Raw genomic sequence first — 72,089 nt, 5'->3', positions numbered from 1 at the left:
TGATCCCCATTTAACTCTTAACACCCTTGAGCTAATCTTTACATGGCTCTATCAGTCTCAGACCTTTCGATCAGTGCACCTGGTCTTTGCTACAGGCTGTTGCACTTTCTACATTGTCTTCTGTATACCATGTGTTTATAGATGGCCTCACTGGTCACACAATGATGTCAAAACTCTTTGGCAGTCCATGCAAACAAAGTTTTCTGTGTGACTAATGTGTTCAGGTTTTAATTAGTTATTGGCTAGTTTAAAGTTGGTTAATCATTCCAGAGCCATGCACTGAAATTGTTCTGTAAACAGCTCCAAATATAAACCAAACACACACACACACACACACACACACACACACACACACACACACACACACACACACACACACACACACACACACACACACACACACACACACACCTCCTTGTGCCTCCCATTGACATTATTATTATTTATTAATGCTATGCTCACATCTAACCCTAACCCTAACCAAAAGGAAATGCTTGGCCTCTATTTGGACTCCACCAAGATATGACCTTCTCTCCTGCCCCCAGAGCTTCCTTTTCAAACCCTCTCTGCGGAATGGGCACCACCAGGAGTGGAGCCTGCAGCTTAATTTGACCCAACACGGGAAACCTCAACCGGCCCGGACACGGAAAGGATTGACAGATTGATAGCTCTTTCTCGATTCTGTGGGTGGTGGTGCATGGCCGTTCTTAGGTAGTGGAGCGATTTGTCTGGTTAATTCCGATAACAAACCAAATCCAATACACTCAGCATCCAGCAGCATGTTGTAAGGCTGTAGGACCTTTTCAGGAGAGTGCTTGCTGTATTTTTGACACTCCTGGAATCCCTTTAATTTGACAACACTCTCAAATTCTGTGATGAATTCATAAATATTAGAGGTGGATTAAGAGATCCGTTATTTGTCTACTAATGTTTCCACTTGCATAAACTGCACCATATGTCATGAACATATGAAATCAGTTTGAGTTATTTGAAGTAAATATGCTATTTGATGACCCTTAATTAGGTATTAATATACATTTTTCATGAGAAAATATAAGAAGCTAAGGTCACATATTTAATATTCTCTGAAACCTCAAGTAAGGTGCATTTAATCCTTTTGTAAGTAAAACACCCCTGGAAATAAAATCAGGCCTTAAACTAGTCTCATTTGCTCCTACAGACAGCTCTGTTAGAAAAGTTTACACACATATAAAAAGATTACACTGACATGGTAGGCCTAACATACAAACTAATGTTATACTCTTCTGGGGGAAACAGGAATTGATTGGCAGGCTGTTCAACTGCGTTCAAATTTGTCTATGCCACTAGAGTTGCCACCTGCTGTTGCAATGCTGCTCAAACTCATGCCTCACACAGCTAACTATTCACAGTGATGACGGAAAACATCAATAAATAAATAACCAAGACAAAAAAATCCATAGAAACACTCATTTGACGGCTCAATGAAAGGCTTTGTGAAAGTAATGCGCTGTGGATGCATTTCAAATGTAAATTACGGTATTCTGACACATTCGGCTTTCCATCTTTTCCGTCTTCAATTAGCTGCTGGTTCTACAGGCTCACAGCTGGACTTTTGTTTGACGCTGTTTTCACCCTCTTTCCTTCACTCACTTCATTTTTTTCTGCATGCTTTTTGGTTTTTCAGAAGATATTAATGCTGCAAGCTGCGACACGTCGACTTTGTAGTTCTTATGGTGGCACTCAACAGCTCCCAACCATCCAAACACTATGACATCAATTGGCTCAATCAAATTTCTTTTCCTTATTGGCCTTGTTTATGTGCATGGTTGGGCACATTGTCTATTAACTTATGACAGATTCCTTCCTACATGGCCTTATCCTCATCCAACCGCAGTCAATATCCTGGCTATATGATGTTAATTCCTAAGTGCTATTATAGCCATTCACTTTATTGTTGTGCTCTCAGGACCATAGGCATTTCCAGTCTTTCCAGACAACAAACCTTTCTTATTAATTTCAGAGCAATTACTGAAAGATATAAGACAAATTGAGACAAATAGCTGGATAATGAGTTCTAAAATGAAGGGGCTAATTCACATTTTATTAGTTTTTACCCCTTTTAGAGGCAAATTGTTTCCCTTCAGTGAGAAGGCCATTAAAGCAATGGTCAGTGGACAGACAGTGAAAATAAAATCCAAAAAATACAGCAATTAAAATAATTCTACTTTGCAAAGCCTCTGCCAGAAGCAGCTTGTTACAGATTCTTACAATAAAGAATAGCCAAGCAAATATTACTACATGCTACATCCAAAGTGGCTTGCATGCTTTATTTATTTATATAAATTAACATATTGTACATTATGTATACATATATAGGCCTACATTAGATATCATAAAATTATCATAAGTAATGCGAATGCGCAAATAAACTCGCAGCGCTCTTGCAGAGGCTCTCCCACACAAATTAGCATTTAAACAGACAAATTGTGCTGAGCTAAAAATGTAGCTCTCACACTGAACTTAAAAAGAACGACTTTTACATTGCTGAGGACAAAAGAGCGTGTTGAGAATGCATCTTATGATAGTGATAATAATCTGCAAAAGGTTTATCATTGTATTTACAGATAAGAACAATTACAATATTTTATCTTCAATTAATTGACTAATTGTATGTACAAAACCCTCTCAAGTAAACTGATATACACTGTTATATATGAAATAATATACTCTACATCAATAACCACAAAACAACCATCAAAGGAATCTTCACTTGTATACATTCTTGATACATGCATATACGTATGTATATATATTTGTGAGGGCTAGATGACTGGGTCAGAGCATCTCCAAAAAATGGCAGACATGTGGGGGGTTCCTGGGATGCAGTGAGTTTAGTACCTACTGAAAGTTATACAAGAAAGACAGCCAGTGAACCACTGACAGGGTCATGGACGTCTATGTCTAATTGATGTGCACGGGGCAAGATGGCTAGCCTGTCTGGTTGGATCCCACAGTAGAGCTAATATAGCACAAATTTCTGAAAAATTTAATGCTGGCTAAAATAGAAATTTGTCAGAACACGCACCACATAACAGCATGTTATATATGGGGCTGTGTAGATGTAGACCAGTCCAAGCGCCCATGCTGACTTGTGTCCACCACTGAAAGCCCCCCAAAAACCTACAATGGGCATGTGAGAATCAGAACTCAACCACTGAGCATTGAAAGAAGGTGGCTTCTTTAATCATATTGTTTTTTACATAATGTGCATGGCTTCACTTACCTAGAAGTCTAGCCAACAGAGTCAGTGTATAGCGGAATTTCCTAATGGCCTTGGACTCTTTCAGCAGTATAATGCACATTCAAGTGAAGATGCCTTTAACGGTTGCGTAATTCCTTATTGTCACATGACCTGCTGCTGGCCTGCTTCTGACCTCTCATTCTATTTGTGTAAGCTCTACAGAATGATGACATGAAGCTGCTGTATCTTGCTCTATTCTGATCCATCAGGCATCAGTCACTATTTCATCCAAAATATGAAACTGTAATGTACAGAAACACACACACACAAAAGGAAAATGGACACACATGCACACAGCTGCAGCTTGCTTCATTCTGAACCATCAGGCATCAGCGGTCACTGCTTTTCCACCGAAAGTATGAAAAGCTAATGTACAACACACACACACACACACACACACACACACACACACACACACACACACACACACACACACACACACACACACACACACACACACACACACGCAGTGTAAAGTCGATTACGACAAGCCAAAAACCAACAAATCTTTGGTCTAATACAATCTCGTCATCAACCCAGCACAAACTCAGAGAAGCTGTCTGTTTTAAACTGCAGATTAACACACATGTAAAATGAGTGAACAAAATTTACTGGCCCAGCAAAAATAGGTCATACATTACATGGGCTAAACACACAAAAACAACATAAGAAACATACGATTTTTGCACACTACCCAATACAGTAATTTGCAGTGTCCGCTAGACACATTTCCACACACACCTCACTCAACTTCATTTGTACGTTGGTTGTGCTGATTCCTGATAATTCATTAGTAAATAGATTTCTTGATTTATTCTTTTCACATGCATATTGTTGCCAGATCATTATCACTAAGACATGACACTAACATGCTAGTTTTATTACATACTTGTGGACTATCATGTAAGATATTTTTTTTCTGCATAAAATTAATTGTGAATTTTGTCAGCTGTTCTTTCTGCTTCAGATCTTTTTTCCCAATAACCCACCAAACTACTTTATTTTGGTATAATTAAAAGAAACATTGAATTTGATTTCCAACTAAGCCTTCTTCGCATTTCACACCACTACGCACAACCAGATGGACAGCATGGTCTGATAATGTAAACACTGAGTATTGAGGAAAGTTAATTACATAACTGGCTACAACTACTATTAGCAGTACATTCTTAGTACAAATGTTTCCTCAAGCGTTCTTTAGATAGTTGAGCTTCTCGAAGGGGTTACACCTGGAATACTATCTGACAGTGTTGCTGTAATGTTTGAGAGAGAGCCATTAATAAATGATGATAGAGGCTTTGCTTTCCTTTTAGCCATGATCAGTCAATCACATTTTGAGATCAAAGCTGTGTTGTAATTCAAGATTTAAAGATTAAAGAATATTAAATAATCTATATGTCTATCTAATCTTGACAAGTCTATCTAATAGTAAGATAATTCATTATCTAGATTTCATGCTAATGACCTATATGATATTAATCATATTCATATATCAGTCTTTATTAAAAAGTTCACTTGCACAAGCCATGACTAACTCTCTACTCTAAACTGTAGACTGCAAGACTGAATAATAATTGCCCAGAATTGTACCGAATAAAGCTTGATGATCTGTGAAAAAATTGTTACTTTTTGTTATGACTGTGCAAGATATGTTTACGGATTGGTCCTTTAACTAGCCAAAACTAATCACTTGTTTGTGATTCAGCAGCGCTTTTCTGCCTCAGCCATCTACATGATCAATTCATCTCAGGGAGATTTTCCTTGTCAATGTCGCCTCCAGCTTGCTCATTAGGCAAAATTGTTAGAGATATATAGCAACTTTAATATTTTTTTGTTTCCATACTTGTATAAAGCTGCTTTGAGACAATGCGGATTTTAAAAATGCACTATACAAATAAATTAAATCGAATTGTTTGTGCCGAGTTATGCATGTGTCTGTGTAGGTTTCCTCTGGTTTCTCCAGGTTCCTCTGATTGCCTGAAAACATGAAATGTGTATTTACATGGTTTCCTGCAACGGACCAATGTACTATCCAGGTTTTATTCATTCCATAGACGTTTTAGTCCTGGGGTTAGGTTCTGAATCTACCAGACCAGGTTAAATAAAAGATGAATGAAATATAGAACATAGCAAAATGTTGAAACATTATAGTAGATGATTAATCCTTTTTTCTGCAACTGCTGTTAAGACAGACAACAGTAGACTGAATTAAAGTGCTTTCGGTGTGACAAGAAAAATGGAAAGATAGTCTGAAATGTAATCTATATACATTGCAAGGTAGAGGCTCTTGATATTAACATCAGTAATCATGTGACTAAAAGTGTCATTGACAAAAGTGAACAAAATTGGTTACTACTTGAGGTCACACATGATTCCACACATGTTGAGTTATGTGCTGCATGACCTTGATGACTACAATGGCTAGCAAAACTGAAGCAGAACTCTCTAGGGGAACGTTATGCTAGTGATAGTGTTGTTTTTCTCAGATAGATAATTAATTTTCAGAAAGATCTTTGAGTGAGGCATAGAAAAACTTCCACCTCATTGGTGTGCTGAGTTAAATGTCCAAATAACCCTGAATTGTACCACAACCTGAACTTTCACACACAGGCCAATATATGGGGAAACATTTTTGGGATTTAACACAATACTACAGTGTCAAATGGGTTACAAATGTGGTACCAGACCCCAAATGCACAGTTAATCCTAGTCAGGTGTGATCCACAGCGCCCCCTAGCCAGAACATTGTTTTTAACTTGTATACTAAAAAGCTGTGTGAAAGGATCACAATTATACCCCTGAAACAGCACACAGATGTAGAAACTCAGCAGCAATGGGCACAGACATTAAGGCAAACAAATGCATCATCCAAAAATTGGTTGATCTGCTACAAATATATATGTCATAAATGTAACATTTAAACATTTAACTGTCGTATGGACAAATACCACATCTCCAGAGACCTGTAGATGGCAGTGCTAAACAAAGATTCATGCCCAGGTCCCCTCTCTGTGTGTGTTGACCTCAGGCTGGTCTCTGTGCAAAAACCTAATTAGACAAAAAATCTTTTGAAATCATATCCCTTGACACATTAATGCATCATCAAAATATTTTTCGCTCATTAATTTGACTTGTTTGTGGTACCACTTTCCTAATACCTTGTGTTGTTAATATGTCTGGAAGAAAGGCATTTTGAATTAAAACCAAACAACACCCCATCAGGGCTATGCCTATTTATGTGTTTTTGGACAAATAACAATAATGACAATAACAAAAGAAATCTGTGATTAAAAGGTTGAGTAATACATAGAATTGAGATTACTGCCAATTCAGCACACTAGGCTACTCACCTTCTTATTCCAAAAAAAGATTTCAAATGGAGTATGTGAGTTGATGGGAGAAAAAGGAAATACATAAATACTGTTTAAGAGTTCTGAGGACCTGGAATGCTATAGGAAGGAGCGTGTTATTCCAGAAGTACGGATTTTTCTACTTTTTTACTCCCATTATGCTAACCAGTCACCACTGTCAGTGTCAGTAGCTTCAGGGCAGATTGTATTGGGTGTGAAAGAGAAAATGAAATAGAGACTGAGAGAAAGGGAGAGAGGAAAAGAGGGAAAGAAGGGGAACAAGCAGTGTGGGAGGATGGGTGCTGGTAGTGCCAAAGAAATGTTTGGGGGGTGTATTATGGGTAAGAACAGTATGAAATGCAGTCTTCAGAGGCGACTTTGAGAGATGCTGACTTATAAAAAAGGAACACGGCTTTGTGGGATGCATGTCCCGTTGTTTCTTGCCAGCTTGCTGGATGTGTGGATCGATGGCTTGTGTAATGCCTGTGCTTTCTGTTTTGCTTCCTATCAAGGCTGAAGGACCAAACACAAACACACATGGATGCTCATGAATTAGCCTTATATAGCTCATGTTCCCATTTCCATCTTTAGGTTTTGTAGGGTTTTTTTAATTCACAGAAATGTTTACACATAATTATGATTGTTCAGAGGTAAAGGCATAAGCCTTTTATTGTATAGCAGATGGAGCATCACCATAGCAACACGGCAAAACATCCTCTCTACTCTGTGAGCAATTTCCAAACATTTAGAAAGGACAGTGATTTCAGGCTTCCAAACACATAAGAAACACCACCCAGCCAGACAGATTTCCATACCCATGAGATGCAGATGAACAGACAACATATAATTAGTCAGTATCTTCTGACTTACCCTTCATATTCGCTCTAAGGATACAATGTAATTTTTTTTCCCCTACTGAATTTTATTCATTGCCCTCTCTTCTATGTCAAATGAGAATGTGTTGCCAAATTCCAATTTATTAAGGTATTCTCTGCTCACGTTCAACAGTAACATGTTTTTTAATTTATTTATTTAGAATGCCCTTTCTTTCATTCTACTGCCATCTGTTAAGTCACAAGGGAATGGGAAAAAGTTGGGAATTAGCAAGTTTCCACATGTTGTGGGTGCAAGTGGCACAATTTTTAATTACACCTGGACTTGGCTAATCTGAAATACTTAATATAACAAATGGCAAATCAGCTACTGCCTGGCTCGCTCAATAATTGGGACTTGGTGTACTCAGAGTTTCTTTAAGCGTCTGCTCCATTAATTAGCTCCACAATGAGGCCTGCGACAATATGTTCCATATTTATTCAAGCGGATTCCCCTGGTAGCGCCGGTGAAAGGTGGGAAAGCTCTGAGATGGTGAGACTCAAACCTGAAGCTTCATTAGTTCAGCTCAAGGCACAGCAGCCATTCCTCAGGGCCAGATATACTTATCACGCACTGATATACTTATCAGAGCTTGTACACTGGAATACCACATTAGGTCTCAGTTCCTGTCAGCTTGCACTGAAAAGGTTGCAAGAAAAAGCTCTAGCTTAATGGTACACCATGGCCATTCGTCCAGGCTGTATCGGTATCCTACTGAAATTCTTGTCATGAGTGGTGTACTGTTATAAAAAATTATAAAATGCTTGCTTGCGATTTCTTAGAGCTTACAAAAGGGTTCAAAGAAAAAGCCTAGTAGCCCGTCCATCTAAAAGAAAATGTATAGAAGTGTTGGGACAGGTGTTAGCTCATGTTAGCGCAGCATGAATGAACGATATATTCTAGCTGCAGTATTGCACCACATCACGAACTGTATTTTTTTCCAACTGAGTTCATATTGACCTGAGCATTAAATGACGGCTAGTTATTGTGCTTGCCTGAGAGTTTTCATGACTTAAGGCCTCATGCAGGCAGGTGGGAGTGATTTTAAGTGGTCAATCAAAGAACGCAAGTTTGTTCTTGCGCTACATGAAATAATGTGCTACCCTTTGGGGAATTTTAACAGCAGGTGAGCTAAATATGAAAAGATTTGTCCCTGGGGGATTGATGACAATTTTATCCGAAAGGTTAAGACCACAACTAAAACAAAAGGCTGACGAGGATAAAGAACAAGATTTTATACCAAAGTGGAACTAAATATGAGAGACTTTGATTCTTTAGATTAAACACACACACACACACACACACACACACACACACACACACACACACACACACACACACACACACACACACACACACACACACACACACACACACACACACAGGCACACAATTAAATTTAACACAGTTAAATTAATTTATATTTTTGATTGTTTTTAAAAAAAATCAAATTCAGCCTACTTTTTGATCTTTGTCCCACACCTATGCCCCATTATTTACTTTCTTTCTTTGTCTTTCATTTAAATATATATATATATATATATATATATATATATATATATATATATATATATATATATATATATATATATATATATATATATATATATATATATGAACACACACACAGACACACAGAGTGGGATAATAATTACCCAGGTCTGCAGTACAGAGTGTCCTTCTATCTGTCAATCATGCCTACACTAATGGCCTCTCCTCCCCTCCTCTGGAGTCTGTAGCTTCTTTTCCTTTTTTTTATTTATTTTTTTATTAATTTCAGCTAACCTATTCTGTCTCATTCTCTCTCTAAGAGGATTGTGCAGAAAAGCCTGTTGTACGCCCACACACACTCTCCTCTCCCCTCCTTCACGTGTGAGAGATAATGATTTTGAGGTAGGATTTGGAAAATGAATGCCTTTTCATAGTGTAAACACATCAAAACGAGCAGTGTGTGCACGCCCGGGTGTGTATAAAACAGTGCATGAAAGAGGTAGTTACAAGAAAGAAAGTAAGAAGGAGGGACAGAAGGGCTGCATTGTTTATGGATGGATTATGACACTTATGATGTTTTTCATGCATGTGACGTTCTAACATTTCACCAATGAGATTTCTTTTTTAGACTAAAATAAGACTAAACAAACTGCAACTAATAACATGACAGGCATCAACAAAATCAGGCCTTATCCTGTACAATAACCGAACACTCTCATATATAAAGGCACCAAACTCTACTTTTTCCTTGTTGCTGGGATTCTACCATGATGTTTCATATCTTTAGTATTGTATGTTAAGTTTACCTGGGAAGGATGATGAAGTGGATATTTAAAAGCTTTACAGGTACAACAGTAGCCCGATTCTATACATTTAGTTTGCAATAAAGTACATTATCACTTTCCAGTTACATGATACATACCAAAGAAACCCAGGACTTATTACATTGACAACCAACAGTATTATTTTTGTCCTGGAAAGGTTTTTTTTGGCAGTGTAATGATCCAATAAATGATTAAAAGAGAATATTTAGGCAATGAACAAGTGCAAATAAATACCACGTTCACACCTAAAAGCATAACAAAATTACTTTCAATTTTTTTATCTCAAGGTTGTGGATATCTAAAGCATCATTTTGTAAATTATTCCAACATGAGACTTATCTGAAACATTTGATTTGTGATAGGTCTATTGTCCATTCACTATCATTTTTTTAAATACTTTTTTTTTATTATGAGGTAGACAGACCTCAGAGACATACAAAAAAGGGAGAGATGGAATGAAGAGATTTTCATGCATAGCAACACATTTTGTTTGATTTACATGCCAATTGTTCATTTTTCACTCACATTAATTAGTCATGTATGAATTTTGAAACCTTTCACAGGAAAATCATATAAGGTTCAGGTGTGATTATAAGTGTATGGATAACTGGATGGTTGCTATGCATCACATAAACGTCTTGTGTGAATTTGGAGAACATATGAGCTCCATAAAAAGACGTCTTCGACTGACTGATGTTTGGACACGTACTTCATACTGCAATAAAATGTGTTCCATGCTGTTGCTTTTATAGCAGTATATTATCTAGCTTTTGTAGCTAGAATGTTCTGTCAAAGGTAGTTTAATATTTCATTCATATTTCAGTTTTTTCAAAGTGTAAATTGTATATTGGTGGTTTCATTGCCACCTGTGCCTTGTGTGCATGAGTTTACATGTTTTACAGCATTTGGCAGACACCCTTATCCAGAGTGACTTACATTTTATTTCGTTTTATACAGCTGAGCAATTAAAGGGCCCACTGCTCAGGGGCCCAGCAGTGGCAGCTTGGTGGACCTGGGACTCAAAACCTAACCTTCCAATTAGTATTCACCTTAATCACTAGGCTAACACACACCAGAGGGGGTTTCCTCCAGGTACCCTGGTCTCCTCCTGCAGTCCATAAACATGGATTATAGGCTGATTGGCATCTCTAAATCTCAAAATTTTCTGTAGTGTTAATGTGTGTGTGTGTGTGTGTGTGTGTGTGTGTGTGTGTGTGTGTGTGTGTGTGTGTGTGTGTGTGTGTGTGTGTGTGTGTGTGAGTGTGTGCGCGTGCATTCGTTCCCTGGGATGTCCAGGGTGTCCTCTATAGAGTCTCCTGGGATAGACTCCAGGATCTCCTTGACCTTGTGTAGGATAAGCAGAACAGAAAATGAATGAATGTTCTGTATATACAGTATATATTGTTTAAATTGTATATATAAAAATGACAAAATGAATGACATGCAGGAAGAGATGTTTGGAAATCACTGGAATGATAACTTTAACATAGTGCTACAAGGATTATTAGTACTGAATAACACATCACAAGAAATAGATTCACTGATATCAGATCAGTATATGATGTAAATCAGACATGAGTTAAGAAAAGAAAGAGCATCATTGCAGTTCCTACCTTCATTTGCATAATTATTAACAACAATGTTCTCTTTTCTATAAAATTATAATAATGATGCATATTATTGCTTGATAAAAAAAGCATTCCTGCAAAGTGTTTTTTTTTCATGTAAGCTTTTGTTGTTTAATTGCTAGACTTGAACTGTACACTGCACTAAATTTAGCCTGCTTGTAGTCATAAAACATTTGTTCATGACATCCCTCATCATTAGATGAAGCAGTAGGAAAAAATGTACATTGTTAATGGAAAGTAAACAATAAACACATAAACACACGGCGGTCCGCAACCAATATTATTCAAAACATACTCAAAGCACTTTATGTTTAAACCAAAGTTGTATTGTAGACCTCTCTGTCCCTCTGATATATAATCATTTGTTCCCAATCTATTTCTGTCTTCAGCTATTGTTATTTATTGTTATTTATTTTTAATTGTGAGTGCTGAAAAATTCAGCTTGGTTGATTAAACAGCTAGCTTCTGACTACATTTTCTGTAATGTTTAATGAATATATATTAATCTCAAAACACATCTGGCAATGTAATGAGAGGGTGAAAGTGAGTGTATGTCATCGGTGTGTTCACGTTTCTGCATGGATGTTTTACTACAGCTCCAGTTCTGCATAACACAAAGCGATGGTTATGGCTAGCTAGAGTAATGTTGCGACAGTTACAAACAGTAATGCCTATTGCTGTAAGTGCGAAACAAAGAAAGTGATTTTTTAAAACATAAGCAGTGTATTTCAGTATTTTACTTATAAACCTTTACTTTTATATTTAGGTAAATGCAAAAATATGGATAGACAATAGATATTTATGGCCACTTTATGTCTACATTGTTCCAATAAACTTGTATTTATTAAGTAAAAAAATAACCATTTCTCAGGTCACATTTCTCTATTCCTTAGTTAAATTTAAAATTCTAGAGTACTTTAGAAAAAAGGCTAAAATGTGATAGAGATAAATATACCAAATATTTTAATAAATAATTTAACAGTTTAATTAGGTAATTATAGCACTCCATATATCAATATACAAAATAAGTAAAAATGTATAAATAAAATATACAAATTTCACTGAACTTTAAATAATAAACCTTTCATATCACATGTTTATTTCTCTATTCTTTGGTTTATTTCTCTATTTTTTGGTATTCTTTGGATTTAGAATTCATGAGTATATTTGCAAAAAACAATTCAGTGTAATATTCTATACAGACATACCAATTTTTTAAGTAATTTTAGTGGTCAGACTATTGTGGGAAAGTTTTAAGTCATTTATGAGTTTTTAGATGTCATTGGGCTGAAAACCTGGCAACCCTGGATAATGAATTTGCCTTTCATAAACTGCAACATTAAACACATCAGTTGTATCAAACACAGATGAACAAAGGTACAACTAAAATAGCTCAATGGTCACTGTATGTTGCGTTGCTGCAGCTCTTTGGAATTGTGTCCATGTACCGGCTAACATTATGTACATGCATACGTAAAGATCCTTGCCAGAGAGCCTCTGAGTGAAAAATGTGTATGACAACAATCTTTAATATCCTGTCACAGCTTTTAATTTGCCTGTTAGTAATAAATTCCTTGAAATACTGAGGGAGGTTCCTACACAGCAACGCCTATAATAAGTTGTAAACAGCATTACAATGTTAAGTTCTATATCAGGAGAACAGCCAGACAAATGCAAATAATTTTAAGGCATATTTTTCACCTAAACGTGTTAATGTTTTAAAAAAGAAGGCAACCAATTAACTTGATCAGCCACTACATGGCTTCTTCGATCATTAGCACTGTTAGATGCATTGTGTGATTTTTTTTCTTCTTCCAAACACTAGTAATCATTTTCATTTAAACTATCCATAGACGCTTTCAAAAACATATCTCTATTTATTCTATCTTTTCTCAGACAGAATGTGTCCATGAAACTCAGTAGAGGAATCTTTAAATGTTTGTTTTTAGCATTGCGCTAGTTCTTGCTAACGTCCGTTCTACTTGTTAGTTTTCATTAATATTACCAGGATCATGGTTCTGTCGGATTCTAACAACTACATGGAAGATGATTACCTGCCAGAGCTCTTACTACTGCTTATAATTATTCATTCATACAAGACAGGGCATGTGTTTTTGTATAAATGAATAAATTCATGGGCATCTGGAAGAATCTGCTAAAGCATGCATGTGTGACAGTGAGTGCTTATGTGAGAACATGACAGAAAACATGCTTAATGTAAATGAAAAACATGATGCCTCTTTTTCTCACTTACACACACACGCACACAGCTGTACATATACGCTTTTGCTGAGAAGTGGGCCACTGCTTGCGATATGTATGTTACAAACACATCGTCAATGTAGCACCAGTTTATTGGTAAACAAGGAAACTCAGTTTGGTCAATAAATGATCTGTGGGCGTGCTGCTCCCCTTAAGAAAGCCTCAGCGAGTCCTTTAGGAGTGCCCTGCTGTGTGGATTTATGGGGAGAAAACACACACACACACACACACACACACACACACACACACACACACACACACACACACACACACACACACACACACACACACACACACACACACACAAATGTTGCTTAATGAGCCTCTTCTCATGGTGGAGCATTTTTAGATATTTTGCAGCCAAATGTCTTTTGTTCTTTACCACGGCTATTTTCATGCGCGCTTGGTCTTGGAGTGGTAAAATAACAGTAATTGCTGGATCGTTTGCAGGTTGTTTAGCTTGTGTACTGAGCCAGATGAGATGAGCTAATGAGCACAGCTTCCAGTGGCAATTAGTGAAGCAGCCATGTACATCACAGATGATTTGCAATTAACTAGCTACATATTATATACTGTATGTGCCAGGAGCTCTGGTGTACTGGTTTGGGATATGAAGCAAGGAGACAGAGAAGGGGGTCAAAGGGATTTAGAAGAAAACTGTGCTGGAATATTCACTCGCTAGGCAGTGGTGTCAGGCATATACATTGTGCTTTGTTGAAATCTGCCAGTGTTTTAATTGGCACAGAGAGTGTTGAGAGTCAGGAGAGATCAAATGTTTTGGTGTCAAATGCAGTAACTATTCACAAGAACATTCACATTGTGAGCATTCAGCCATAGCATAACAACTGTGCAGAGGTTTATAAAATCTCATGTAAGAAGATGGTGTATGCACCGCTAAGGGAAACACACTGAAGATGCTACCTCTGAAGTGGGAGCAATGGAAGATTGCTTTGGAAGCTGTTTCTTGTGTGACATCACACAGCGGCTTCTGTGATATTTGGTTAAGACTGTCAGTTCCTCTGACAGACACGGCAGATGGCTATGTGTGTGAGTGTGGATAATACCATTGTTGTTACACTCTAGGATGGCAGCAGCTTTAACACTGCTTAGCTGCTGAAATTCAAATGCCAAAGACACGAGAACACAAGGAAACACAGAACAACCTGCAACATCAATCCATAATGAATCGCTTTTCAGTATAAAACAAACATTTGGAGTGTGTCTCTCTTTCATCAGATTGCTCTTTTATTTGGGTATTTGGTTACTGAGAAATAAAAAGGTCATGTTTTTCTTTGAAAAAATGCTAAGTTCTGTCTTTGCTGATTTTACTTACTTTCGTCAATCAGACCTTTAGCTGGTAATGAATGGCAGGCTGCACAGAGCCCCAGGCTTTCACTAATGCTACCCCCATGTGATAGTCCCTTCTCATTCTATTTCCTCACACGTTAATTAGCTTTAGAAAGGAGCGTACATGATGGACTCTGCGTTGCTGTGCTCCTCGTTGCTGTTTCGCAAAGCTGAGCTTATGAACCGTTCTCCTTTGATCACAGTGCCGACTCTCAAGCCTAACTGCATTGGGGCGTCGCACAATTGTAAGCCAAGTCATGACATCAAACTTTGAATGAGCTGCTGGTTAACAAAATCTGTATGTTGAGAGTGTTACAACCTGAACAAAAATGTTCATATTAGCCAAGAATCTTGGCCTCAACATTGTTCTATATTTATAGCAACAGTACAGATTGGATGAAATTACGGTTCACGTGGGCTGTATGTCTCTCGCAAGTTTCTAAAAGAAAAGAAAAGTGGCTCAAAAAGACTTTTATGTCATCACTGAAAGTTAAATCCGTCAAATTTGTCTCAATTTGTGGAATTGTTCCACAAATGCTTACTATGAGCCCAATTATGAGCAAATCTCCAGTTTCTATTGTAACGATGTAAAACAGAGTGAAACACATTCACACAGATACTGAGATGTGCTTTCTGATTAATCCTTTAAGTATAATAACAGTGCCTGTTCAGTTTCTTTTTCAAATCTCATATAATACAATATAAGCAAAAGACTTTTGAAAGTGAATTGAATCGGAATATCACAGAATTGTGTGCCTTGTTACTTGATACAACTTTATAACATTAAGGGAATATGTACAGAAGAAATTATGCTTGTGTCTATAATTAGGCCTCAATAATATCCCACTTTACCTTTAGTCATTGGTCTGTTCACCTCCTATCATGAAGGTACATTACCAGCTCAGTCTCAGAGAAAATAATGTTTATGCAGATACATCATAAAATAAGGTGTATCATAAACATAATATGTTTTTACTTAAACAAGTTCAAGATCTATATGTGTGAAATTTGTATATCCGGTGTGTTGAAATATCCTAAAATCCTAAAATTGTATCCATTATAAATCAAAGTTGATGTTACCAAACTCACTGTGTTCCTGTTTTAATTTGACAGAAAACATGTTGCTTATTTGCTATCTTACGGCTGCTGTGAAGCAAATTAGTTGCTTGTGCATCATGACAGTCATGTCCACACATTTCCAATCGCCATGACAAGATCTGCCAAAATGGCTACAGGATGATAGGCTTTGCATCTAAATCCCTTTCTAGCGTAATTGCATGTCATTAATTCTTTGCAGGGCTTGTGAGATTTTTCGCACACTAATGTTAGAAAAGGTGACCTTTTCTAGCCATGTTTTCAATTAAATCATTGAACTATTATTATGCTAAAGTATACAGTATAAAGTAAGGAATTGGCAATCGATTGCTGTTGATGTAGAATGGAGAAATCTTTAAATGGACCTACTGTATTCGACATGTTTTGTTCGAATTCTTTTTATTACTTATTCAGTTTCAACTTAAAGTTGTTTCTTGTGCACACTATGGCATTGCTGCGACTCCTCCTCAGGTTAAAACTCTTCACCTGATTGGTTTGTGTAGGCCTCCAAAGCAAACAAAGATATCATTTCCTCATTTCCACACAAACAATTCTCAAAGAGTGCATGCTCCCGGAGAGGCCTTTCTGAGTGTGAGTGTTCAATTTACAGGTTTGAAACTGTAGATTAATACTGTCTCCTGGGAGTCTATTATCAAGTCTGCTCATCCATGCAACAGTGACCTCCATCAAGTCTAATTCGAGCCACACCCCATCGCCAATTAAGCTTCGTCCCTGCTGGGGTCGGCCCCACGATAACGAGAGTGGTGACAACTGAGTCATTAGCAGGCCGCAGCTACAGAACCAAGGAGAGGAGCCATTAGGGGACGCAATGAGTCGCCTTAAAGTCCCTACAGAGTGTGTGCTTCTGCCTCCATGGGCCCTGCCTGCCTTGGTGAGCCAATTAAAGTTGTTATTGGGAGACACAAAATAATTAAAGGTGCTCTTTGTTGTTTTTTATTTGGGCTGCACCAGGCCACCCCTGGCAGTGTTGCAATATGTTGTCTGATGTTTGCTATTCAATTTCCCTGTTAAGTATCAAAAATAAGAGTGGGCATGTGGGCACTTTCCTCTGTTTGATGCTGGTGTAATGCTGTTGTCTGTTTATGTTCTTCCACAGCATTGTTGCAGCATGACAGGACTGAGCTGTGAAGTGCAATAACAAAGTGTGTTGGTATATATCATGGCCAAAATAAGGTGTGGCATTATTTTCTAACATAGATTGGTTTTGTAAACACACACGGTGCAAATGAAATCAACTGAGAATTGATATCAGATATTTAACTGGACCTTTTTTAGACATAATAATATTATTATAATTATATTAAAAAACTCAATGTGTGTGTCTGTGTGTGTATTTCATCTTGCCAGTCCGTCTTACTTTACGAATGCAATTTCATGGCTGAGCTGTGGAGGGCTCTATGGCCTTATGTGTGGGTTAAATTTATTTAGTGTTACCAAGATTTCATCAATGAATTCCCAGAGCCATAAATTAAGTGTTCCAGCAGGGGCATACATGTGACTGAGAAAGAACACAACATAACAAAACACAACACAACATTAGACACACAGAAACACACACACACACACACACACACACACACACACACACACACACACACACACACACACACACACACACACACACACACACCTCCTCCTCTCTAACAAACACACCTTCGAGCCATAATGAGACAAGAACAATACAGCATGTGTTTATTGATTTGTTGGAAATTCAGTAAAAACTGCGCACAGTGTAAATAATGTTTTTAGGCTGTAGGAAATCTAATCCAGTTATATCTGACTACTGTATAGAACAGAAGGCAACAGGACAGATTTGAAAACCTCCGTGTATTCGATATATCCTCATGTAACTCACATCAATGCATATATTACACCATCATCATCATCATATTTAAACATGTATTACCAGATTGAGTAAAGCTGTACTATTGTCATTACGTTAACTATATAATATACATTTTCAATTATATATTTCATGCAATTCGGCTATTTTCAATTTTTTTTTAAACCATTATAATCTTCTATTAGCAATAACTAGAAATGAATTCAGTCTGTCAATCTTCTGTTAAGATTCATACAACATTTGCTTTCTGGCATCAATCTTATATTTCCAGTCAATTATACAATTAACAAAACACATTTTCACACTTAATAATACTCTCATGAGCACTTTATTTTCATGGCAATGCACACCAGGGAAAACATCACTTTAGTGATGCAAAAACAAGGTCAAAGATTTACTTGTGTATCCCATCAGAGCGGTTTGTTTTTCCCTTGTTTTTCCCCCAGCAGTGTGGCTGAGTATTGGACTGAATGTTGTTAAGCCCTACCCAAAACACTTTACTTCACACTCCAATCAGGGGACTGGCATTATAGCAGGCAGTATATATGCATCCCATTGTTATTTGAATGTCACCCAGCAAACTATGGCATTATAAACAGGACCTTTTTTGTGGAGTCTTCAGAGGTGTCATTGCAGAAAGTGTGTTTTCACCATGGGGACTGTAAGCTGTGCCAAAGCGCAGCCATTTTATCATAAACACAAGCGGACAAAGCGGATCTGTTCCAAGCAAGGCCCGTATTTTGCCTTTTGCCTATGCCTTTATATATATATATATATATATATATATATATATATATATATATATATATATATATATATATATATACACACTAATTTTTTCATGAGACAATGTCTATTTTGCCTCGTTTTTGACAAGAAAAAACTAATTTCAAATAGATATAATGGTGCTTTATTTCTTTTAATAAGCACAGACAGGTTTAAGACTTTCACAAGCCTGCTTTTTAATCCATATATAATAAAAATCACAAGTAGATATGGAAACATGACTTTTTCTGTTAAGTCACGGATCTTTATGACAAGATGCAGTTTTTACAGTCTTTATGCCAAATAATTTAAAAATTATTAAACAATATTTAAGAGAAAAATGATCCAGCATTACATATCTGTGACTGGCAAAAGCCTTTGCTTTCAGTATCTATTGTGACCTCTTGTGCAGCAATAACTGCAAGAAAAGTTTCCAGTAACTGTTGATCAGTACTGCACAAAAGCTAAGAGGAACTTTATCCCATTCATCAGTACAGAACAGCTTCAATACTGATATTTTTGTGGGTGTCCTTCCAGAACATTTCCTTTGGATTAAGCTAAGGACTTTGACTTGGCTATTCCAAATCATCATCTTTGTTCCACTTTAATCATACCTTGGTACACAGACTTGGGTGCTTGTTTCCTTGTTGTGGTGTATAACCCTTTTTTTTTTAGATGCAGTTCATGGACAGATGTCCTGCAAATTTTCTTTAGAATTCACTGGTATAATTCTGTATACACTGTTCCATCAATGATGGTAAGCTGTCCTGGCCCAGATGCAGCAATGCTACCATCACCATGTTTCACAAACGGTATAAGGTTCTTATGCTGGAATTTAGTATTTTCCTTTCTTCAAAATTCGTCTAATTTGTCCACAAATTTCTTGCAACTCTGCTTTGCACACCAAGGTTGTTCAGTGTTCACCTTATTGAAGACTCATGACCATTAACATTAGCTGAAGTAAAAGAGGCCTTTAGTTGCTTAGAGGTTACCCTGTATTCCTTTCTGACACAGAAATTTGTAAAGGCTTCACAGACTTTCAAGCAACTATATATAGATACACAAAAGATTGATCTATCTATCTATCTATCTATCTATCTATCTATCTATCTATCTATCTATCTATCTATCTATCTATCTATCTATCTATCTATCAATCAATCAATCAATCAATCAATCAATCAATCAATCAATCAATCAATCAATCAATCAATCTGTCTGTCTGTCTGTCTGTCTGTCTGTCTGTCTGTCTGTCAATAAATGGATGAGTGAATGGAAGGGAGCATGTGGAGGAGGTACACTGGCTAAATAGGCCCATGAAAGATTGATGAGCAGTCCTTGTGCAGCTCTGGTTGAGTATCAGACATGCTCATTTGCCTTTGATGCACCCACTTTGTGATGACTGTGTGCTGTGTATGTCACAGACGCTGCATCATATATTAGCATCACATTAAAGTGGTAGGCTGAGTTTGCTGGAAGCTGAGGGTTGCATACAAGATGGGTGTTATTGTGTAATAGCAACAAGATGATAATAGAACATCAAAGAGTCAAAATGATAATACCGTAGGCTTAGGCTAATGTGCTTAAGTGACAATTCATAACAAAATACATGCCGGTTACTTCTCAGATGTTGGTGGTATAAACAATATTAATCTATATTCTAAGAATTGTTTAAACCAGCCTGCTTTAGTTCTTATGGGCTACATGGTGCTTTCAGATATGCAGTGTTTAGTCAAACTGCAGTGTTTGAAACAAAGCCTGGTGTGTTTCTCTCCACAGTGTGGTTAATTTAGGCAGGTGAGAACACAACAATCACACTCTGATCTGGATGAAAATAACCAGTAGGAGACCATCTATGCAAGCTAGTCTTCTTCCTGTACTAACTGAACCTTAAAAGGATGATATTGCAGAAAGAATGCATTTCAATGCTGAATTGACTCAATTGCAGGAAGTAAACCATACATGCCATGTAATTTTTAATTTTGGTTGGCAATATTACACTTGTCAAACTACAAACCACAAATACTTGCCAAAGGTTTGTTTAGACTTTTCAGTTGATGTATTTCTGACCAATGAATGAAATAGTTTGATGAGAATGTTTTTAACTTCCACACTCCTCAGCCAATATTTTTCGTTGATTATTATTTATATGCAGTGTGAAACCAAACCAAATACCAATTGAATGAAAAATATCAATTTAACTCTGATTGGATCTTGGCAAATGAACTAATAGGTGTGAGTTCACTTTAAATATAGAAATAAACCTCATCCTTTGATGGCTCAGATTATGACCAGTTTTTGCTTCCACAAGAAAAAGGACATATTTTCATCTCACATTTTTCTTTCCAATAAAAAACAAACAAACAAACAAACAAACAGTAAATGCCACTTTGCTAGAGTTGTGTGATCTTCAGTCAGAGCATACATCATCTTGATCTGCCCACATTATCAGCTGATAGAATCTTGGCTGAAACACTACTAACGATCCCTCATTGGTGACCTCACCTACTTTCATTTCATTTTGGCCACGTGGTACTTCCTGATGCCTGCCAGTATGCCAGGGCATTATGGGACCTGTAGTTTTAAGAAAGAGGATTCACACTGCTTCAAATCTATGTACTCTAAGCAGCCTGGTATATCATGATGAACTTGTATTAACTGAGTATGATGTTTTGTAGCGCTGAGGGTTTCACAATGCAATGCAAATGCATACATGTCGATCGTAAGGGCATGGCTGCACTGTCCAGTGAGAGAGAGAGTGTGATAAGTAAAGCGCTGCTATGAGCATAGGTACAGCTTTTGGAGGATTTTTGTTTTTCTGTTGAATTTCCTTGTAAAGCAATGTTTAGTGTGAGAAAGGAGCTGTGAACAGGAAAGTTAATAATTAATTATTTACAGCAGCAAAACAACAATGAGAACAGAAACAGCAAACACATCATCATAATTATAATCAACAACAACAACAACAACAACAATAAAAACAACACTTATTATTATTATTATTATTATTATTATTATTATTATTATTATTATTATTATTATTATTATTATGTGCTAGTGAGGGTTCAGGTCATGTGCAGTTAAAACAATACTTAGACCCTTTAAAGTGAAAGATCTGTTAAAACATGTGCTTTTCAGTGCACACAGACTACTTGCTCTTTGTATACAAGCATGTATGATAAACCACTGGAATACAATTTAGCAGCAGATATTTTTTTTTATATGAATATGACCTAATTTCCTGTTTTATACCTTCATTGTCAAAAATGCAACTACTGTCCAAACCACAAAGAAAAAAAAATCTGTGACAGGCCAATTGCTTCTGTCTCCATCATTATGAACGTAGATGTTCACCCTGTCAGTCAGAACTGTGGCAAGATTTTGGTGGGAGCTGAGTTAATTGCTGTGTGAGAGACCTTAACACAGTTGAAAATGCAGATAAAGGCAGAAAGGCGGAAAAAGAAAGAGAGAAACAAAGAAAGACAGAGAGGTAAAGAAAGAAAGAGAGAGAAAGAGAGAGAGATAAAGACAGAATTAAAGGAAAGGTCTGCTTAAATGAAAATTGTAATTTCTGACAAGTCTCTAATCATTCCTTTTCCATTTCGACCAGTTACCAAAACTCTCTCCCACTTATATCGTAAATTGCAATTAGAAGTCATCATGACATGCACCAGGGGTCCTGACCCATAATAACTCCTAACACACAGAAACCTTATTATCCATCAAAGGGGTGCTTTGGCACATGCCAGTGCCAGTGCTGCTTTTTCATCTTTTTTTCTGTGTGACATGCACGGATAATCTTTTGACTTCTCGTCTTTGGTAATTTGGATTGATTTAAAGGTTATTTTTACGGTCTTATGAGTGGAATAATTTCAGCTGTCTTTGTCAAGCCAGAAATTGCACATCATTAAGAAGACTTTGAGGCATCAAAACGTGACAGGACGTACAAGTCATCACAAAGGTTAGTCACCTGTGGTGGAAACAATATGCTTGTTTATGGCACTGCGGCTAAATTCTGTACTGCAGTCGATTCTTATCCCCTTATTTCACAAACAAAGAGAAGCATGCAGTGTCTGAATCGATCTAAGGAGGAAGAGAGTCTAGTGGAAACCAACTCCCAGAAGAAGAAATAACACAAAATAGAGATTTTTAAAGAATGACACAGAGGGCATAACAAGTGCTGCCCAAGACTAAAATTATATAAGTGAACCAGATTACTTCCTACAAAATTGAAATCATTTTTTTTAAAACTCAGGCACAAGTGTACATTATAGACTTGGATTGCAGGACCAGTATATACATTAAATTAAAACACACAGAAAAGGTATGATCAAGAAATCCCCAACAAACTCACTCACTCACTATTCATCTCAATTAAGTTTAATGACAGTGAAAGCATAGCCATTAGCAAACTTTTCATATTTAATCCTTATTAGTAACTGCTTTATCCTACAAAGGGTTATGGTGGATCAAGTATATGAGGCAGGATAAGACAACAATCATGGATAAGACAACAATCCACCACAAGGCACCAAAGACACATGTATTCATTAACTGGAAAAGCTGAAAAAGCAATCCTATACTGACACATGCAAAACTCGGCATAGACAATAACCTGTGCTTAGGTTATTGTCCCCAAACCACTTTAATCCTTATCAAATACATACATTTAAGGATTTGTTTCTTAAATATTGAGGGTGCTCAGGCTACAAAGCAATCACAAAACTTTCATCTATGCTACTAATAGCCAGAGGTTAGTCCACAACTATGAGCTATCAAAGCTAGCTTTACACTACCATCTACAGAACTGAACACCAAATGTCCTCCAGGGATAAATAAAGTATTCTGATCTATCTATTTAGCTATTTATTGCTAAATAGCTACATGGACTGTAATACCCATAGCTCCAATAGCTACATGGACTGTAATACCCATATTTGCTTTTTGTTATATCCTATATATAACTATAGTCTTGTATAATATATATAAATATAGTCTTGCATAATATAATATACAGTCTTGTGACAAAAAATTACACCCAATTAAATATTAAGTTCTTTATTATGAAATAAAATAATTGTGCCCTAATAGCTAGTGTTTCCCCCTTTGGCTTAAATAACCTCAATGAGACGTTTCTTGTAGCCGTCTACCAGTTTCTGAAATCACCTGGATGCACATCAACTGGATGAACCCTCAATGGAAAATTCTTTCAGCTGTGTGAGGTTTGAGGGGTTTCTTCCATGCATAGCCCATTTCAGATCACCACACAAGATCTCAATATGATTTAGATCTGGGCTTTGACTTGGCCATTCCTGAATTCTCCACTTTTCAGCAAGTACTTGGTGGATTCACTATGTTTTTGTCATGTTGCAAGGTCCAGTTCCACTTCAGCTTAGATCTTTTGACAGATGGTCTTACATGTTCCTCAAGAACCTTCTGATACAATGTAGAATTCATAGTGGATTCTATGATGGTGTGCTGACCAGGTCCTGCTGCAGCAAAACCATAACACATTCACCTCCATGTTTCACAGTTGGTATGAGATCTATCTATCTATCTATCTATCTATCTATCTATCTATCTATCTATCTATCTATCTATCTATCTATCTATCTGTCTGTCTGTCTGTCTGTCTGTCTGTCTGTCTGTCTGTCTGTCTGTCTGTCTGTCTGTCTGTCTGTCTGTCTATCTATCTATCTATCTATCTATCTATCTATCTATCTATCTATCTATCTATCTATCTATCTATCTATGTCTGTCTGTATGTCTGTCTGTCTGTCTGTTAGACACTTAGAGCATACAATCATATAAAATCTGGTAATTATATTGATTCTAAATTAAACAATAACTCTCTGTCCAAGAATGTACGTCACTAAAAACTACACAAAAAGCCTTGGAACAAGCCCAAATATTTCAGCCACTCAGAAAGTACAGTATGTGACATTTTTCTTTTTTCATTTTTTTTTTTTTTTTTTACATTTTTTTTAAGGTCCCAGAATTTTTAAAAACATTTATATTACAACATACAATAGTCTTTTCTATACATTTTCAGCTCCTATCCACATGAAAATGTCTTTTGGTCTCTTAAAAAGCTTTTCAAAACCACCCTCCAAGGTGAAATTTAAAAATGTATTTTTCACTGTTTACATGTGGACAGGAAAAAAAGCAAGTTTTTGAAAATGCTGACATCACTAACAAAAATGCATGCCTGTTTTTGTGTGCTATGAATGTGTTAGCTGTTTTTATGGACTGTAATTTCTTACTTGATAATATGGTTTTAATTTAATTTTGCATTATTATGATACCTTTACCTGAAGGGACCTGAATACAGTAGATTCTGTGCTACAATTTGAGTTGGACATACTAGTATAGCTCTGTTTGATCAATAGTGAGGAATTGGAAGCTGCTTCACACTACCCAAGCACTATCTACACAAGGCCCGCCCTCAAAACTCCAAAAAGTGCAAAGAAAAAAAGTGTCAGATTTTGGTGAGAGAAGCCACAGTGAGGCCAACCGTCACTTTGAAAGAGCACAGTGGCTGTGAGTGAAGCACATTCCAAAAGCTCTGTATAACTGAGGACTGCATAGTAGGGTGGTTAGAAAGAAACCTTGCCATGTAAAAGCACACGATGGATCCAGGGAAGATCTGTTTTTTGGTGTACTGGTGTGATCAGATCCACTTTTTCGAGACAAGTATCAAAATGCTATGATGAGAGATGATGAGATGAGATGTACCTGTATTAATCACCTATAGGGGAAATTCAAGTTGACACAGCAGCACAAAGGATTTGCAACAAATAAAACCAATCCACCTGACATAGCGTGAAATAAAAAGAGTAAGAAAAAGCATTATAAAGAGAAAAAAAATAAATACTAGAAACAATAATATAAATCTGTGTGATTGTATATATAATGGAGTTCTCTTTCTGTATATGTGTATATTTGCAATATTCATGGTATTTATATACATGGGCAGTAGTAATGGAATGACAATTAACTATTGAATTTGAGTGTGTATGTTTGTGAGACTCAGTTCAACTCAGCATGTGTGTACAGTATGCATGCATGTATCAATTGGTGGGAGGGTCATTTTCTTGGTTACTTTTTATTCTTAAAACCTAGGCTTTCGGTCAGAATTAACAGAATTGATGGTGCAAAATTCAGGGTATTGCATAAAAAAAGAATGATTGGGAGAAACGTCATCATTTAGCAGGACAGTGGTCCCAAACCTAAGGACAAAGCAATGTGGGAGTAGTTAAAAACAAAAAGGTGGATGTTGCACAGTGTCAAACTTCAGAATAGATGTTGGAAATATGCCATCAATGAATATCAGTCAGAAGACACTGGAGCAAATCTGCCAGGAAGAATACAGTAGCTGAACATTACTCCCACACAGTATGCAAAGATGGAAGGAACTGAACCCAACAGATATAAAGCTGCTATTACAGCAAAAGCAGTTATACCAAGAAGTACTAGACTTATTGTGGTGTATAGGAACATTGTTCATTGTGATTCGCTTCGTTTTCTGTGTAACTGTTGTTCTATTGCTTTCAGGTTGACCTGCAACCCATTTTTTGAATGTGAAACCTTTCATGGCATTCTTGCATAGGGTTCACTATGGCCCGGTGAAATTTCCATCTCCAACTGTACTGTCAGAGATGTTTAAGAACTTTGATATGGATCTATAGTTTTTTTCATTTGAGTTTTATTTTATAATATCGTCCATGAGAAATTTAAGAATCTCCTTCATCCTCACCAGTATTGCAATTTAAAAACAACAACAAAAGGTGTTCCCGGAAAACTTCTTCACTCTCAGCGTAGGTGTTAATATAGTAGTCCGTGTTTGTCCTTTCTTAGGTACCGACACTGAAGTGATTTGTTACGTTTACACCTTATTCGGGTTTGATTTCAGATACAAGGTGCATAAAAATGACCAGGTATAAATGACATCTTGCTCTTTCCACATTAGTGTGTCCCATAATAAAGATTACCATTTTAGTCTCGCTACATTACATGATTATACTTTTTGGGATTTGTGATAAAGTTCTTATAAACCTCTTATTAACGCTTAAATTTATTTTGTACTGTGCACGCGCCAAGGGCCTTATATGCCTTACAGTATAAAGCTGCACTTAAATATAATGCATAAGCGACACAAATATGGCACAGAACAAGCATTTGATCGCATGGTAACACACACGCACGCACGCACACACACACACACACACACACACACACACACACACACACACACACACACACACACACACACACACACACAAACGTGTTTTAAACGCAGATCTTTCTAAATCCGCGATTCTCTAATCACCGGAACAGTTCGGAGGCGGTGTCTATCAGACCCCAACATTAAGCCTATCTGACGTCTATAGGGCTCCATCATCATCATCATCATCATCATCATCATCGCCCTTCAGTGTCCAAATAAGTCTTCGCTTTTTTTTTTTTTTTTTTTACAGTGCGTCTGAATGTATTCCAATTTACGATTATTTATTCGTTCGTCATTTACCTTCATGACACCGTCAGGAATTTGGGCGATTGGAAGTTTTGCTCTCTGAGCGGTCAGGTGGGCGTTCATTAGAAAAAAGAGCGACCTGCTTTGACGAAACACACCGAGTGATTAGTTGACTGATCCCGCAGCGACCGCGTCCCCCGTTTTATATTACACGGATTCCCCATGAGTGTTCCTCCGGTGATCCGTGCTCCGAGCCCCGTGCCCGGCTCGAGCGGAGTTTCCTTCCACATGCAGATCGGCTTGAGCCGCGAGTCCGTGCTGCTCGACACCGGAGACTTCAGCCTCGCGCAGGTCCGGGAAATGGCGTGTTCTATCGTCGACCAGAAGGTAACTGTTATGTCTCGCCTGTGATGCTCGGCATCTTCTCAAAGTCAAAGTCAAAGTCGAAAGATAAATCGAGTGAGTGAGTGAGTGAGTGAGTGAGTGTCGACACCAAGTATAGCGTTAACTTTTAGGAGTGAAGTGAATCATTGGGTCGAACCGACACGACTTTATTTTAGCGACGGTCCGGGGCTGTGGATGTCGATTCGATGCCGATTTGTTGCTTCCAGGTTACTCGCCGTCATGTCAGTGATTTGTTTACACTTTAAAATCCGTCCATATCATTGGGTTTTAAAGCAGAAACCCTTCAACTGTGCAGTAAATCCCCTGGACCTCAGCAGCACTGGATTTATTTAATAAACAATACGACTCATTGAACAACAGACTCGTTTTACATGTCTACACGAATTGTTTGGTTATTTATTGGAGCCCTGGGGTTTTCTAGGTCCATTTTGACATTATTTATACCCATTTCTTATATGAATATGAACTCAATAATAAATGGCTAAACTTTGATAGGTTGTGATTTTCAGCACTGGTTTAAGGTGTGAATGTGAATTCGGAAATGAAACAAACAAACAAACAAACAAACAAACAAAAAACTAGCAATTTGTTTCTCTGAACATCAAAACATGTTAAAATAACATGAGCTAAGTTTAACTAACTTGAATAGAACACGATTCTATTTTCATTAATAAGTTCATGGGAAAGTTTTCAATTGATGTTTAGAGATGTTGTTCATCTGTCTATCATTTATTAGCCAGCCAAAATAAATGTAGCCTACTAAAGCTAAGGTTATCAGCGACACTATGCTAGCCTGTGACATTCAGCATTATACTGTACACACACTGTACTATGAACTTGATATAGTGGGGGGTTTGTTCTCTTTATGAAACAAAGGACAATAAAGTATAAAGTCAAAACAATTAATAAGTTTGTAACAGTGCTGTAGGCAAGTAATGGTAATGGTATATACACTATGCAGGAAACAAGTTCAGAGTAAAAACATAAACATGATGTAATGACTAAAAAGTTCAAACAACCTGTAGCAGTCGACGTACTTTCTTCAGAACAACAGCGGAGACAGTAGAATACTCAAGAATATTCTGAGTATCATTACTCAATACTGATCTTTCTTTTGTCAGGAACACTTTAGATGTTAGTTGTGCAATAATTTATAGTTTTCAGGTTGGATGGTATACAGGATACAGTATTTTCACTCATCCGTACAGTATATGTGTTTATCTCACAGTGTTGTTGAATTCTTGATTGTGATTGGTCAGAATGAGGTGTGACATGGATTCATTTTCAGTGCAGCCATGACAGTAGTGCTGGCTGCCATTCAAATCACAGGTTTAAACGGATGCACTTGTTTGAATACATCTCAGTGTTGTTCTAATATATATTGTTTCTGTTGCAACAGCCACAAGGACGGTCACAAGGACACGCAACATGGATGCTGTACATCTAATAATAAAGATCATTTAAAAAATATATATTTTGTTACTTAACATAAATACTAATATTTTCTGCTAGATGTGCATTTAACATATATGGAGAGCTGTTTTTAAAATGTTAAAAAGCATGAAGTGCCATTCATTAATACAGTAGAAATGTTTATTGTTGGCAGATTTCCGTGATATAAGAGGAGTCAAACACTTATTAGATGTTCTGTTATAAGAAATATACTCCACTTCACAGTGAAAGTAGTGCTATGGATTATATAAGAGCATGCATGAGTGTTAGTAAATACATTTTGGTTATTTATACATTTTGCTATTAATTGTTTGATACTTCTCATTTTCCAGCAGATATGCAGAATGTTCATCTTTGCTACCACTCCTGCAATATGTTTATTTGTTATTGTTGTGTTTAAATTTTTAACAGTTTCGCTATGTTTACGCTCTGTTTTTAGAAGTATAGGTGTTAGATTGTGGCACAGCATTTTTCTAACTGTAATCAAGTAACGGCTGAACAAGGAACACCTTTTTTTTAAGGTTGTCAGCTTGTGTTTGGGAAAAATAGACGGATGTGTTTAATATATTGAAAGAAAAAAGAAAGGGGCTATGAACAACAGATTTAACCTTAAATCCTTTAACACCTTGTAGACACTTTTTCACTTTTTTTTCAGATAGGGAGGGTCTCAGGAGTATAAGAGCTTAGAGCTCTTATCACATTAAACAGTCACATGTTGATTTCTGTGCATGAAAATGATGGTGACATTGCTGTGCAGACAAGTGACGGAAAATGGTGTTTCATTGTCACTAATTTATTGCCATAGCTTGTACAGTATGTGTGTATATGAGTTTGTGAGTTCTGTGTTTTGTTGTTGCCGAATGAGCCAGGTTATATGGACATTTACTGCATAATGTAAAACCACCTACATTGCTTTCTGTATTCTGACCACTGATAGATGGATCTGATTAATGCCTTGGTATTATAGTAGCTCACTCAACCCACACATTGGGTTACACCTGTCTACAGTTCTGCTATAATGATACATGTATCACCGCATGGAGCAGAAAAACTGATAGGTGTGTAAAGATACAGTCTGCCATTGCACTATTCACATGCCCCGACTACCTTCACTTTAGCAGAAATATGTAGGTTTACTGAGTACAATGACGTAATCAGAGAGAAAAAAATGGAAAATGTCCTTGAAAGCTCTTGTGCATTGTAATAGAGTCTCAGTTGCAATGCAAAGAGATGCTACTTCAGTTTTTCACAATTCAGAGTCTGAGTAGGAGGCTATGAAGCACATCAGGGCATTTCAAATTTCTCTTGAGTCTAGAAATACAGTGTACTTAAGAACTAGGCGAACCTGACTTGAACCACAAGAAGCCACAAGCGCAGAGTGTACAAGGATAGTGTGAGCTCTCCTGGAAAAGCAAGGCTGCTAAAAAGAGGAAATATGAACATGCCAACTGTCTGGTGAGAGCTCTGAGTCTGCACAATGTCTTTTCGATGCTGGATGGTAGTAACAAGTGTCAGAGGACAGTTTTTTTTTCTTAGTTACTAAAGGCACAGTCCAAGAAATTGTTGATCAGTTTGCTAAATATTGTTACTACTACCAAATCAAGAGCCAAATCATTTCAGTATATCCAGATTTTAAATGTTTACCAGCACACAGATAAACACAAAAGTTTGACATTCAGCTGGTGGTAAAAAATAATGTACTTCTAGTATATCATTTTTCTACTAGGAAGAAAATTGGTTGAAGGGATCAGAGAATGTTAAAAGGTGTTGGAGGCAGTTATAAAGCCAAAGGCTGAGTATACATGTTATTAAAGATTCCTTTCTATCACATCCAGAAAGGTAGAAGCAATCATATTTTAACATTTGTGTTAAAGACGAAACATATGTGAACTGTAACACACTGACAGACATTTTGGCGATAAACTATATCTATTTTGTGCTTATACTAAATAATGTACTAATGGTGTACAAATGTTTATACTGAACTGTGTTTTTTATTCATGAAAGTAAGTGAATGAGTGTTAATATCGGGCCACTTGCCATGTGCAGAGAGACACTGTCATGGTGGAACATGTTGTGCTTGACTCCTTGGTGAAGGAAACTTTAATGCTACAACAATGGCATCCTTTCCATTGCAAAAGGTTTGGGAAGACCCACGTATGGGTATGATGTAGAGGTCTTCTCGGGTCTAAAGAAATGTACCCGACCCGAAGTGACCCGAATCACTTTTTACCCGGCAATTTTTTTTTAACCTGACTGGGCCCTAATGTTGCATAACTCTACACTAAAGTAACCGCTACAGAGTGGATTCAAAATTGATTGACAGGTCTGTTTCAAAGAAAATTAGCTTACCGTCAGCCACACGTCGCCAGCCACATGTCGCAAGTGGTCTTGGCAAACAGAGGAGAGGTTGGAAAAGGACTCGAGTCGATGAACACACACAAGATACATTAGTTCGGGTCTTCTCGGGTCCATTCGGTAAAAACACATTCATTTTAAATTACCCGAGACCCAATGCCGCTATTATTATACCCGACCCGTGTCCGAGGTACACGTGAAACTTTTAGACCCAAACCCGCTTGGGTCTCGGGTCGGGTCTCGGGTTTTCGGATCTAAGTGGACCCGTGAATACCTCTCGTATGATGATCAGGTGTTCACAACCTTTTGCCTATTTAATGTAGGTTGGTGGATGGTTTCTGAGATATAATCCCACATAACACACCATTGAGTCTATGACATTCACAGCATGAACAGTGAAAAGATGATTTGGAGAAGATTTTTAAAGATGTATGTGCTTATTACATTGCAGTTGGAAAAGTAGGACAAACCACAGAAAGAGTGCATGCCTTAAATGACTACACCGCCAGGTAATGCTTTGTAAAACATTTGTTCTTTGAGGGTTTGTAGAGATTTGTACACAGCTCCACAATCACAGTTATAATATATAAATCTGAAAACTAAAATGGTCAAAATATGCAAAATACTCAGCAGCACCCGTGAAAAATATTTAGGACATTAGCTCAGAGTGTTTCTTTCTGATACCAAATTAAAGTAGATTATTGGAAATATGTAAAACAAACAGATTTAAATTCCCCGAAAATATGTACAAGTACTCACTAGAAAGGAATTACTTTAGTTTATAAAGCAGTCAGCATTATGCTAGTTCCAGTATCTCTGAACACAATTAAACTCAATGTTTGGTATTTAGATGTGGTGAAGATTGACATTCATGTTAAGTGAATAGTTCCTCAGAACCAAAATCAAAATCCACTCCAATCTCTTCCATCAATTTCAAGCTTGATTTGACCTTCTCTGTGGAGGCTCCATAAATGAAAGATCCCTCCACTATCTTCTTTCTCACACTGCCAAAAGTCCTTAGTGCTATCAAGGGGATGCCTAATAGACTGTGAATCCATTAGTGCTCAGGATTATCAGGTTTAATTAAAGTGATGGCGCCTTTGTTTCAAGTTTGCACCTTTTTGCATTACCACTTGTGCATGCGTTCCTATTAATCAGTGGGATTGCTGCACTCCTCATGCTAAGTGCTAACCATTCCTATTGCTCAATCCATAGACACTGCTGGTGGAGAAGCAAAGCAGTTGATGGCTCCTTTTGTTTAGCTTGGTTTAGGGGTTTTTTTAGGGTCTACTGAAAATAATTTTAATGTAAAGGGAAAAAATTCCTGAACATGGACACAAAAAGCATGATGTTTTAGGAAGGTTTTCAGACTGCATTCACTTGATGTTTATATGGAAACATACAGTAGTGGAATATAAATCTGCCACTGCCACAATTTTATTTTAACAGCAATATTATGCTAAACACTGCCTTCACATAAAGATGCAACGCATTGTTCCGCTGATATGGAGGTTCAGTTACTTCAACAGCAGGTTAAGTAGAAACAGTACTAAAAAAAACTGAACCATTTTCCATAATTTAGTAACTCAACACTTTTTTTTACAGCACTTCTATCTGTACCTGGCATGAATCTAAACCATGTTATCTCTGAAGCCCAAGCTTTAATGACAAGGCTTCTGTGCTGACAGAGCCTTTTCATTCAGTCCCATAAAGGAGAGTCGTATTCTACCATCAAGCATTGTGCAAAACCTGAATAGGCTGCATTTCATACCGTCGTCTTTGAAAGACGTAGGTATTAGAGCAAATTATATATTCACGTCACCAAAGATAGTAACTGTGAAATGGTGATGTTAGCTTATATGGTCATCTTAGCAACATCGGTCTTTTTACAGGAGCAGGAGAGTGGTCCCTCTAGTTGCTTGGCAACTGATTATGATTGCCTGTGAAGTACTCATCTGAGTGCCATTATGGTGACGAGAGCCATGTGCAGAGAGGTCATGCACTCACATACACGCGCACATGAGCACACACTTTCTCCCTCCCTCCCTCCCTCTCTCTCTCTCTCTCTCTCTCTCTCTCTCTCTCTCTCTCTCTCTCTCTCTCTCTCTCTCTCTCTCTCTCTCTCTCTCTTACACACACACATACACACACACACACACACACACACACACACACACACACACACACACACACACACACACACACACACACACACACACACACACCTCGGCAGGAGATGAGTACTGTACAGAGGCCATTGTGAAGCAGCTGTTTTGGAGATCACTGAAAGAGCTGCCTTCATTAGCTTTGATAGATGTGATACAGTGTGTTTGTACGCTTTGCGTGTGTATTTACACATGCACGGACAGCTTGTCCATCTTGGAGAGTCGTGATTCCTTCCTTAGCTCCTATGAATCCCCCTTCATGAGTTCCTAAAGATACGTGAGATTATTACAAAAGCTGGGCTCACAAAATGGTTGTCCTGTATATGGCATGTATGATGCAGGATATTCAAGAGATCTTTTACTCATCAAAGAGTGCATTTGAACATTCTTTGTCTTGAAAAATTTACTGGTGCTGCGACAAGGACGCTTCCTGTTTTATACTGAGAATAGCATGAAAGACCAACAAAATCAATCTTTTTAATTGCTTATTAATTATAATAAATATTGCATATTGCAGGAGCTGAAATGGACAAAAAATATGCAGTGGTTTTTCTGTTAATGTGCTTTGCAGGAAGGTTACCTCATTTCCAAGGTTGCTTAGGCAGGACATGCAAAAGACAATTATCTCTTCACAAGGAATGTGCTGAGACTTCACAAACCAAGAAGCAGAGCTTCATCATATCCTTGCTGAGTTTTTTAGCTCACAAGCACACACTGAACGTAGATCGGCTAACTGCATGAACCAAACCAAACAAGAATCCGGTGCTGATTCAATTTACTGATGAGACCAGGAACGCCTATCAGTCATCCATGTGACATAGAGCATCAGTGTTGATTCTTAATTATTTAAGAATTTATGCAGATAACATTTGTCTGCCTTTGTGCAGTCACTCATATGGAATAAAGTTGGACAACTTTTCTTCTGTGCCTTAGCAGCTAAATTTGGCGTTCATTTTGTTTAATGATTGTTACACCACACACTGTGCAGAGGAGTTCAATAAAGCTCATCATGAGTGAAATATAGAAATTACTGTCAATTTAGAGGCATACCACCTGCTAAGCCCATCATGTAATTTTAATGATCTGCCATAGCACCTCAAAGCCCAGTAGAACCTGTATGGTGCTTGAGCGTGAGCTTGCTGTGCCAAGGGTTAGTTAGTGGGCATGCTGGCGCTGAGGAGAAGAGCTGCAAAACACTCACTAATAACGTGTGAACATACAGCCATTAAGGTGACAATGAGAATCTTAGCAGGCTTAAAAGATTGCTTTAATTAGATACAGTGTGTCGTTTGCCTTAAATGAGAGTAGGCTCTTCATCCAGGTTGTCCTCCTTAGTATTAATGACATGCTAATGTATGCAAGCAATGTCTTTCTTGGGAGTTCAGAAGTGGCAGCTGTAGACATGAACAACCCAAGAATGGTGACCATGTGAAAGTTTTTGTTGATGTACAGGTATTATTTATATTGTTCTTTATACTACACTATCTACTAGTGTTCGACTAGATGTGTATTATGTTGCTGTATCAGGGAGCCTTGGTCTGGCTGTACTACTTGACACTCATCCAAATTAGTCTGAGGCTTATTGTCTTGTGTTTGTATACTATCTTACGGCTTATTGCTTGTTGGAATCTGTCGGTTCTGGTGGATCTAAGTCAGTTTGGTCAAAGGCATGTTCCAACAATAAATGTAAAACACGATTAATATGCCATACTTACTAATAAGCAACGACAAAACACAGCAACTTTTATTTGTAAAAAATATAGCCCTAGTTTTTGGACATCAAATGGCTTGAGCATTAGCAGAGCTTGGAGAGAATCTGTTTGCCCTTTCTGTTAGGCCTTGAATGAGGCCCCATGCCTTCCATTGGCAAAACGTTTAGGCCTTTTTGGCCTTGTAGGCGCAGAGGGAGGGAGAAAAACAAAAGCACAATGCTCCAACAGTATTGACCAGTGGTTGTCACAGCACAGCTAGCACCCGCTAGCCTGCAGACTCAACATGGCTAACCATGGCTCTGATTGGTTGATGGTTTGTGTGTGTTCCATGGCTTGATCAGTATGGGGATATGGCCTGGTGTGTTACTCTCACTGACAGAAAAGTCAGATTCTGTCAGTGACAGAGTTTCTGTCTTTGTTCTCTGTGCAGGTAGAGTGTAACTAAACTTTGAAGAGAGATACAGAGATTCGAAGCAAGATAGCTGACAAATTTTTGTTATTTAATACAGAACTGAAATACTTCAGAAACAGAAATAAGGAGTTGGAGTTTAAACAAAAGCTTAAACTCCAAAGTGGCTTGCTTTTATAGTTCTTTACTTTACTCCAGGACATTAATTCAATTTAAAACATTAAAAATGAGCTTAAATCACATAGTAATCATTTTTCTATAGTTCCTCCATTTTAGACCTTGAGTAATTGGACAGTTGGTTAGTTATTTCTTGGACAGTTGTGAAGACAGCATGACATCAGCGGGCTTATTAGAAGAAATAAAAACAGTGATAAAATTTTTCAAGCACAAATCAGACAGATTCCATGCATACAGTCCCTCATTATTTTCATAAAAATGTATACAAATCCTCTCTACATATATCAAGGGCACAGTCATATGGATTAGTGAAGTAAATCTGGGCCTGTGCAAAAGGGAAGTGTGCAGAATTAAAATAAATAAATAAATAAACAAAACAGATTTAGCGTAAGACTTAACGTTCATAGTCCACATAATAGTTCTTTATCTGAAATGGAATATATCAGCATATGGAAAAGAAATGTGAAAACGCATGATACTCCAATTATCTATAGACTGTGATGGAATGTGGTCCGCAGATCGATATTCAAATAATGTAAATGTCAAAATATTTTTGTGTAAATTGAGATTTTACATTCTGAGACTTACAAACGAATATGCATTAGCACTTCATTGATCATTAATTTATAAACAGCATTTTCTGTAATCATCTAGACTATTAAGCAGCCATACATACATACATACATACATTCATTTATTCGTCCATCCATCCATCCATCCATGCATCCATCCATCCATCCATCCATCCATCCATCCATCCATCCATCCATCCATCCATTCATTCATTCATTTTGGTCTAACTTTTTAGCGTCACAGACAGAATAGCATCTATATAGCATTAGCATGTCTGAACTAAAATAAACACAAACTATTTGATTACAACTGCAGTGAACATTCAGTAAATTAAGTGAAACTTATAGTTAAAAGAAAGTAAATACAACAGTGAAGATTGGCCCTTGGCATTTAAGGGGTTAACCCTAAACTCCTTAGACTTATACTTACATTAGATTCTGTGCATATACATTTTCTGATTTCATATTTAAGCTGTTTTGATACTAATGGCAAGGTGGTACTGTTATGTAATTGATTAGAACAGACAAAATCCTCTATGCCAGTTGTGAAAATGAGTTTATATGAATTTTTATAGAGCATTTTATTTTATTATGACTTCTTATATTTTTGATTCCTTGCTATGATGAAAAAAATGCATTTCTGATTTATAATATAAAGCAGCCGTTCGACCAAACGCAAATTACAAACTCTTGCCAGACAGAAAAGATAACTCACTGAAGGAGAAAGGATGTGAGGTGTTTATTTGCTTGTAGTTGTTGTTACTATGCAGCGTTTGAGTTTGTTCTGTGATCATGAACAGTAGCACTGAACCTTTGTTTCACTGTTTTCTTAGTTGCTTACGATTATGAAAAATATCTAATTACAGTTAGTCCTACATTTGTTCTCAAATCACATGTCATTAGTCAGTCGCTGCAGGGTTTTTTGTGATCGTCTTGAATTGGTGAAATGATTCATGATTCAAGTACAGGATTCTTCTTTTAAACTACTACCAGTGAAGACACATATGTAATTATTTCTATGATTTGTGTTCATTTTGAAAAATGGCAAGCTCCTCCACGTATCGTGGATTTGATTTTGCGTTAATTTCTTTGATCACAAAATCACAAACTCCTAGTGAGACGGACTCCCTGTAATTGTCTGATGTTGAATCACCAGCTAGGAAAACAGAAGGCCACATGTTCAGTTAGTCTACATGAGTGGGAGAAATTGAAAGTATTTCATTTTTTCTTTTCAAAGCATTTCTATGGCAACAGACAGGTCATTCAATAATAAACCTGTTTGCACAGACAGGAAAAAAAAGTTATTTCAAATGTATTGCAGACTAAACATTCACTTACAGTATGTGCATTTTGTAATATATTAGTAAGCGTGTGCACTTTGCTTGTTGGAAGTTATCGATATCTGTTAAATAGCTGTTAATTAGCTGTTAGCATGGAGCTGTCCTCTTTGCTGAATCATCTTTTTGTTGTCATTTTTTTAAATCTTTCCGTCTGCTTGGATTTTATTGTTTTCCTCATGTTTTTATAATCGTCACATCATTTACTTAAGGAACAAGCTCATTGGCCTCTATTTTACTAGTAAAACAGTGCTTCAGCCACTGGAGGCAGTGCCAGCACGGCTTATATTCTTTCTTACCATAAAGCGCTGCTGCATGAGGACTGTCAAGCTGGCCTTGTTAACATAAATATAAATAAAAAAAGTCATTACATGTTGCAGATTATGCCCAAGCATGGAGCAATAAGACTGAAAGCTGAATAAAGGTTAATAGAGGTGAACCTGATTCTTGAAAGCATGAGCGATAGCAAGGAAGAGTGCTATCGCCTTTCTGCGAAATAAAGAACTGAAAGGTATTATTAGTATTATTATATGTTTCATGTACTTTTTCCCTTTTCTCTTTCTTCTTTTTTCTTTTTTCAAACACCACAGAGGAAATCACATAGACAGAATTTGACTGCTGGTGGGAATGAGAGAGCAGTCAAAGAAAGCAAAATGCCAAAACTGTTGGAGTTTGTCCTTCAACACAGTATAAGCCTGATTCGGTGCACTTTAGTAAACAGAGACAGCTTTCATTGCAGCTTGTATTTAGCTTGATCAGATTAATGATGAAACTTTCTATGTAGACTACATATGTAGTACAGTTAAGATACAGATAGACACAATTCCTTGAATCTTCACATTTTAATGTTTTTTGTGTCATTTTTACAAATAATTTAATTTCTGGATTTTTTTTGGTAATTATTGCAACCGAATTGCTCATGATCACTGAAAATGGTATATATTAGCTGATTTATAAAAGTGTTGACCGATTTTTTTTATTTTTATATGTATATATTTAAAAAATAGTTACCGTGGACTCTTCATCAGACCATGTTCAGTAAGCTTGCTACCTTCAACTCTGTGCTTTGAACTTATAGTTACTTCATCTAATTAAAGCCTATTGCTCAGCAATAGATTTCACACCTCCGTCATTCCAGAGCCATGTGCATCAGATCAAGTGCAGAGCAACATTTCCTGAGTGTTATAACACCTGAAGAAAACAAGACTGTTTTGTTCTGGATTTTCCAGTTTTTCTGTCACTGAACACAGCTCCAGACAACATTACATGCACATTTGTCTTTTCTCCCCATTTGTCTATAAAATAATTTTTTCTTGTCAGTTATACAGATTACAAATGAACATAATAACCAACACAATTTTCTTATAATATAACTACTTGCTTACAGTATATACTTTTTTAAAATAAGATTTACACCATTAATCAATAACACATTAATATGTAAAATGACTGTTCTATCCTTTTGTAAAATGATCATGACCATTTGATGACCTGTTCAAGAGGAAAAGAAAAACGTAGGTCTATTTTTGCCCACAGTCTGTGTCTGGGTAATATCAGTGTATAGTATCTGGTGCATCATCTTCTATTCATCTACCAGGAATCAACATGACAGTATGACAAGCCACAGCTCAGTGTAGAGAAAATATTGTTACCCTTAATATGTTATTTAGTCACTAAAAAAATAAGAAATAGTTTTCTTAATTAAAAAAGTTCTGATTACAGTAGAATTTCATACTTTACACAACCTTTTACTGATACATTATGTTACTAATTAAATCTTACGTTTCTGAAAAGTTAATTAATAAAGTCATCTGCTAACTGATGATTTCCTGATAAGTTCGCCTAGATTAGGCAAAGAGTGATAGAATGATCACTTGATCACTATAGATAGAATGAAGAGTGATATATAATAAACAGTTGTACTAACTAGTAGAATCTTTAGAAATGTTAGATTATCATAATGTATACAGCCCCTTCTGAAGGGGTATTTTGTTGGGAAAGCAAGCTTAAATAATAACTTGAGAAACTCAGAAACTTCAGAAACATTACTTTGCTTGATGTTTCTGAAGTTATTTCTTGATTTAAGTATTTACTGTTAATGATAATGTACTAAAGTCTAATGATCGTTAGGTGTGGATCCAAGCAGGTTGATTTCAAGTACTTGAGAAACAGGTGTCTACAATTGGCAGTAGGGTATCTTGAAAGAATGCCTTTGGGAATGAAAGTCTGCACATGGAGAAATTGAGGGGTGGGTGAGAGGGGCTCAGTGGTTAAAGCAGAACGGATGATTCACTGTTCCCAGTAGCTTTCAGAGTGTGCTTGCTCTCGCTCTCTTTCTCGCTCTATATCTGCCTGTCTCTCTGGCCCTCCTCTGCATTGGCACACCTGCCTCTTTCAGTCTTGCTCCACCTTGACAGCCAGCTTCAACAACCTGGTGTTTAAAGGGAAGACAACGTCCAAATTGATGTCCCTCGCATACAGTGCTAGGCTGTCATCCACAAAAACAACAGAAGAAAATGAAAGGGAGAAAGAGTGTTGAAAATGACAGCCCCGACCATGCAGCATTCAAGGCGGCAATGTGAAGCACCCTAAAAGGCCATAACATGGAGTTATAGAAGATTCCCCAGCTTAGAGCTTGGCATCTACCAAGGGGTTAATGATGAGGATCGGTGGGTGTCGCTCAGGCTTTGATGGCTTGGTACGTGCGCATCTATTTGTCTCCAATAAATGAATAGTGCTCAATCAGGAAAGAGCCTTGGGTTTCTGCTGCCATGACAACCCATACTGCTACAGCGAGGCTGCTGTCATGGCGACCTCAGAATGTTCACTCGCCTCAGTGTGTCTTTATTGTACCAAACTCATTAGAATGAGCAAAATGAAAAATACAAACCCACACATTCCCTCACTGATCTGCAATTTGGATTTAATCATAGAAAACTGCATTAATAGATCACCCGTAACACATCTGTGTATGTACTGACTGAAGCTGTTTTCTTGCTTTGACACTATGTATTGTAAACTTTACTGCAGTAAGCCACAGCTTCTGCACTATAGATACTGCTATATACACACTGTGCCCTGCAATATGTTCTTAATATTATATCCCTGAAATGTGTCTCCTTTTGTTTTATATTATGGATTGAGCTCTGGGGAATTTGAAGGCCAAGTCAACACCTTGCTCCTCAAACCATTCCTGAAAGATTTTCCAGTGTGGCCGGGTGCATTAATCCACAGAATAACCGCTGACATGTTTTGTGTAGGATATACTGTTGCCATGAACGGTCTGCAGCAATGTTTAGGTAGCTGGCATGTGTCAAAGTTCAACATTCACTTGAATGCCAGGACCCAAGATTTCTTAGCAGAACATACTGTAGCCCCAGAACATCAGACTGCCTACATCTACTGATTTGCCTTCTTTCCATAGTGCATCCTGGTGCCATCACCTTCCTAGGTACAGTAAGTGACACACACAAACCTGGTCCTTAGCATTATGTAAAAGAAAATTTGATTGTTCAGACCAGGCCACCTTCTTCCATCGATCCATTGTCCAGCTCCATTGTTGGTGCTTTTGATGCTGGAGTTGGACCACCATGGGCAGAGCAACCTGTGATGCACTGTCTGTTTTGATACCTTTCTATCACAACCAGCATTAACCTTTTCAGATATTTGCTACAGAAGCTCTTGTGTTCAATTAGACCAGACAGTCATCACCCTGTCACTGGTTCTCTGGTTGTCCTTCCTTGTACCACTTTTGGTAGGTACAGTACCAACCACTACATTCCAACAACACCCCAAAAGACCTGTCGTATTGGGGATCACAATTAGCCATTGTCAGATTTCCTTAGCTCCTTATGCTTGCCCCTCTTGCTTCACTCAGATCCTTGATATGTGTCACTGTAATGAGATAATCAATCTTATTAACTTCACCTGTCATTGTTTTTATAGTTATATCTGATCAGTGTATATCTATTATCCACACACACTCAAACAGGGTGCTTTATAGTCTAATGTTCATCTTGAGTAGAAAATGACTTGTATGCAGCTGATGCGGTGCATGATTTTGTCTTTTGTTTTTGCAGTATTTTGATAACTGAAGAGTCCAAACATTCATTGGCACGTGCTGCATAAATGTCCTGCAGAGTAATTATTGTGCAAATATGAGTTTCCTTGGTTTTTAGTATGTAAATAAAGACAATAATTGGCCCAGTATGGGTTTCCTCTGTGAATAGTGCAGCTTTGAACAGGCACTTCATGCCGGGCGGCTGTAACTCAGCCCAGCAGTGATCAATAGAGAACGAGGCTAGCAGGTCGTTTCCCCAGCAGCCTACACGGGCCAGTCAATATGTTGCTCTCTTCTTTGACATTGAATTGATTGTGAGACTGTTGTTCGTAAAACTGTTTAGGAAATGTGCAAAAAAACCTAGGAATAAATAAAAATGGTGAAGGTGGGGCTATGTGGTTTGTGTGTGATGGGCTTTGTTAGGCTTTTTTGATGGAGTAATCTATCATTTACCCTACCTTTGTGTACCCATTTTAACTGAAGCTCATGAGAAAAAGAAACTGCATGCATGAATATCAAATATCAGCTGCTTCTTCATATGTTATGTTAGGAACCAGTATAACAAATGTAAGCCTTTGTCTAGTTCTAATGCTATGACACACACATCTGAGGACATGTCAAAGTGTGTCTTTAACAATAGATTAATAAGGCACAGAGAACAGTAAAAAAGTATGGAAAATACACCAGAAACAGCTGAATAATTTAACTAATTTGACTTGCAGTTCCCAGAGTGTGGCTTCTATGGGATTTATGACAAGATACTACTTTTTCGTCATGACCCAACCTCTGAGAATATCTTGCAGCTGGTCAAGTGTGCATCAGACATCATGGAGGGAGACCTGGTGGAGGTAGTGCTATCAGGTAAGATTCAGTTTTCTGAGATTCTTCTTGAATCTGTAGATATATTAACACATCCCCAGGCATAAAAAAATGACTGAAAGCATAAAAACCGAACTGAATGAAGAAGCGAAAAGAGGAACTGTGTTTTACCCCTTTTTTAACACTGCTGATGAAATTTGACAGTTGTCCATCGAACAGTATTGGAGTCGCATCTAAACACATGGACCAAAAAATCATAGAATATACTGTGACCATTTTCACAAGGCATCAGTCATTGAGGTTCCACACGACAACACTACACTCATTTAGCTATTTTTGTCACCCCCTCTTTTTTGGCGTGTGAGAAACATGACGCTCATCCAAGTTTGGCTGCTGCATGTAGTGCGAAGCCGGAGCTGTGTTGCCCAGGAGGGGAAGCAGTGGAGGTATCACGTTTGACACTGCTAAAGTGTTTCTACAAATGCTAGAAGGCCTTTTTTCACTCTTTACCTTCTTCTCCTTTTCTCTGAGCTATGACAGGTAATTGAGTAGAGTCTGTTGTAGATAGATAAAAGACTAACACCTAATCCATTTCCCTAGACTGTTCTAGTATTTCTGTATCTCTGTGTGTTTGATGGTTAGGGAAGGGAACCAGGTCATTTGCATACCCAAAATGCACACGATGTCAAAGACAAATCTTCCAGGATTGTCGAGTGACGATAACCTTGCGTTAAAATACCATAATATGCTGCTGGAAAGTTACATCAGTGGTTATTAATTATGACTCGTCTAACTAGTCAGCTAGAATCATTTATAATAATTGTCTTGTCACACTTCCTCAGAGGCTATAATTTCTCTACCAAGCAGTCCAAAAGTTGGATTCTGTTAAATTAAAAAAATGGTAATAGTTTTTCAGACATATATCCTTGCACTGATAAAGAAATGTGCTCAATGTAGAAATGTATTAAATAAACCTAAATTATTCACCAGTGTTTTCACATTTTGCTTTTTCGTGTTAATGAATTACTCTAGGAAAATGTATTCTACCATTATTATCATTATCTAGCATCTAAATCACAACCAGTTCCTAATATAATCCATATTTATGAAGGTTTTTTTTTTTTAATCATTTATGCCATTGAAATGTTAACTAATAATAATTCTGTGTGAACAGAATAGTATCTGGTGATAATATTAATCTTGGCATAATTTTGGAATAATAATTAAACAATCCTAAATACATTTAATCACTGAATTTTGATGAAGCCCCAGTGAACACAAATCAATTTACCTTGATTTTAAGATTTTCTTTGTGTGAAATGTAACATATTTTGTATGTTACATGTTTAAACGCTTTCACTTAGGAATATGAAAGCCACACTTGCATCTTATACAGAGTTCAGATCATGCAAAGATACAACATTTGTTGTTATAACCATTTTATATGGCTTGGATTGACATATTGCTTGTTTTTTTTTCACCCCAATGACTTTGATTTTCTTTTGTAATATTGGTAATGGATGTAGTATTTTTTAACATAAACATAAAAATACTGTATATTTTGACCAAATATTGGAATACAATAATGTATCTAAATGGATCCTGGTTTCTCTGGTTTCCTCAATTCTCATAAAAACATGTGAGTAGGTGGATTAGACTGTAAATTTCCCCTAGCTGTGGATCAGTGTTGCTCCTAAGGGGGCCTGCTATAGACTTTACTTTACCAGGATAAAGCTGAAATGTGATGATACTTCGCTCACATTGAGCAGTATCTATGGCTGACATTGTGCATACAGCTGTATATTACACTATGCTAGATGCAGATGACATTTATCGACATCTTAAAATGACACTATAGTTCATACAACGGCAAAATTTAAGAGAATTAAAATCTGGTACTTTTTATTTTGGCATATCTTTTTTTGGAATTTCATTTTCAGTGGATCGTTAATTGGCATACTGTATATTAAACTCTGAGCGATTTTTCTTGTATCCTTTCACATATCCTACATTTTGTACTCATTGTCAGATATAGTGATGATCATTTTCACCATGCCTCTGTTTTTAACAAATTATGTGCTTTTTTACTGAATTCAATCTAAAACTAATAGAAGTAATACAAATCATTAGAAAGTCATTCGACAAACAAGTTTTCAGTATGATTTATTTTTAAATATTGTTGTTCATTCGGACGTAAAGTTACAAGCAGAACATTTTTTTTCTTTATTGAAATAGATAGAAAATGTAGTAAACTTTTATAATCATAGCATCTTCTCTTAATCACTGATTGACTAAAAGGGCTTTTTGCTCTAGTGAGTTTGTCAATACGCATCTGCTCCTTGCATATGATAACCCTGATTATATCTCTCAAAATGATTAGTACAGGCAGCATGCAATGAAAATATCAACTCTTGAATGACAAATAGTCTCAAATCTAATTCACTTGGGTAAACTTTGTGAACTCGACATTCAGCAGGAAGCACAGAGATAATAATACACAGGTTCAACTCAACATATCATGTCAATGACAGGAGCATATACTGTACATTTAGACTGACATAATTGCAGCAAACGCTACAGAAATAAAGCAAAGGCTGGTAATGACCTTGAAACCTTGAAAAGGTATGAAAGGCATAATAGTAGTTGATTTACTGCTCCATGAGGAGCGCATGTCTTCTCACAGAGCGAGGCGTATGTCTTCTCAGGCATCTTGAATAAGCCCAATAAATAATGCCAACATTTTTCTTTACTTGATATTTATGTAATACACTGTCAATGATTAGCACGTATTATTTTCTTCAGTTGTGTAAAAAAAAAAAAAACCATCCTATGTACATGGGAACACACCGACACAAATGACTAAGTCTTTTACTTACTTTAACTCAGCAGCACAGGGTGGATTTTTCATGCCACCCTCATTTGCCTGAAGCATTTAATGACAGTTTACAGGTATTTCAAACTTGCAAACATATCTTGGCCTTTAAACAAAAGGCAAAACAATAATTTGAATGAATTGAGGCAATTTAGTCAGAGAATGGCTAATCAGAATGTATTCTACTTGAGCAGGCTGCGGGGAAGCCATGTTGGAGAGGAGGCTAAGGGCATGTGCTCCAGCAAGCAGTCCTCCCGCTGGGCTTGCCACTCAGCTGCTATTGGTCTGCCGTCATGAAGCCAACAAGAGCCAATCAAAACACTCCACCCGTCTTTCCCAAAGCGCTCTTTCATAGCATAATTTGCAAATATAAATACTGCCTGAGTTTGTTTAGGTGGACTGATGGATTATAAACATCATGCATATGTCACAGATATCCTTATTTGGTTATTGTTATATATCACATACATCCCATATGTCTTTACTTGGTTATGTAACTTTAGTATAAATAGTTATGGAAAAAAAAATTACAGATAGAATCGTAAAATACCAAGAATATTTTTATCCTTTCTGTTACTAGTGTCAAGAAAAAAAAATAAAAATTCATTCATCACCTTGTACTTGGCTAATTAAATTATTATTTCTAAGAATAAAGAAACTCAAAAAAGATAAAATGTCCATCAAGAACTCAGCAGCATGTTATTAAAAGGATGCCTGAAGCAATTTCATTAGAGAAGTCAGTGCCATGGAGCTTTGAATTGGCTCCTCTGCGATCTTTTGCAGCATTCAGATGGCCCGAATCAAAACCTTAATTAATTTGCTACTGACCATCAGCCCCTCTTGGGGAGCCACTAATCTCCAGCCCATTAACCCTGACAGACACACGCTCTGCTCATGTGAGGAGAAGAGGGCCCGGCTGCCGAGAATGAACTGTGCCAGTTCGCCCTCTGACACAGCGGCTTTGGCCAGGACTCTCGTCCATCTGTACCTCCGGAGGCGCACCTCCCCAGAGGGAAGCCCCGGGAGAGGAGACACTATCGAATAAAAATATCTCCCTCTGCACCATTTGTTTGCCTTTTTTCTTTTGAAAACTTATGACATGTTAATTTTGTAATGGCAGGGTTTTTTGAGCTAAATTCCCTCATGAAGTTCAAAGTCCAACTGATATTAGAGGGTGAGGAACAAGTCTTTGTAGTGTATTACAGTGAAAGAAAATCAGTATGATTCTTGTGATGTGAATCTAAAATGTTTATTTTATTTATATATTAAAAAACTGAACACACTTGTCTGAACCCACATAGGTAGATAGGTAAAAAAGGTACATAGGTAAAATATATACACAATTAAATGCTCTTCAGTAAAACTTTCAAAATAAATATTCTAATCCATTCTCTTTTTGGCTCTAAATTGTTAATGGTAAATACAATGTGTAACAAAGATTCTTTCTTTCTTTCTTTCTTTCTTTCTTTCTTTCTTTCTTTCTTTATTTCTTTCTTTCTTTCTTTCTTTCTTTCTTTCTTTCTTTCTTTCTTTCTTCCTTTCTTTCTTCCTTTCTGTCTGTCTGTCTTAGCTTCAGCTACAGTAGAGGACTTCCAGATCAGACCTCACACTTTATTTGTTCACTCGTACCGGGCTCCAGCCTTCTGTGACCACTGTGGAGAGATGTTGTGGGGTCTGGTCAGGCAGGGACTCAAGTGTGAAGGTAACCTTTATATCAGCGGAAACCAAAATATATGTTTGCATAAGTCTCTTAAATATATACATTTATATACTTATGGATTAATATCACACACACACACACACACACACACACACACACACACACACACACACACACACACACACACACACACACACACACATTTTAGCACTTGGTCGATCCTGCCAGAATAGTTATACTGTATTTTATGGACATTAAGTTGCGCTTTAATTAGCACATCACTCTCATACATGCATTTGCGATGCCTCTTAAACAAAGTATTCTTGTTTCCTATTCACTCTTAAATATATCTATAAATCTATATTTTGTCTTTAGCCATGACTAAATATCCTTCAGTTAATTTATTTGCAGGTGTAGGCTGAGAGAAATGGCTAATTGTGTTAACACAGACTGCTGCCATCATCAGGTGAAAGGAAAATTGCACCCATGTTGCACTTTTGAACAACTCCACATATCCATTTATCTATAACCCGTGCAACTTATTTTGCTCTTTATTAAAACAATAAAGCATTTTCTCTCTCTCTTTTGTTTCTTATTTTGGTTTCTTTTGTCATAAACTAATTGTGTAATTGAGTAAATGATACAGTTTCTAGAAGCAAATGAGCAAAAACTATGAGTTAATCAGACTGCGAGTAGTGACGTGAAAGTGACGTGACATACGGCTAAGTATGGTGAGCCATACTCAGAATTTGTTCTCTGCATTTGACCCATCCAGAGTGCACACACACACAGCAGTGAACACACACACACCATGAACACACACCCGGAGCAGTGGGCAGCCATTTATGCTGCTGCGCCCAGGGAGCAGTTGCGGGGTTCGGTGCCTTGCTCAAGGGCTAACAATTAATCAAAACAGCATGACACATTTGTCCAATCTTAGTTAGTAGCTTTATTTCATATTATAACACATTAAATAGCATCTTATTTCTTCATATAAACAGCATTATTAATGCAGGCCTGTTTTAATGAATCATGTCTAATATATTTTTTGTAATGCTTAACAAAATTGTACAATAAAAATTTGTGTATTCTTTGTGTATGTGTGTGTGTGTGTGTGTGTGTGTGTGTGTGTGTGTGTGTGTGTGTGTGTTTTAATCATTGTGTTTTGGATAAAGGTTGTGGATTGAATTACCACAAGAGGTGTGCTTTCAAGATTCCAAACAATTGCAGTGGTATTCGGAAACGGCGGCTGTCAAACGTGTCCCTCAGCGGCCTTCGTTCTATTTCTGCTGAACCATCACCCAGCCCCTCAGATGAAGCTTTACTAGTGAGTTTCAGGCTATAGTTGAAATCAGAACTATTTATTTTTTGTAGTGTTTAGTCTGTGACAGTTTCATATGTGTGTAATTTAACTTAAGTGGTAAGAAGAAATACTGCAGTGCTATTTTCCTCTTACTTTCCCTTCTTCACACTCAGGGTTGTTGGTTTGGGTCTTTTGAGATGTCAGATAGTATGTGCTGTATAAATGTATAACAAATAATAAATTCAAGTTCTGACCTAATTTGTTATATACACAACCATGCACAGTATGACATCCGACGTAACGCTTTTCCAAATGTCTCTACCATAAAAATAGAATCAAAATAGAACATAAATAAAAATAGACCAGAATAGAATAACGATAGAAATAGAATTAAATCTATACAGGTAGAAATAATGAGAACATAGAAAAAACATTTAAAAATACATATTGGTGGAAAAGCAGAATGTTTTGCCTTTTCTGTTACTTGGTATTTTCAGTGTCTCCATTCAAGAACATGTAGAATTTATGTAATATATTTAACCAGTATAATTAGCGAATATTAATATTATAAGTTAAATTTCTATAGAAAATATATTTCCTTTATTTGAATCCTGTTTGAAGGAAAACAAGATGCAGTTTAGCATTTAGAACATTCTAATGACAATGATGCCAATGAAGTTCAATTCAAACACATCACCCTTGTACAAAAAGATTGACTGTGATTTCTGTACAAATTTACATGGATTTGAGAGAAAGTTTTATATATCATAAAACTTTATAGTTTAAAAGTTAATATGTTCAACTGAGTGGAATGATAGCAAAAAGATCCATGGAAGATAACTATTATGTTGGGCTTGTAAAAAAGATCATTCTTGTTTAGTAACCAAAACACTGAATATCCAAAACATGGACCACAAAAGGCAGGTCAGGAACAGAACATGGTTAGGATACTAACTCAGCAGAAGACAAAACTATATCTAAAGACATAGGTGTGACAGGAAACGGGCTAGACTCGGACCCAGAAATCTGATAAACGATGGGTTTACAGACAAACACAAACTGAACATACACTTTGCATACACTGTGCACAGACACAAATCAATATTGCAGACGATCCCTTGGAATCTGTCTCTCAGTCGTTTGCACATAGAGACTTGTGTATTATGTCCACCGTGGAGGACAGTTGATTTTTAGGAAAATTGGGATGTAGCTGCCTCTCTACATTACTACAATAGAAAATAGGTGTTATTTGTGTAATAACAGCGTTTAGCTCAGGAGTTATTGACTCGGGAAACTCGAATCTGTAAAAACTTCCCGCTCCTTCAGTTCTCTCTAGCTTTTTTCACTTGTTTTTATCTGCCATGTCAAACTTTCAATCGCTTTCTGCTGTCACACGTGCGCACTGAACACTCTCTCCACCCATATTGACAAGACACGCCCCTTTCTGCTCATTGACTACAAGTTTGTTTTGTTTGTCGGCCCGACTCAGTTTTCTGAAGCATTTCTCAAACAACGTACACCCCACCTTTAAGTCATGAAACATGAAGGAAACAGGGGGGCATGGTAACAGGGGATTAAACTAATCACATACAGAACCAAACTTGCTCTACCAGTTGATGTGTTCTTTGTGCTTGCCACCAAAATGTGAGTTTGAGATTTGTGGCAGAACCCCCCCCTTGAAGCTCTTGAAAGGTCTTGACTTGACCCTCCCCTAGGGGTCCTGCTTCTGTGTGCAAATTGTCCTCTTCAGCTACAATGTTTTGTAACAGTTTTAGTCTCTCATGCCAGGTCTATGTTCTGGAGTCAATGGAGAGTCAGGGGCCACCTTGACAGGGATGGGTGACCAGAGCAATGAATGAGACAGGGCCTGGACCATGGCATTTGCCATGGGCATGGCCTATGACTGGAGAAGGAACAGGGTTTATGGTATGGGACAGGAGCATGTCCTGAGACTGGAATGAGGCCTGGGAGGCTGCCATGTTGGCCTTGGCAGGGAGCATGGCTTGCAACCAGATCTGTGGAGCTTCCACATTAGCCTCTGTATTTAGTGTGGCTTGGGAAGCCGCCACGTCAGCCTCAGCAGGGAGCTTGGCTTGCATCAGGGTGTGGGAGGCCACCATGCTTGGGGGCAACTGCGTCATCTACAGCAGGGAGCATGGATTGTGACTGGGCCTGGGGGGTGCACATGCAGCTTGACATGCAGCTTGGCCTGGTAAGGCACTGATTTGGCCTCTTCAGGGAGCCTGGCTGCCAACTTGGCCTGGGCGTGGAACAGGGCTTAGATCAAAGCCCTTGACAGGGCTTGGAACCTAGGGGTGGAATAGAGCTTGGAACCAGGCCTGGAAATGAGTTTGGAGGTGGGTTGGGAGGCCGTCTAGTCAGCCATGGGAGAGAGCTCTGTTCCTGGAACAGTGCTTGGAGCTTTGCATTGGAGGCCACCCTGTTGGAGATTGCTTGGCCTGCAACAGGGAACCTGGATTGGGAGGCCAACTTGTCGACCTTAGAGTATAGCGTTTAATTTGGAGGTGCCCCAATGGAATCCCCATACTCCTGGTTCATGGCTTGTACAAATTTCCCCACCTGCAACAGGCAGGGACTTTGGCGAGATGCTCTGCCCAATGGAGGGTTTGGCCTACAGTATAAGGCTGGACAACCGGTACTGATTCCACTGATCTTCCGTGGGCCTGGGGTGTGCTATATTTGAAAAGAGGATCAGAACCTTGAGCAGGAACCCAGCGAACATACCCATCAACAAGGGGAGCCAGGCCTGGCGGGTCTGGCTTTTCAACTGCCAAAAACAGGGAGGGAGTCAAGCATTGGCAGTTTCCGAGTGCCACCATTCAGCTCTTGACCTCCTGCTGCATCCATGGGTGTTGAAATGTTCTGTCATCTTGTGCTTGTGACCAGATGCAGACCATGAGGACACAAGTTTAGGAGATTAGCCAAACCAATGAAAATCCTAGATGTGGCAGATATATCGGATAAATCAGAGGCTAGGTGGCATTTCACACAGACACACATAGAACACATAATTCAAAGACATAGTTTAAAGTATTCTATGACACAAATCAAGAACAAAATTGAAAACAGTTGAGTACAATCATGAAATAAGAAGGCGACCGAAAGTGACACAACAGGGACAGAGACAGGACAATAATCTAAACAAAGACACATGGCAAACAAATGAAGAACAAACTGGAATATAAACAGACCACATGCAGAACTAAACTCACACTACTAGATGCTGTGTTCTGTGTGCTCAGCATAGAAGCGTGAGGCAGAGATTTGTAATAGCAATTTGGAAAGTGTAAATGAAAATCCAAGGAATAAAGCAAAAGGTTTTTCATAGATATTTAATTGAGAATTTTAAGAGTCCATGTGTAATTAATAGTCCATGTGATAAGTTTCAATTAAAAAAGAATATATCAGAATACTTAAAAATGATGCTTAAGTATAGTAATGACATACAATAGAACTTTTCACCTTTGATATTTAATAACAGTGCTCTCTGTATTTTTTTTTCTGTCTGTGCATTCAGTCTCCTGTCAGTCCTGGCATCGAGGTAAGAACTAAAAAGTAACCATCACTCATATCATCTACCAAGAGAGCCTCATACTTTCAAGGTTTATACTTTCATACACACAGCTTGTGTCTTCTGTTTACTTTTAATATAAGAGTAAGCATGGGCTTTATTGATCATCATTTGATAATATGCTGTGATATGATATAATATCTCCTGAGGCTCTGAAGTATTTTAGAAATGGACTGTCTCACTAATCACTGATAATCACATGAATATAAGTTCTATAAGGATATATTCTGAGAAGTCTGAGAAGCAGGTTAGAAGATAGAAGGATAGAAGGTAAAACTTAATTTTCTACAACTTTATCTCTGACAAAAATGCAAAGTAAATCAGAGGTTTATATTTACGTGCTTATTCTAATACATTACTGCTTCTACATTTCAAAACAGACGTAGGGATGCACCATGAAACATGCATTTCTTTTCATATTTTGTTCCTTAAGTGAACCTGAAGTGAAGCTTCCTGACATGAGAAAGTCTTCAGGACTGAGGGCTTTCCTGTTTTTGTTTTTTAAATCATTTTTCTAGAGAGAGAAAGGAAAAGAGGCTTAAAAAGGAACTGCTTAAAGCATCTGTAATAATAATAATAATAATAATAATAATAATAATAATAATAATAATAATAATAATAAGTCATAGTTTTCAAATGGACTTTGTTTCAGTGGAATAAAACATTACAGTATGGGCTGTTATTGGGACATAATAACTGTTATCAATTAGTGATTAATATCCTGTAACAGCATGCTCTGCACCTTGCTGGATTCTTTGCTTAAATTTGTTGTTTAATTTCATTACAGCCATCATATGGCAGGTTTCAAATCCCTCCTTCCCAAAGGTTGAGACATTTTATCCTGACACCAGAAATGCTGTGATACACACTTGAGTTTGTTTAAAGGAAACTGTTAATCAACTGTTGACTGCAAAAAAGCAACATCTGCTGACTGCACCCAATTTACCTCGCAGATCACATATTAGAGCACTGATCACTTAGCCTGTTTCTTGAGAACTACCTCCCTACATATAGAATTCTAATGCTGAATCTGCTCCGCCACATAATGAGTCTTCTTGATTAGCAGGATAATCTCTGTTGGAAAATGTATAGCGATGTGGTGAATATTTAAGCAATCAGAACTTTTATGTTTTTATTTGTATCGTTTGGAAACTATATTTATCACCTCTTCCCATCACATTTTCAATATTATGGGTGGTTTTCTATAATTCTATGACATATTAGCATAATTAAGTCCCTCTACATCAGGGTTTGTAAAGCGGGTCAGAATATGTGACAGCCCTATGGCATCAGTAAATAGGTAAAATATTATTATTTTTATGTTTAATCTAATACTGTATTTGAATTTGTATTTACAGGGGAAAAAATCTGTGGAATTTCAATTACTGTTAAAGGGGTTCTTAGAAATTTTTTGTTTGTTTTTTTTAAAACCTTGATCTAGAATTAGGTGTTGGTTGAAAGATTCTATTTTGATAGCTTGCGCAACACTAGTCTGGGGATCCGAGTAAGTCAATTCTGGGTTGGAAATCTGACACTTAGGTATAATAAATTTTGGCTGCTTGCATATGTTTTGTTGATCTTATTCGGGTCATTCATTTTATAGCCATGAACATTCTGTGTTTTTGCAAGCATGTGTGTCATAGCCCAGAATAATCTAGAGCTGTCAGACAAATCAGCAGAGATGCTGGCAGCAGCCAAAAAAGCTGAGGAAAGACAAAATGAAACAGCCACCTCCTCCACAACACTGTGTATATGGCGAAGTTGTTGGACATTATTTTTTAAAGGATTTTATACTAGAACACCAGAGTTGCACACTAACAATATTAACTGTTAATATTTGCTATTAGTGTTTTAAAGTGTATGTATAGAAAAAACTTCTAAGCACTTAGCGCCGTTATGTAGCAGATGTTTTTGGTTGTTACTTAGGGATGTTAAAGGTCTTAAGTCTAATGCTTATTGTAAGATCATCTCAGTGACATTAAGCTGCTTTGGTCCCCCAGTCAAGTGTACAACACAAAGACAAGGAAGATATCGATCGCATGCTTTCTTTAGAGTGCAGTGTGCAGTTGATTTGGCACACCTGCGTGATGTCAGGCCTATTCTCAACAGGTGGTAAGACATCTGCACGACTGCCAATCAGCGGCACATTAAAAACAGCTTGGTGCTGGAAACTTGTTGTTCTGAGTTTAATGCAAATTTACCGCCCGTCCCCCTCAACCTGTTTTTCTTGACAAATATTCTTGTTTGTTTCTTCAAGAATGTAGTCTCGTGCACATGACTTGAGGTGACAGCTGTCTAAAATGTGTGTGTGTGTGTGTGTGTGTGTGTGTGCGTGCGCGCGCTTGTGTGTGTGTGCATGTGTGTGATGAAACATTCGATAAGGCTGCATTTTTATGTAGAAGGTACAGCATGTGCACAGCTAACTCACCAGTGTTAAATGAACACCTAGAGTGCTAAACTGGTCTTCAGTGTACGCTCTGGGTGAAATTTCACACAGGCAACTTTGCTATGTTCATGATGAAAAAAAGCATGTGTGATCAACACTCCAATCCAAAACGAATTAACCTGGCAGTATGCTTGCTGAGCTTTCCTATCAAAAGTGAGCACAGCTATCAAGAGAGCCAGCAGCACATACTTCTTTTGTGATTTTCTGCCCAGCCTCTATTTTGCGTCTTTTCAGCAGAAAGATATGTTCCCTGGAAGAGGGCGCTCCAACTCATACATTGGGCGCCCGATTGAACTCGACAAAATCCTGCTGTCCAAAGTGAAGGTTCCTCACACGTTTGTCATCCACTCCTACACGCGCCCCACCGTCTGCCAGCACTGCAAGAAGCTGCTCAAGGGCTTGTTCCGCCAGGGCCTGCAGTGCAAAGGTATGAGCTCACACTCGCTGGGGAATCAAACTGTTGTTTGCTCACTTTATCTGCATCCTCAAAGTATTTCAGTATGATTCATTTTTTTGCTCAAATTTTCAAAAACTTCTAACCAAAGCCCAGTTAGTGTACAGTGTACAACCTCTCCAAACTTTACTCTCAACCTCTTCTCCTTAGAAATTGTAAATATTTGTTTACATTGTGATACTGTATTATGTTCTCTAACTAGTAACATCTTAGAAATGCTATTTTACCTCAAAGTAAAACAGCATTCGTCGTTCCAGGGGAAGAATACGATTAAATATAAAAGGTACAAAGAGCAGGCACTGCTCCAGCAACAAGCAATGGTGCATTTTAGTACTTTCTGACAGTGCTAAATAGAAATAATAAAACTGCACATAATTACAGTAATGGCTCCATATATCCAATAATAACCAGCAGTGCTCATTCTGCCTATGTATTAATTAGTAATAAACTGGTAAATGATTAATTAATTGTAGTTCGCATTCACACAGTGTGTATTGCAAAGGAAAAGGACAATATTTATATTATATCTTTGTATTGTAACGTTACTTTAATCATGTGAAATGTATGTGTACACAAATTTATGCAATCGTTTTTGTCAATATATTCACTAATATACGTAGATAATATAAATAATAGCAATATAGATACCACATGAAATATGCAGTTGATATGAGGCTCATAGTGTAGCTACTTTGATGTAAGTAAAACGTATAGAGGGTGTCAGGCAGTAAAGAGGGCTGTCAGCTTGCTGATAGAAACAGCTTTAATGTGCTTTGGCAATGTGCAAGGTCTCAGCCTGTCAACCAGTAGCACAACACACGCTCATCTCAGCGTGCCAGGTCTCTCTCTCTCTCTCTCTCTCTCTCTCTCTCTCTCTCTCTCTCTCTCTCTCTCTCTCTCTCTCTCACTTTGCCTTGATTTTCTCATCTTCTTTCCCCCCTCACACTGTTACAGATTGCAAATTCAACTGCCACAAACGATGTGCACCTAAAGTGCCAAACAACTGCCTTGGAGAGGTGTCAAGGAATGGAGGCAAGTTTAACTTTAGAGTCTCTACATGTTCCTTAATGTCACAATCAACATGGTTGGTTTTTTTTCACGCCAAATACAACAATATTTATCTTACTGTACTGTTAAAATACTGCCTCGATCTATTTATTCAGCTCATTTCAAAGCATTCAAAACAGAGTAGAGTATGTAAAAAAAAAAAGCCTTTCACAACTACAAAGCACAGATACACATCCAGTTTCTAATACTCACAATACACTCCATAAATTAACGCAAAACCATGCACGAATGTAAATGCAGTTTTGAATGATCACAACACTGTCCACAAAAGCATGAAAAGAATTTTGCATCCATAACATTTAAAAATGCATTAAATAACGTAAGGCTGTAAGATAAGCATGGCGTCTTATTTTACATAACATAATGTAGTGCAAAAACACACATCAATCAATTTCTGTATTTTAAAATTTTAAATATGACTAACTACTAAAAGTCTGTCATATTTGTGAAGATTGTGCTGCATTTGTGTTTGAGATTCACAAATATAAATGGTCTGATCGCTTCTGTCACTAACAGATGGTCCTGCTCTCTTGGGGTGTTAATTATTTATTGATTTATGGTGAAAAGAGCACTGTTCATTGGCCTGTAGCTTCCTAACAAAACCAGTATCTACAAAAGCTGCTAGTTACATAGGCTATTTGCTAAGTTGGATATCAGCCTAGACAAATATCTTTTACTATCATTATCACATTGAACCATAATATATTTTTTACTAAAATAAATCTTTGTTAGTCCTTCAGATTTCTAAACTACAAACTACTAGCCCATGTATATATTTGCAAACAGAAAGCAGCAAACTAGCCTAGCTAGCCTAAATAGTAAGCTAGCTTACCAGAGCAGTCCTCAAGCTAGCCTACCTAGTTTTGCATCCATGGCTAGGACAAAGTTGTGGTTGCCGAAGATGAACGAGTAAATCTAAAATTGTAAGCAAAAAGTCAATTTTATATTAATAGAAACAGGTACATAAAAATTTAAACAGTAACACAATGTTTTGTCATTTCGTCTCTGTGTAGTGTGTGTAGTATTTAGTGTAAATTCAAGGGGTTTAGCAAAAAAAGTAATTGAAAATGCTAAAATAATTATAAATATAAAGAATGTTTTTAATACTTGGAAGCAAATCCTTTGTAGTCAATGACTGTCTGAAGTATGAAAGCCACGTACACCTTTAAATGTTGACTCCCTTTCCACCCTTGAGATGTTTTGCCATGCCTGTAGTACAACTGCCTTCATTTGCTAACTGGTCGTTCTGCTCTGCCTTCATTTTTATTTAACATTTACGGATGACGTCTCTATAAATGGTGTCAAGATTCAGTGCATTTTGACCTCTTCTCTTCTCTTCTCTTCTCTTCTCTTCTCTTCTCTTCTCTTCTCTTCTCTTCTCTTCTCTTCTCTTCTCTTCTCTTCTTCATTCTAGACCTGTTGAGCCCAGGAGCTGAGTCAGATCTATTGTTGGCAGAAGGTTGCGATGACCATGATAGTGAGAGAAACAGTCCCATCATAGATGACATGGAGGAATCCTTGGTTGCAGAATCTTCAGCTCTACTAGATGTAGGCCATTGTGAGCTTGGAGACTTTCATGATCCAGATCCTGATGAGTCCAATAGAATCATCAGGTACCATTCTCCATAACATTATCACATATATACCACATAATATACCACATTATTGTTCTATGTAGTTCTGTCTTTGCTCTATGTGTCATCATGGTCCTGGAGAAACGTTGTCTCATTGTACTATGTACTATGTACTGCTTCAGCTATATATGTTTGAAATGACAATAAAAGCTTCTTTACTTGGCATAGCTCACTATGTAACATACAGTAACTCAGGAATTATTGCCTCTTTTTGATACCACAGAAATAAATTAAATACAGTTTGAAGCTGCTGATATTCTTTGTGTCAATGTGCTTTGTGTTAAAGTCCATGCACTAGCAACAACATCCCTCTCATGCGAGTGGTCCAGTCAGTGAAACACATCAAGAGGAAAAACAGCAATGTCATGAAGGAGGGATGGCTTGTGCACTTCACCAGCAAGGACACACTGGTAAGAAATCTGGAGTATTTAAATGATAAGCTCAGTTATCTTCTAATAAAAGAGGCTGTTACTACTATTTAATTGAGACATTAAAGGAATATGGACCTACTCTTCATGATCAAGAACTGTTTCCTTGAATAGACTATGCTTGAAATAAAATAAATGTCAAATGTATGTAAAAACACTGCTGTATCCTTTTACTGCTTCATTAAAGAGGTTTTTTATTTTGCTATTTAAATACTTTCATTTTATCTCAGTGTAATTTTACCGTTTCAGCGTAAGAGACATTACTGGCGACTGGATAGCAAGTGCATTACCTTGTTCCAGAATGATACAGGAAGCAAATACTATAAGGTGAGTACAATCAATCAGTCAATAAAATATAACAATTTTATGATAAAGGTCTTTACTGTCTTTTGATTATAACATTATCAGTATGGCTTCAATTGGAATTAATTAATTAAAGGCATGTTTTATGTTTATGCCCATTTTTATTTTTTTGGTTATTCATTGTTGGTTGGTGCTGTATTAGTTTTATTCAAGTCTTGTTTTGTTGTTTTGAGTGTAACACAGATATTACTGAGGGACATTATTATTTAAGTCTTATATTTGTAATATAAGCATTAAATACAGAATTTGTATGAAAAAATGACAAACTACACTTTCTCTCTGTCGAGTGCGAAAACTGAAATGTCATTGATAAACTATGTTTATATAAAGATCTTATACTTTAAAAAGGTTGATTTAAATTCATTTCTGTGTAAGTAACAAGGCTAACACTGATAATGCATGAAATTTGTTCACAGAACAAAAGCAACCATAAAATTACATTTTAATGACATGGTTGACCAAATAGCTGCAACAATGCTTAGGTAGGTGGTACGAGTCAAAATAAAGTCTACATGAATGCCAGGACCCAAGGTTTCCTAGAAGTGAGAATTACACTGCTTTTGCTGGCTTGTCTTCTGGTACCATCACCTTCCTTAGACAGCATACTAGGAACATTCCACCAGACCCTTCATATTGAAGATGCCCTGATCTATTCATCTAGCCATCGCAATTTTTTTGCCCTTGTCATATTTGCTCAGATCCTTGCACTTGTTCATTTTTTCTAGCTTCCATCACATCAACTTCAAGAACTTGCTGTTCGCTTGCTGCTTAATATATCCCACCCACTGTAAAGAGATAATAAATGTTATTCACATCACCTGTCAGCGGTTTTAATCTCATGTCAATCTAATGATTGTTGTATCATAATCCATAAATTATCTTATTCCAAAAGGGTAAGAAAACCCAGAGTTCCACCTTCCAGAAAAGTTAATCAATATCTGCAAAAAAACGATTTTTAATTAAAGACGCCATTAATAGATACCATTACATTCTCACCAATCTCTAGTTGAATGATTTATTTTGTTCTACAGGAAATCCCCTTATCTGAGATTCTGTCTCTGGATCCTGCTCAAAACTTCAGTTTGCTTCCTGATGGTGCTAACCCTCACTGCTTTGAGATTGCCACCGCCACGCTAGTGTACTACGTAGGAGAGATCCTGTCTCAGGAAGAGTACTCTTTGTTCCATAGCAGCGTGCTGATCAGTGGAACCGGCCAGGATATGGCTCACATGTGGCAAACAGCCATCCAGCATGCCCTCATGCCTGTTATTTCCAAGGGCACAGCTCACAGCAGCCGACACAGCTACCACAGTATGATCATTACTCTGAAATGCAGTCGTACTTATTATATTACAAACCCTTTTTAATTTCATTTGAATTTTAGGAAGCCCACTGTGGCAATGTACATTAAATAGAATACCTTTCAGATAATGTATTTCAATTAGTGCCACAATTATAGGTTCAAAAAGGCCCATTGTAATAAATGAATACATTTTCAAGCTGCTCTCGAGTTTGTTCCATGTGCTCAGAGAGTTGGCTTGAACCTGAGATCAAGCATTAAGTATAAAGTGTTTGCAGTGGGCTTAACTAAATAATTAAGTAATGGGTCAGGAGAATGCAAAATTATTGTTAATTGCTCCCTGATAGCTTTTTAAAGCATATTGACCTACAATATAAGCTGTAGGTTTTTTGTAACAAGGCTAACAAATTCATAAAATATGTTTACAGAACAAAAAGCAGCTATAAATGTTCAGCTTTTTTACGTACAGATGGTTAAACATTACATTTCAGTGACATGGTTGACAAAATAGAACAGCGTACAAGTTATGATTGCAAAACAAAAACATAATTACTAGAATTATCTCAGACCTGAAGACGGCTAAACTCGAAGAATCTTATTTCTCAGTGGTGTTTTGATGCGAATTACTAAACAGGGATCAAGTAGAGACATCACAATCCAGAAATTCTTCTATTTCAATTATTTGATATATGAAAAGGAACAGCATTGTAGTAGAATAATACTGTAATAGAGTTTCAATACAGTCATTCATCTCCAAAAGGGAATACATTAAATTATTGATTGTTTGATTGTTTGATGCAAACCTATGATATCGTAGTAAAAAAAAAAAGGGAAGGGAAGAACAGCACCATATTCAGACACCTGTATGGAAGTGTTATTTTACACATGTCTCTGGTCTTCACGATAACCGCATTTGTTTTCTTCACCAACAGAAGATGTCTCCATCAGCATCTCTGTGTCTAACTGTCAGATTCAGGAGAATGTGGTAGGCATGATTTGTCTTTTCTTAATTCTATGTTCCATATTGATCCCAAGTGTTGAACAGTAACACAATAATATATATTTTTTTAAGTAAACGAAAAGAAACTTTATTTGAATTAATGAAATAATAAATCATAGAACAGCTCTGGAATGTATGGACAGCATGGCTGTTATAAACAAATCACAGCAGGAAGATGCTTACTCTAAATATAACATGCATCATTTATTGGTAAAGGAATAGCATGAGTTATCAGTCCTCCAACGCAGATATATTTTATGCTGCAAAATATGAAAAGGGTTGGATGAATGTCATGTTTTATACCTCTCTCTCTGAACTGTATTTCTGTGTGCTGGAGGAAACTGTTGGCTTGCCAATAGCTGTAGCCTTGAGTTTCAGTGCAATATAAACACTCAATACCTCTGCTGGAGCTTATTTTGATCACCCGTGTGGCCGTGGAATTGCCATAGTTACCCACGCTTGTCTGGCAGAGTCCTAGTGCAATGCAAGTAATATTTGCTTTCAATTCAGACACTGTAACTGGACAAAATTTACAGACCAGATTAGACACAGCAGAGGGAATAAACCATTTGTTCAGGAGGCAAAGTGTTGATATAATTTATTTGACAGTCATGCTTGCATGTTTATTTTCTTCTATTATAGGACATTAGCACAGTTTATCAGATATTCCCTGATGAAGTTCTTGGATCTGGGCAATTTGGCATTGTCTATGGCGGTAATTAAACTGTATTTACTCTGTAGCTTTCTGTTTGTTGATACATAAATAGAACATACACGAGCACATAATATGTTGAGAGCATTGCAAATGAGTGCAGTTTCCTTAAGATGCATCTCTAATGTTTATGTTGATACAGTAAATGAATTCAAAATAATGCATAAGATCCAATTTGTACCAAATAGTTTTATTCTTATGGTTTGCATACCGCAGGTAAGCACAGGAAAACAGGGAGAGACGTGGCAATCAAGATTATAGACAAACTGCGTTTCCCCACTAAACAAGAGAGTCAGCTGCGCAATGAGGTTGCCATCCTGCAGGTAGATAAATGCACACATTTACATATAAGCCTTTATGTAATTAAGTATATGAATATTCAGATACTCTTATTTATTCTCATATATGAGTATATGTAAATGCTTAAACAGTGCTGGTTGGGGGATAAAGGCTTTGGGTTGCCAGATCTGCTCTTGAGTAAGACCCTTAACCCTCATCTGCTAAGCTCGAGTGTGGGTCACTCTGTATAGAAGCATCTACTGGATGAGTAAATTGTAAACCGCTGCCTTGTAGTTCAGGTGCAGGAAGACCTCACACAACACAACACAACACAAACTATGGAGCATGTAGAAAATATACTAACATATAGAACAGCCCTGCAGAAACCTGCAATACAAATGTCTCAATGAATGTATACAGAACAGGAAAGTGCGGTGATTTTTATTAACCTAAGATTTATCTTTTATAGAACCTTCACCATCCTGGGGTTGTGAACCTGGAGTGCATGTTTGAGACACCAGAGCGTGTGTTTGTTGTCATGGAGAAGCTCCATGGTGACATGCTGGAGATGATACTGTCTAGTGAGAAAGGGAGGTTGCCAGAACGCGTCACTAAGTTCCTTGTAACACAGGTAAGTCTTTCAGACATGTACTGAGCTAACACAAAATCAGACCCCAAACCAACCTCATCACTGTATTGCAAACTCAAATCTCATAACAGTGGGAGTATGCAAATGTGATTTCTTTATGAACAGATCCTTGTAGCGCTACGGCACCTTCACTTCAAGAACATCGTACACTGTGACCTTAAACCTGAGAATGTCTTACTAGCATCTGCTGACTCCTTCCCACAAGTGAGTAGCATGCTGACAGAAAACCATTCAAGAATTAAAAGGAGAAAACTGTAAAATACACATGAATTAATCTGCTTTTACAAAAGCAAAAGAATTACAATAAGCGATGATAATTACAGTTTATTCTGTGTTCGGCACACAGAACGTGTGCCCGCGTCTCTGCGCTGAAAGACTGCTAAATTATCTCCTCATTGTTTTACCCGTCTAGCGTGTGAAGCTTGCTCTGGAAGCACTCGAGCAGAACGAATGACTCACTGTGTTTGGGCACCAGCAAACATCTCAGAGGAATACTAAACCAAATCTCTTTTGCATTATTTACAACAAATATTTTCCAGAAAGAGCAGACGAAAAAACACAAAAACAGAATAGCTAAAATAGTTGTCATTTGCACTTTCCATGATTTCCTCTCAGTAGCAGTGGTCCTATGATGGCTCTCAATGAGCATTCCTTCCTCTTTGCATGTAAAATGTGAAGGGGAGAATCAGCAGGAGAGTAGAACTGTAACTGCTTTTAACTGCATGATAATTTCATTTGAGTTTAGCACTATCTCTGGCAACTGCTCATTATAGTGTCTGTGGTGGGAAAAGGGGGTTGGGGAGAAATAATGGATGCTATTTGTTGCACCACAGTCAAGTTAAAGGGGCTGTCTGCTTCTAGCATCAGGCTCTTAGCACTCAGAGAACACTCATCGCTCTTTCACAGGTAAAACTGTGTGATTTTGGGTTCGCTCGGATCATTGGCGAGAAGTCTTTCAGGCGCTCAGTGGTGGGCACACCGGCCTACCTGGCACCTGAGGTGCTGAGGAACAAGGGCTACAACCGTTCACTAGACATGTGGAGTGTTGGTGTCATCATCTACGTCAGCCTCAGCGGAACATTCCCATTCAATGAGGATGAGGACATCCATGACCAGATCCAAAATGCTGCCTTCATGTACCCACCAAACCCATGGAAGAAGGTGACTCCAGAAGGTACGTTTACAGTCAAGCAAGACAAGTATTTGTAATCACAATCAATTTGACCACAATTTGTAACAAGAAATGGAAACTGTGCTTATCCCAGCTACCACTTTAATCTTGCTCACCAAAAGTGGACACTATCTTCTATATTTGATATCTTTTCTGCTACATCTTTGCTGCTGATTCGGCATCTTTTTTCCTGCCCACAACATTTTTCTAACATTTAGCCATTTAAAGCACTGGGACACAATAGTGATAAAAATTGAAAGTGTTCTAAATCTGGTGCCATATACTGTATGTTCCCATGTTAATCAACATAGCTATTATTTAACCTGTGAGCATTGTATCTGACCACCAACTTCCACCTACAGCAACAGAAAACACCTCCAGCTTTTTATCTTGTTCAGCATTTTGGGTCCCACCAGCTATTCTAATAGGGTATAATAGAGTATATTATGATATACTTAAAAGCCCCAGGTCTAAACCCACGTATAAATAATAAATGACGAAAATAAATGGATAAATAAACTGGGGTGACTAAATCAACAGTGCAGCTGACAAATTCTTCTCTTCTCTCAGGATATAATTAGATGGATTAATCATATCCAAGCTGGATGTATACCTTTGTTTGTTCAGGTGTAATACTGTACAATAATCTCCTGCTTCACCTTTTGAGAAAAGATGAGAACAGCCCAAATAAACACATTAGTCTTCCAGTTTTTAGATGTATTTGGGTCCAACACTGGACCACTATTAGTGGCTCCTTAAGAGAAGATGAAATCTGTCTCTGAACCTTTTTAAAGTCCATCAGGTAGATCTCAAGATGGACAGAACATAATGAAGAGAATCCTTTTTCATTCTGGTGAAAAGATTTGAAATAAGATTCTCGAGCACCACAGCTAGAAACTGTGCCAGTGAGACCACCTTTTATTAGATGAATTGCATAAAGCACTGATTGTTACATTAATGTTATGCAAATCTCCAGGTCTATTCACACTGCCATTTACCACTTCATTAAGTGTTACATAGTTAGTCTAACATTTTAAACACTTTATGGCCGCACAGGAAAGGATAATGCAGGTGTCATTGCAATTAACTTTTAAAATTATACAGGGACAGTTGCTGATTAATCAATCCGGAATAATCTATCCTGTGTTTACTTTAACACTTCTTAGTTTTATTGAGAGTCTTGTAGAAGACAATAAAATATGTAAGTCTGACCGCACTAAACAAGCTTTGTGAACACATCTCTTATTATATAAACAATGTGATCCCAGCTTCCTGGGTAGCAGTAATGTAAACTCTCTCAGTGCTTCATGCTGTAAATTAATAGAGACTCACCAGGGAAGCTGAAGTAGTTCTACATTTATTTATTTTATTTAGCAGGTGTTTTTTTTTTTTTTTAATCTAGGACAGAGAAAATCCAGTCCTGACAGTCAGTACTCATGTGCACAGATAGACACATTTTTTTTTATACTATAGCTTTTGTCAGTTCCTGAATCTGTTTCTACAGGTTTACATTAATAAACCTTTGTTTAGTGGACGTTATTCTTTCTCATTTCTTAGCAACAAGGAAAGCTCTGATTTCTTTGTCTTATTCCCTACAAGAGAAAGGAAAAGGAAGGCCGGTGAGGGGATAATAATATTTACAGCCACTATAGTTTGTGATATTCCACAATAATAATAACAATGATAAATTAAGAAATGCATTATGTATGTGAAACATATTGGGCAGATTACTGTGGTTTAAGAGGACTAGAATACTTTAGATCTACTTCTGGGTGATAACAGTCATTCGTTTTACGTTCGCCTCACACTTCCAGGGTTGGGGGTTCGATTCCCGCCTCCACCTTGTGTGTGTGGAGTTTGCATGCTGTCCCCGTGCCTCAGGGGTTTTCTCCGGGTACTCCGGTTTCCTCCCCTGGTCCAAAGACATGCATGGTAGGTTGATTGGCATCTCTGGAAAATTGTCCGTAGTGTGTGAGTGAATGAGAGTGTGTGTGTGACCTGTGATGGGTTGGCACTCCGTCCAGGGTGTATCCTGCCTTGATGCCCGATGACGCCTGAGATAGGCCCAGGCTCCCCGTGACCTGAGAAGTTCGGATAAGCGGTAGAAAATGAATGAATGAATGAATAAATGAAAGATGTCAGCAAGTTTCCCGATATGGCGAGTGCTGTATATTAGTCACTTTTTCTTTAGTGATTTTTAACTGGATTATTTAGTTGGTTAGTTGAACAGTTTTGTTAACTTGGCAGTGACACAACACTGGGGTCTTATGTTTAAAGATATAATACAGCATAATTCTGTATTGTTGAAATAAATAAGAAACCTGAAATATTAAGCCAGTATGCATCAGTGAAAGAAAGAAAACCACACTGGCAAGTAAGCTACAATTTTTAATCCAAGTCTAATGCTAAGGATTCGATGGATAAGTTTGAAAATGGAACAAACATAAATATAAACCGACAGCATGCTATGTGTGTGAGAGTTTAGCTGTGACAGCATACATCATGTTTCTGTTCCTGGAATAATGATAAACTAATTAAAGATTAAAATGTATGTGAAGAAACAACTCATCAATGTTACTGGATTTGGCTAGACCACTAAACACTGGCTGTGAATCATCTCCTTTTTATTTGCTATTAGGGAATAATCTGTTCTCAGAAACCTTTAAACAGGACCCATGTTGTGAATAGAGTGTGAATAATAAGTAAAAAGTGTATTTTTAAGTGTATATATTCTCAAATACAAAAGGTTTCTTAAGGGTTCTTTGTTTCATTGCACTTGACAAATGACCCATTAAGACTTGCATGTTAATCAAAAGTATACTGTTGTTAGAGAAACTATCATTCACACCTCACTATGCAGCATGTCTAAGTGGATTTCAGATACTATTAATGTTTTTATTCCTTTGTGTATACCTTTTTTCTTTTTTTTTAATAAGCAAAAGCAGTTGCTATTGAATAAGCAAGTTTAGTTGATATTTGGCAAAATGTAGTTTTATTATCAGTTGCTTTCAACTTTTTCAACAGTTGCAGTTGTGTTTTTTTTTTATTTATTGATGTAAATGCTTTATTATTAATCATATTAAATAATCATGCCTTAAGAAGGTATTATAAAGCATGTATGTCCAGTTACCATCTATAACAAACAAACAGTACTATTTGTGTACTTAGCTTGAATCTGCAATATTTTATAAACAAATATTGTATTTTCTATTTTTGATATTTTTTAATAATTCCAACAATAGAAAGTTTGTTATGGCAAAGACTTTATATGTTAGTACCTTTTGAAATAAGTGCATGAGGGTGAGAAGGGGGAGGAAAGGGGAATAAACAGAGAGCAGGAAGAAGGGGTTAAAGAAAGAAGGGGTCAGTGAGAGCGTGTTCAGTTCTTGTCATGGCCTATTCATGTAATGCTCACCAATCCCATAGGATAAGGCCTTGAGGTGAAGGATTCTCGGGTTTTCTCAGAGCTCTGTGACCCCTGAAATAATGTTAATAATGTTGGTTTTGCTCGTTATCCCTACGAGCCCCTAATCCTGAAGCTTTCCCACCATGGCCCGGCCACTGACAGCCTGCTTTGTTGTTCCAGCAATTGACCTCATTAATAACCTGCTGCAAGTCAAAATGAGGAAGCGCTACAGTGTGGACAAGTCCCTCAGTCATCCATGGTTACAGGTCAGTCTTGTTTCCTGTCTCATAGCACGTGTATTCACTGAAGAGTTCATGTGACTGATCATAATGTTTGGTTTTCTGCTGTTTTGTCAGAATCCACTCTGACCAAATTGAGACTATGTGCATAGAAATTCTTCTTTAATTGTTTAGCGCTATGTCCATAATGTTTAGTAACAATATAATTACCTTCATCCGAACACTGAAGTATTAACACTTCTACACTTGTAATTAACTGACAACTTATTCATTTGGAAACAATGACATTTTTATGAATAATCACTTATTTGATGTGTATCTGTATCCAGATTGTCTGTTTGGATTTTTATAAAGGCAGTTTAGGGAATTGAGTCAGAACAACACAGAACAAAGCTTAAATAGTACGTAGATCGAGCTGGGTGTGGCCGCAGACATGATCTGCCTGCCTTAATGATGTCACATGCCAATCAATTCCACTGATGGACAGATGGGGAGCAGCAGAGGAGCAATTTGTCACAACCTTTTGCACAACAACTTTTTGGCACAACAATAGTTGTATATCAAGTTTTTAGGTAATGTACAATGAATCATCTTTCATACAGTGTAACCGTATGAACAAGTGAAAACTAGAGATATATACAGTACATTTATACCCCAACACTGCTGATTTCTCAAATCTAATTGGTCAGAAAGTGTTTCTATTAAAACAGCTTTGACAATTGTACTGTTTCTATAGTAACAACTCATTCACACAGACTTACATGACAGATGTTCTACATAAACTCAGACCAACAGTGAGTGGATTCAAAATTGTTATCGTTTACTTTCTGTGAAGAGACATTAATTCAACAGTCTCCAGCGTGAGCGCTTTGCAACAGTCAGAGTTAAAGCTGTAACTTTAAATTCTCACATTTGCAAGGGTGCCGACTTTGTGTTCAGAGTTCAGGCACCGCTAACAAAGTGAGATGTAGTAGTATATTAGACTGCAGTATTACTATAAAAACATCTAATTAAACCACTCAGTGAAACAGTTGAGTATTTGTGGTGGAGAATTGAAATAACTTAGGTGACAATTGTAGAATGAGTGGGATTGGTTAATAGTGTGGTGAATAGGAAGAGAGATAGTAAATGTAAAAGATCTACGACGACACGTTAACATTCCGAGCGACATAATTAGCAGAAACTGACAGCTGAGTTGCTTTTGCTGTTCTAGCATAGCGTACATTTGACACCGCTGAGGCAGAGACTGCACATCTGTAGTGGCTCTTTTGGAGAGTAAATCTGTCCCTCTACACATACTTAAAGCTCTCATTACACTTAATATAGGTGTTTTCAAAAATAAATCATTAATCAAAAAATTTACGATTATTTTTGCTTTTTCATCAGGCTAAATCTATAGGTTCGGTATTAAAATTGCTTACTCATTTAGACTTTCTCCTTTCATCTGCTCCTAAAAAGGTTGCTTATCTTTGCAATTGTTTCATGCACACAGTGTTATCATTCGTTAATTTTTTTCCGGACAGTTTTCAAAAGGAACTGCAGACTGTATTTGCAAATAAATTTTCTATTTGTAGACACGTAAACTGTTAGATTGTTCGAATGAAAATCCAAATCGCATATTACAGTTCGTTTCGTTTACATGAACATATCAAAGTCCCTTCTTATGAGATATGACCCTGTCATACTGAAATATATATTCAATATAGCAATAACCAGAACCCTGTTTGAAGAATAGAGTCTAAATTTAAACAGTTGAAAAACAATGACTTGGTTTTTTTTCTTGACATTTATCTGTATGATATTTAGTTAAACTTTAGATACAATTTTGCCTCAGCTTTGTTTGAGGGGACATTAGTAAAACTAAAAAAAGAATTCTCTGAGCGTATAGAAACAGTGAGCTCAGTATTATCAGTTTTAAATATGAATCTTATCCAAAGTTTTCTCACATGAATGCAGTGTCAAAATAAATGTCTCAACAATGTCTCGACAGATGTATCACAGAAAAAAAGAACAATTCCAATTTAAAACCTTTTAGAATTTAACTGAGAATTTGACTGAGTAGTATCTGTGTAAAATTCCTTCACTTTATTTATTTGATGGTTTATTCCAGTAAACTATACAAATCGGAATGGAGACAATCTCATTTTAAAATAAAGATCGAATGGTTTTATTAACATTAAATACTCTCGGGGGAAAATTAAATCTCCCAAATGAGGTATCAGTTTGGAAACAGAAGGTTCATCCTGCACATTTTCCTTCTTGTCCATCAACCCCAAGGTGCTCTAAAATGTATGACAGGGTCATAACATGTACGATATGGGAAAAGCAATTGCAAATAGACTTTGGGTTTGTATTTTATATTTGGCAGACATTATACATTTATCCAAACACAAATCAAATGCAAATGATAATACACAATTTGCTTTTTCATATGAACAATGTCACAATATATGTGTCCACAAATAGAAAACGCAACTGCAGGTACAATTTGAATTTCCTTTTACAATTGTCCAGAAAATATTATAATTCCATACATTTAATCTTTTTTTTTTTTTTTAAAGGAAAACGAGCATTTTTGTTCATGTAAACCAAAACCTGTGCCTGTCACTCAGTAAATTTATGCCAATTTATGCCATCCTTGCAAAATTCAAGTGCTGACTTGAGGATATTGTCTGAGACATACTACTAAATGTGGCTTCTGGTGTATATTCATGCATTGTATAATTATGTATAGCTCTTTCAAAGCTTTCTGTGTCATCATTTCTTAGTGTTAAAGCTATTTTAATGGTTTGCTCATTATTTAAGATGACATAAATGGTTATCATATGTATGTGTAAATGGTAGAAAAGATTAGAAATGAGACATAATGAGAATCTTGTTGCGGCTAATAAGCTTTGCTTATATGTTTCTTTGACAGGACTACCAAATGTGGCTGGACCTGCGTAATCTAGAATGTAAGATGCAGGAGCGATACATCACACACGAGAGTGATGATAAGCGCTGGGAGTATTTTGCTGAGCAAAATGGCCTACAGTATCCTGCCCATCTAATTAATCCTCATGCTGATGTCACTGAAGAGGTGGAGTCTCAAGAGGCCATAATGAACATGCTCAGTGATCGAGTCAGTGTGTTATAGTTTGCTGCCTGTCCCTTTAAGACACAACACAAATGAAGCCAAATGCACAGTTTAGGACAACACAAGTCCAAACACTTATACTCTGCAGCCATATTAACACATTTATATTGTACTTTATTACGCTATCATATAACAGGAAATTCCACCAAACATTCAGTGCCTAAAGAGTATCTCTAAATCATAATAAATTCATAAGCATTCCCCTGCATATTTTTAAAATCCTTAGCATTGTCCTTCATATTACACTGAGCAAAGCACAATCCACTGAACACTACTAACCAAAAACATACTTTTTTTAGAGTCTGATAAATTATGTATGTCAATATTATTTTTAAAATGGCCCAAACAAGTAAGTAAAATTTTAAACTATGATAATCTATGCTGGATAAGACAAATTTCTAAAGCCATCAAGAATGAACCTGCAGTACAAATTCACAAAGTCACAAATCACGCTACAATGCTGTGGTGACTGTTGCCTTAGTGGACGTGTAACTATTAGAAAAAGTTTAAGTCCTTGCAGTATTTGTGGGCTTCTGTGATTTGTAGGGTGCATATGAATGTGCGTGGTTGCGTGTGTGAATGTGTGTGGGTATATATATGTGTGTATGTGGAGTATTGACAGTACATGATTTGTGCAACCAGCTTGAAAAGTAACACTTTTTTCTTCTACGATTTCTTCTGTGTCAATTGTAATAAAAACAAGAAACATGAATGCTTAAAGTTATTATTTCATGCTGTTTCTCTTGTAGATTTGCACTGTTTCCAATGTTAAATGTTAAAGTTGCAAGACTGTGTGTGTGTTTACGTGTGTATCAAAGTGCAGATGGAGTTTACAAACTGCAGTAATAGACCACTGATGTGTAAGCAAAGAGCTGTCAAACCAAACATTGGCTTTGTTTATTTTATTCTCCTTATTTTAAATTTTTATTCTTAAAATTTTTAATTTGCACAGAAGTATGTGTGTGTGTGTGTGTGTGTGTGTGTGTGTGTGTGTGTGTGTGTGTGTGTGTGTGTGTGTGTGTGTGTGAGTGAGTGTGTGTGTGTCTGTGTGTGTGTGAGTGTGTTTCTGTGTCTGTGAGTGAGTGAGTGAGTGTGTGTGCGTGTGTGTGTGCGCGCGCGCGCGCGTGTGTGTGTGTGTGTGTGTGTGTGTGTGTGTGTGTGTGTGTGTGTGTGTGTGTGTGTGTGTGTGTGTGTTCAGAGGCCTTTCGGCTAATTAAACCTTTCATTTGTTTGTTTGCATGGTTAAGGCACTGAGTGTGGTAGTCGGCAGATGGCGCTGTACGCTTAGAAAGTCTGACGAGAATCTCACGTCTAGATTATACTCAACATGAATGTGTGCGTGTGCGTGTATGAAGGTGTTGGTGGATTTGGCCAAACGAGGTGAGAGAGTGACCTTCATTAAAAATGGGAAGGACGTCAAAAAAATAAATATTTAAAATAGGAAGGAACAATGGCAGACTACTGAAACAGGTAAAAGCTTAGAAAGGTCTTCCGTTGTGGAGACACGCTGCTTTTCAACAACTCACAAGTCTTATACAAAACCTTATTCAGCTTCACACAGAAATTATAGTCCACAGACTCCAAACTCTAATAAGCGAATTGGCAGCATATAGAAGACCTATAACACAGGGCTTTGTGATGGATATTAGCTGATAT

The 72,089-nt window shown here is 37.2% G+C and overlaps 1 protein-coding gene across 4 annotated transcripts; it reads left to right on the top strand.

Annotated features, from left to right (window-relative positions):
• The first annotated feature begins 27,072 nt into the window (after positions 1-27,072).
• prkd1 (protein kinase D1) lies at positions 27,073-71,268 on the top strand. 4 transcript variants are annotated; one of them, XM_027172897.2, is made up of 19 exons: positions 27,075-27,642; positions 42,625-42,763; positions 47,164-47,295; positions 48,429-48,580; positions 52,095-52,118; positions 54,832-55,021; positions 56,003-56,080; positions 57,531-57,729; positions 58,037-58,160; positions 58,428-58,505; positions 59,573-59,852; positions 60,774-60,826; positions 61,484-61,556; positions 61,770-61,876; positions 62,302-62,463; positions 62,587-62,685; positions 63,388-63,655; positions 67,239-67,324; positions 70,215-71,268. In XM_027172897.2, the coding sequence occupies exons 1-19, from the start codon at positions 27,478-27,480 to the stop codon at positions 70,431-70,433; spliced, it is 2,628 nt and encodes an 875-aa protein (XP_027028698.1). In that variant the 5' UTR covers positions 27,075-27,477; the 3' UTR covers positions 70,434-71,268. The 4 variants fall into 4 exon arrangements, 3 of the variants coding, with proteins under 3 accessions (XP_027028698.1, XP_027028697.1, XP_047677839.1); XM_027172896.2 differs by having other exon boundaries at positions 54,829-55,021; positions 70,215-71,267; XR_003444699.2 differs by lacking the exon at positions 70,215-71,268 and having other exon boundaries at positions 27,073-27,642; positions 54,829-55,021; positions 62,828-63,655.
• The last annotated feature ends 821 nt before the right edge of the window (positions 71,269-72,089 follow it).

Source organism: Tachysurus fulvidraco, chromosome 12 (genome assembly GCF_022655615.1).
Source record: "Tachysurus fulvidraco isolate hzauxx_2018 chromosome 12, HZAU_PFXX_2.0, whole genome shotgun sequence".
Lineage (NCBI taxonomy): Eukaryota > Metazoa > Chordata > Actinopteri > Siluriformes > Bagridae > Tachysurus > Tachysurus fulvidraco.
The sequence above is the reverse complement of the archived record's forward strand: the minus strand, read 5'-3'. Positions and strand labels throughout refer to the sequence as shown.

Bases quoted from the DNA above. Each gene is read 5' to 3' on its own strand.
- prkd1 (XM_027172896.2), top strand. From the start codon at position 27,478: ATGAGTGTTCCTCCGGTGATCCGTGCTCCGAGCCCCGTGCCCGGCTCG. The intron at 47,296-48,428 runs GTAACCTTTATA...TTTTGGATAAAG, and splicing joins GCAGGGACTCAAGTGTGAAG to GTTGTGGATTGAATTACCAC. The intron at 48,581-52,094 runs GTGAGTTTCAGG...CTGTGCATTCAG, and splicing joins CCTCAGATGAAGCTTTACTA to TCTCCTGTCAGTCCTGGCAT.